This window comes from Pleurodeles waltl, chromosome 1_2, assembly GCF_031143425.1.
Source record: "Pleurodeles waltl isolate 20211129_DDA chromosome 1_2, aPleWal1.hap1.20221129, whole genome shotgun sequence".
In the NCBI taxonomy this organism is placed as follows: domain Eukaryota; kingdom Metazoa; phylum Chordata; class Amphibia; order Caudata; family Salamandridae; genus Pleurodeles; species Pleurodeles waltl.
This window is the reverse complement of record NC_090437.1, coordinates 29,915,905-29,987,993: the sequence shown is the minus strand read 5'-3', so window position 1 is coordinate 29,987,993 and position 72,089 is coordinate 29,915,905.

Below are 72,089 nucleotides of genomic sequence, written 5' to 3'. Positions count from 1 at the left end.
CACTTTCAAGAGACATATAGGGTGGTGAATAGCAATATACTGGTGTTTCTTATTAACCCAAATAAATGCCACAGAAAATATTTTTATGAAAAGTAAGTTCTTTCTGGATTACTCCAAGAATGTCTGAAACTCCCTTTTACTTTCAAACGGTGTCATGATTGATTAACAACACCCTTATAGGGTTGAAAATGTAAATACTGTTGTGTACCCACTACCTTTTGTGAGGGAGATACGTACTTTGTCAAGGATTGGCTACTGCTGCTGGAACCTACAGTCACAGCTCAGACTGCCACCAAACAACTCATGTTTATGGTAGATGGTTTAATAGGAGAGTGGTGGCTGCTGAGTGCACGCCCATGCGATGATGCAGCTAACTCGATGACCACCAGGCTTCTGGGAAATGAAGTCCAGTGGTTGAAGTACATCGGTATTGTATTTGCTGACTCTACAGAGACTGGCTGGTTCTGAGGAAACAGTTTTTGTTAGCCTAAAATAAAAATCAGCGCATAAATGGCCAAAAAGGTTCAAAATATGTGCTTTATTATGGCAATGCTATATTTCTAGGAATGCAAGAATTTCAAAGCACGTAGTGGACTGTCTGATGATATATTAAGTGATAAGTGTGTGTCAAACAGTAAGGACAGAAAGACTGATGCTAATCAGGGTTAAGTATCACTATGAATACTATGGCTAATTACAGGGGATAGTTGGTGGTTGCAAAGCTACAAATTTGTTTATATGTTGAACAAAAGATGTGTCAGACACAGCCAATGGTGTAAGGGGGGAGGATGTCCTGATGCCAACATTTGTGAAATGTCTTGTTTTTTTTTAGTTCAAATTCATAATAGTTCTAGACCACTTGACGTGTTTCTGACCCTCTTTTGACTGTCAGTTCGGTCCAAGGAATTTCATCGTTGAAACCTTGAGCTGTACTGGAAATCCAATAGATCCATTGTAGCTCATACCTGAATAGTTGGTTTGCTGACGTGGATGAGGGCAATTTTTCAATGAGAAAACCAGGTAAAATCATTTTCAGAGTGAGCAGTAGACACAAAGTGGCACATCAATTTGGTAGGTTTCCACTTAAAGGGGCTTCTGCATTCATTGTTGTGAAGTCTGGCTTTGATTGTGGTCATGCCCACCTATTTCACCCTGCATGCACAGATCAAGATATACACAAAGTTAATGGAGCATGGCCTAGCAAGATAGCCACCCAGACATGCCCCAGAACCACTTCTGCTGCAAAGTTAATAATCCTGCCTAATCCTATACTACCTGTTTGCACCGACTCCCCAATACGAATGTGATGATTGCTGCCACTGAAAGACGATGCCTGGACATCGCAGAGACCCGTTTCTGGGGGCTGATGAACTGAGAATTACCTGACAGAGGTGAAGCCTGTGGCCCACGCGAATGCAGTTGCTGCGACGGATGAACCTGTTGAATCCTGTACTGGCCTTGCTGCAGAGGGGTGACATTCTCCCTTGAAAGCCTCCCGTGCCTGGAAGCGCTTGCATCGGCTTCTTCCTCCGTTGCTGAGGACAGCAGGAAGAGGCATTTACATAATGAACTATGTGCAGGGCAGAGACGTGTATAAAATGGCTGCGTGTGCACTGCTGTGGCCCTGCTGTTGCCAACTGCCACCCCTGACCAAGCGGCAGTCGAAAACCCTCATTGGCCTGCAAAAGTAAGGTTGGTGACTCTCTTTTACTGTAGAAGGCCAGTGCTACCTGCATAATACTGAAACAACGAGCCTGCTGGGAAATACGGATGACAGGGCCTTGCTGTATGCCTAGATGACCACAGAGACTGGGTTTGCTCTTAGACCTGCATGCAGAGGTTGGATGTGCATGCATACTGACGTTGGCTGGATGCACCCCACCTTGCTCCTCCTGTGCCATGTCACTGAACTGTTGCTGGACACACAATTCGTAGTGAGGAGACTATGATCACCATATACAAACCCCTCCCCCACCTACGATATTAACGCACACCTCAACAACTTGTTAAACTGGTTCTTACTCCTGTGTGGGATGCACTGGATGATAATATTCTCAGCAGCCCCTACACCGACCTACCCGGCCCCTAACTCTTCTGGAACCACAGCGGAGGAGGCATTGCAGACCACCCCATTGCTACTGGAACCACCTCACCTCCACAGACATCATGGTGAAAAATGAGGTGCTGAAATGGGGTCAAGCAAATAGAATTGTGCAGTATATTGGCCCTGGTCAGGCCCCTAAAGAGATCGGACAAGGGACACAGATGGAGGGAGATTTAGGAGACACCCACCAAGGCATAGCTGAATACTTGGCTGTTTTACAGAGTCTGCACATAGCACTTGAGGCTAAAATGGATTCGATGGCCATGGACATTAACCACCTGAATTGGATATGTGCAAGGTGACTGAGAGGGTCACATCGACGGAGGGGGACGTCACCCTATGACATAACAACATCAAAGAGCTGCATGTCACAGTCGAGGAACTGAAATCCAGTGCAACACAGATGGACTGTCGGCTCGAAGATGCTAAAGAGCATTCACAATTAAATAATCTACCATTCCTTGGATTCCCGGAGAGGGAGGGAGGCCGCTCTGAGGACCGCTTCCTGGAAAATTGGATCACTACAGTGTTCAAAACTCTACTTTTGAAATTCATCTCTATTGAGCGGACCCACAGGGCACCAGGTGGACCGTATCCTGGTCTGTCCAAAAGGCAAACTACAGACTGCAACAGAACCTCTGGCCACTCAGAATTCCTTTCCACCCTTATGTATGATGCAGGAGACCCAGAACAGGGGACCAGAGGTAGACTGAATGGACCTCTCCTGGTAGCTAGGGTGTGTTTTGTCTTTCCAGTGACACATGTACGATAGTAGGCTACTGAGACAATTCTGTGGTAGTATCATCAATACCTCCATCCTTTTTAATAGATGGAGATTACAAGATACTTTCATTATACTTGCATCTTTGCATTCGGCATGACTAGTACTCTAAGGGAGTGATGGTCTAGGCGCTAGTATGGTGCTGGATACTGAGCCCTCCTTTGGTAGGAGCTTGGGCCCCACTCTGGGCCTAAGTGCTCTGGACTGAAATTACACTGACGACAGTGTTTGTTACTGTTACAGTTGTTTCTTGAGGGTTTGGGTGGGAGGCAAGGGTGGGTTTTGCTTCCTCTTGATTTGTGGCAATCTCGGGAGGGAACAGCAGGAAGTACCCACGGGAGGGAATGAGGATTGGAGATATTTGAGTTTCTTTGCTCAATGTTTGTCTTTATAGTTAATATTCATTTATTCTTATGGGTAAAACAAGCTTCCAGGCGTAATGGCTCCCATAGGCCAATGCATATGCTATGCATATACTATGATGGGCACGGGCTTCCACCAATCGCTATGTAACTGATAGATTACAAACCTCTTAGGTACCCCATATAAAACTACTGACCTGGAATGTTTGAGTTTAAATAACCCAGTTAAATGGAATAGAGTGTATGCTTATGTGACGAGGACAGCAGTATTAATGGAGCTATACCCTGTCCTTTCCCTTCTCTTTCAATACCCTGAGATGCACCTGTGTTTTTCTTGCAGACTAGCAGGGACGCCTGCCCATTTAAAGCCTCTATAGGGAAACGGTAGGTGGAGGGGCTTGGTATCATGTGTGATGCTGATTATCACCCAGATGAATGGTGGACTTGAACAGGAGGCGGGACTAACTCTGAAGTGAGGCATACAGACGAGCGCGGAAGAGAGAAGCACCAGAAGAAGACGCTGGGGGAAATAGACCCAGAACAACGCCAACCGGGGCAGGACGACTACAGGTGCCACACCATTCTGTCTGAGGTCTCCAGGGAGCTGGGCAAGAGTCGAAGGAGTAAGCTGGGAGTCCACTGTTCCCTCATATCGCCCCACCACGCTACCAGAGGAATGTGGCTAGTCCAGGTATGTGGGCCTTTACTGAGACTAACTGGTGGGTGGGAAACAGGCAGCTGCGGGGATGGGAACATTTCGATCAGAGAGGGGTCACCCGTCTAAGCAGTGAATTTCCCTTTTTTTTTTTTAGGTGATGGGAATGAGAGTTGCATTCCCCACTGATGACCAATAGAAAGAAAAGAAAGCAATGCAAGACCACACTCAGACAGAATAAGGCAAGGCGTGATTATATCCATCACACCCACCCCCATACTTTAGCTAATAGTAAGGAACATCCACTTACCTGTGGTTCTTTCCTCTCAATCCTAGAGGGGAGAGAAAAATGAATATGATTGTGATGAAAGAAAACACAAAGGAGAAGACGTATAGAGAATAATATAGAGATTAATCAGCAAATAACTGAGGCGTGCAATACATTCTTTATCAGTCTGCTGAGCTCTTTGCCAGACCATGTGTCAACTTATCTGTGTTACTGTTATTTGGGTAGTTGCCCACTCTGGTTGTGGTGACCTGAATCAGTTGGCTCTGCTATCCATCAGTATATCTTCTCTTTTCTCCAGTCCTGAAGATGGCCCCTAAATAGACCAGGGTTGAAACGTCGAGTACTACGACAGCTAATTGAGGCTATTATTGGCAATCCATTACAAGTTTTTCACATGTATTTAAATTGTTCTTTACGATGGTAGCCCATCAGCTGTTTTGTACATATATTTTCAGTGTGCCATTCACAAGCACTTTATTCACCTACACATTGTGTTCACCTGCACCATCTTCACTTTGAGAAATGTGGTTGCTGTTGCCTAATTTGAAATATTAATAGATAAATATGGGTATTCCCTTTTGATTATTAGACCTTTTGTGTTTCTTCAAATATGTTGATGAATTATCCCTGTCGGCACATTGTTGCAGATACATATCTGCGTCGCTACAGCATTGCGGTGGCCTTCCTACAGGATATAAATATCTGGGTAGACTACATCAACCGGAGGGGCTCCATTTATGCTACATAATATTCTGCTTATGCTTGCACTGTGCTCACCGGGGAGGCCCCGGGATCCCATTTAAACAAACCCACACCATTGTGGATGGAGAAGGGAGATATGTGCTACTTGAGGGCACACTAGACACACATGAGCTCTACTAAGCCGCCTAGATTATTTTTTTCTACACACAAATGCAACCTTCAGGGTGAAGGAGGTACCATATTTAGGCCCTGATTTATACTTTTTTTGCACAGCATTACTGTCATTTTTTGATGCAAAAGCGTCACAAACTTATAAAATACAATTGCATTTTGTAAGTTTGCACCGCTTTTAGATCAATAAATGATGGTAATGCCTTGCAAAAAAAGTATAAATCAGAGCCTTAGATTGCTATATATATATCAGACCACTCGCCAATTTTACTCACCTATTCCTTGGAGCATCAGCCACCCAAAATAATGTTATGGTGCCTTAATATTGAATCCCTAACTGACCAGGTATTTAGACATACGCTCACAGAGGCCCCATCTCAAAATTTTGATCATAATTGAAACAGTACACACAACAGAGCAACAGAGAGGGATGCCACGAAAGTGGTGGTCCGTGGGGTGTGCATGACCATGCCGGTCGGCATATGCCGAACACTGGAGGAAGACCTAACCTGTAAGGGAGACAAAGCTGCTAGCACTGGAAAAGGCTTTATTGGCTAACCCAGATAAGCTGGGTGCATGGAATAGACAACATAAAATAACTGAGTTATGGGACCAGCTTGAGAAACGCATGAGACAGGTAGGCCGAGGATGCTGGTAGATAGAGGACAACGACACAAGGTGACTGCTGGCCAGCTTGATCATCTCCAAAACTTCACCATAACCAGAACCAACAGGGAAAAGTAGAGTACACATACCAGGCAATTAACAGTGCTTTTGCATCACATCTGCAATGTGTCTACACTGAGGCCCCAACTGAAATAACAGACACCCCCTATCCATTTATTTGTTGAACCTGCCACTACAGCACCTATCCGCACTCCCCTGGCTAAACAAGAACTCCTCAATGTGTTAACTTCCCTGAAAACTGCCTAAGCACCAGGCAATGAAGTGCTTTCTGCTGAGTCAACTTTTTTCAGACAGCTTGGTTTACAAACTTCTACCGGTCTGTGATGAGGCCCTGTAGAATGGCTACCTCCCTGATTCTTTGAGGGAGGCCTTCACTTTTATGATTCCTAAGCTAGGCAGAGACCCCGTAGAAATGTCCTCATACAGACCACTTTCCATGTTGAATGAATACCAGAAGATCCTAAGCTATGTCTTGGTGTTAGACTTGGCATCATTGCCATGGTCTCCTCTAACTTTTTGCCTTTACTTCCCAGGTTGTTTCTGTGTGCTGGACTCAGTTGTTGCAGTTTTGTTTGCTCTGGACACTTTACCACTGCTGACCAGTGCTAAAGTGTAGGTGTTCCCTATATAAATTGTATGTGTACATTGGCTAAACGTGATTGGCATGTTTGATTTCCCAGTAAGTCCCTAGTAAAGTGCACTAGAGGGGCCCAGGGCTTGTAAATCAAATGCTACTAGTGGACCTGCAGCACTGATTGTGTCACCCACACTAGTAGCCTTGTAAGCATGACTCAGACCTGCCACTGCAGTGTCTGTGAGTGCATTTTTAAGCTGCCAATTTGACAAGTGTACTCACTTGCCAGGCCTAAACCTTCCCTTTATATACACGTAAGGCACCCCTAACATAGGCCCTAGGTAGCCCAATGGACAGGGTGCAGTGTATGTTAAAGGTGGGACATGTACTTATGTGTTCTGCATGTGCTGACAGTGAAATACTGCCAAATTTGTTTTTCATTGTTGCAAGGCCTATCTCTCTCATAGGTTAACATGGGGGTTGCCTTTAAATATTAAACTCAGATTCCCTTTGGGAGCAGATAGACATGTGGAGTTTGGGGTCTCTAAACTCACAATTTTAAAATACATCTTTAAGTGAAGTTGGTTTTTAGATTGTGTGTTTGAAAATGGCACTTTTAGAAAGTAGGCATTTTCTTGCTTAAACCATTCTGTCACACTGCTTGTTTGTGGATTCCCTCTCTGGGTCAGTTTGACAGTTGGGGTGTTTGCACCTCTCCTCTAGACAGTGACACAAAGGGAGCTGGGGTGTAGCCTCCATATCCTGATGGGCCATCTAGGCTGAGGGGAGGGGAGGAGTGGTCTCTTACACTTGAAAGCGCTGTGCCTGCCCTCACACAATGCGGTCTCCAACACCCTGGTATGTGTCTGGGGCCTGGCCTGGGCAAGGTAGGATCTTGAAAACAACAGAGACTTTCCTTTGAAATAGGCCGACTTCAATGACAGAAAGGGGTATAAGAGAAGCATCCCAACCCCATGAAAATAGGATTACTTCTGAAACCAGGAGGAACCTCTACTAAGGAGAAGAGCTGGAGAAGCTGGAGGAAGAGTACTGCCCCTTTGCCTGTGACTGTGCTTTGCTAAGGTTGGCCTGCAGTAGCTGCTTCTACCTGGGAGAGGACAAAGACTGACTTTTGTGTGACTTCCCACTGGTGAAGAATCTCCATGGGCTTGAAACTGAGCTTGCCTCCTGTTGTTGAAGTCTCAAGGACAGCAAAGACTTCTCTCTGCCAGCACTTGGACTTTCTGCTGAGAGTCCTACTGACCAAGTGGTGCCCTAAGCTGTCCCGGGCCCCTGGAAGGTGCAGCTGGTGGAAAAGGACAGAAATCCAGGCAAAGACCGCCGTTCAGGGAAACATTTGACGCACCACCCGGTTCGTGGCTGAAAAACGACACACCAGCCTCGTGGCTAAAATCGACTCTCCACCTGCATCGCAGCTGGGAGATTGACGCAACGTGGCTGGAGAAACGATGTGCAACAACTGCAGCTGCTGCTGATAACAATGCAAGCCCCCACGCAGCACGGTTTCTTGACACCTTGCGGCCGGATTTCTACACAACATAGCTGGACACGGAAAATCAACGCAAAGCCTGCCCGGACCCAAGGATTGATGCATCGCTGTCTTGCTGGAGAAAACAAAAGACACACGCCGACCGGAGGAGGAACGATGCATGCTCTCTCTTGTGAGTGAGAAATCAACACATTGCTGGCCTTTTTTGACGCACGCTCGCCTGTGCGGCTTTATTTTGATGCTACCCTGGTACTTTTGTACACTAACAATGTTCTCACTGTTTTTTAAAGGATTTAAGACTCTTTTGCTTTTTAACTTCATAACTTGACTTGTGTATGTTGGATTTTTGTCATTTGGTCTTGTTTTGTTTAGATAAATAGTACCTATTTTTCTAAACCTGTGTTGTGTCATTTTGTAGTGTTTTCACTGGGTTACTGTGTGTGTTGGTACAAATACTTTACATCTTGCTTCTGAAGTTAAGTCTGCCTGCTCGTGCCAAGCTACCAAGGGGGTGAGCGGGGGTTAACTGAGGGTGATTCTCCTTTACCCTGACTAGAGTGAGGGTCCTTGCTTGGACAGAGGGTATTCTGACTGCCAACCAAAGACCCCATTTCTAGCACTTGGCAAAAAGATTGCTCCCACATCTTCCACATCTCATACATACTGATCAATCAGGAATTGCCCCCAAAAAGAAATATCCTGAGAAACATGCACCAACTCCCCCATGTTTAGTTGAGTTTAGTTTAAAGGATGTATAAAGCGCATGGCTACTCGAAGGCCTCCCACTGCTAGAGAGCATATAGAGCAGACTGCAAGGATAGGCTTATACTGTAAACAATAGAGTCTTCTAATTCCTATGAAAAGAGAGTTCTTGGCTATCTTGACAGAACTCCAAGGGAAGAGAGTTCCAGAGAATTACAGCTTTATATGCCAGGGATCTGCCCCCCCCCCCCAACTTGCTTTCTTGATCAGAGGGACCTTGATCAGGGATGCCGTTGAGGATCTGAGAGACCTGTGAGGGATGTAAGGCGTTGCAATCTGCCTAAGAAAGGCCAGGTCCCTATTGTGAAGGGCCCTACGCAGAGTACAAAGGGCTTTGAAATTAACCTGTTGTTCCACAAGGAGCTAGTGGAGGGCGACTAGAGCTGATTTCGTGGACAGGTGTCTAGGAAGATTCATGAGTAAGCACAAAGCAGCATTCTGCACCACCTGAAGTCTCTTTAATACGTATTGAGGTGAGCTCAGATAGAGGACATTTCCATTATTCTAGTGTAAAATTATAAGAGCCTGGGTTATGAGTCTTTTGGCCAAAAATGGAAGTACCCTAAAAACCTTCCTCAGCAGTCTCAATAGACTGAAACAGGTGGCTGTCAACTTTTTAGATTAGTAGTCCATGGTAAGATGTGAGTCCAGCCAAAACCCTTGGCTCTTTATATCTTCTTTTGGTGGAGGCAGATCTTCCACTCCTTCAGGGACTGGGGATGGGGATCTATGGAGGGCATAGTTCCCCACTAGCATTACTTCAGTTTTGTCTTCATTTAATTTGAGTTTCACAGTTGACCATCCATCTGGCTACTGCTTGGAGGCAAGGTGTTAGACTGGGTTGATCAGAGTTAGTATTAGTGGAGAATGAAAAAAAACTGAGTGTCATCATCATAAGACACCAGTGACAAACCATAAAGTTCTACAATCTCAGCTAATGGAGACATATAGATATTGAACAGGGTGGGGCTCAGGGAGGAGCCCTGGGGAACCCCATAGCTGAGAGAGAAACTATTAGTGAAGAAGGAATAATCAAGTAATTGAAAAGTCCTATCCCCCAGAAAGGAGGAGATCCATTTCAAGGCGAGCCTCTTGATGCCTGCACAAAAAAATCTTTGAAGCAGGGTGGGGTGGTCTGACGTTGTCTGACGGTGTCAAATGCCATGCTTAAATCCAATAAAATGATAGCCGCAGAGCCCCCTGAATCAACCCATCTTTGTATGTCTTCCTCAACAGCCAGAAGGGCTGTCTCAGTGCCGTGTTGGGGTCTAAAGACCATTTGAGTATGATGAAGGATCTTATGGTTCTCAAGAAAACCTGACAGATGTCTATTGACATTTTTCTCAATCAGTTTGGACGCTATTGGAAGAAGGGAGATCGGCCTGTAGTTGTTCAATAGGGCTACATCAAGGTGAGGCTTTTTGAGCAAAGGCTTGACAATTGCATGTTTCCAGTGTGACGGAATCTGACCTGTTGTTAGAGACTCATTAAGAAAATTGGTCATAACAGGGGCAATGGTATCTGAACCCAGAGTCAAAATGTAGGGAGTGGCAGGGTCCAACGGAGATCCAGATTTTATGGTGTGTAAAAGACTGATTACTGAGTCCTCAATGAGGGGAGGGCAGTCTGATAGCAAAGCTATGGAGTTTTGGGCCTTGACTTGACTGACAAGGTCGCCTTTCTGAGCAGCCTTGTCCGGAAAGGGTCATTAAATATCTAGAATCTTCTTTCGAAAAAAGCAGGCCAGGTTATTACTATGTTCCTTAATGACGTCCATAAGATCAATATGATAAGGCACCTGGGTAATCTTTCTAAATATTGAAAACATTTCTTTGGGAGAGTTGGACGACTCTCCTATTTTGGAAGCATAATATGATGCCTGTGTGGTTTTTATTTCCGCAGAAAAATTCTGATCGGTTTCCTATATTTGAGTTTTGAGGAGTAGTCATAGGTTTTCCTCCAGCTTCTTTCGAGAAGTTTACACTTCTCTGAGGAGTGAACCATAGGGATTTCTTCTGATGTGCGCCTCTAGTGATGGATTTTATCTGTAAAACGATGTCTAGAGAAGTGCAAATCCACTCATTGAATTTATCTGCTAAGCATATGGTGTGATTAAAGTGATTAGTGCTAGTGTTTTCGAGGGTGGAGGTCCATTCACTGAGATTCAGCTTCTGCCAGTGATGACCGGTTTGCTTATTCGTCTGCAGGCGTATGGAAACTGAGGAAATAGGAAGCGTAAGCATAATTAAAAAGTGATGGGACCATAACTGAGGAAGGGATGTCTGAGCTGATATATCTGAAATGTTGCTAAACACAAGATCAATGGTATGACCCTTAGTATGCGTAGGTCTATAAGCGGTGTTTTGGTCCTACATGCACCAGAACTACAAGAAGAAATGTTATGCACTGGTGTTTTTGTATATAGAACAGGCATGAGATTTGGTGCAGCGGAAATATTTATGATAAGTGCTTGCCAGGTTGGGACTGGGACACAAATATATTGGATGGGTTCAATTACTCTGCAAGTCCTCAAGGGCTAGAGTACAGCTAAGTGTGAGATATAATTGAGCTGCAGCAGGATGCCCCGTCTCAGTTGATTTTTGCTGTCATGATAGAACCACTTGCCTGTAGACTGTGACAGATCCTACATGGATGGGTGTACAGATATGAAACTCTGAATATATAGGCTCTCATTATAACCCTGGCAGGCAGTGATAAAGCTACAGTAATATCGCCAACAGGCCGGCGGGGAAAAAAAAGGAATTAAGACTACGGTGGAAACCACCCAGACAGACAGCCACTTCAACACACCCACCCCCACGGCGGTAGCAACAAGCATCACAGTGGCAACTGCCAACAGCCAGGTGGAAGACAGTGTTCGGCCCACTGTATTAAGACAGGCCTATCTGCCACCTTTTCTGGGGCGGTACCAATGACAATAAAAGCATGATGGAAACAGAACACAGAAGGCAAAGGACTCACCTCTGGAGACTCAGGGAACAACCACGTCGCCATGGAGCCCGAGTTGCACATCTTCCCCATGCCACTATACCTCTTCCTGCATTACAAACATCACCACCGACGAAGACGACCGCGGTGAGTACTGCCGCATAGCACACAGGGGAGGGGGGAGGAAAAAGAGAGCGACACGCAACACCCCCAACCCTAACACCATACACACAACCACATGCAACAACATTACATATCCACCCCATACCCCTCAGGAAGAAAGCAAGGACAAAAGGAATTGATTAAAGTGAGCGTAATAAGATAAAATAGTATAAATACATGCTTCAAAATCAAAAAGTATATAAATATTTACAAATGGAGGGACACTGCCCAGTCCTCAATGTCTGTGGGCCACAGGTCCACTACACATAGGCATAGGACAAGGCCCCACCTCACTCCTGCAACAACACGGAGGGAACACTGCATGGGCATCAGGTCAAAAATACACTGGCACCTCAGGGGGATGGGGAATGGGGGGCCACCTCAGCCGGAAGATGGTACAACGCCATTGATCTTGGAGGGGGCTACATGCCCACTGCTTAGTCCCGGGGAGTGCAAGGCCACAGTCTCTCTAGTCAGTGGGAGTGCAAGGCCACAGTCTCTCTAGTGGGTGGTTTGCCCACTGCTTGGTCCTGGGGAGTGCAAGGCCACAGTCTCTCAAGTGGGTGGTTTGCCCACTGCTTGGTCCTGGGGAGTGCAAGGCCACAGTCTCTCTAGTGGGTGGTTTTCCCACTGCTTGGGAGTGCAAGGCCACAGTCTCCTTAGTTGATGGCTTATTCCAGTGGTTCTGGAGGGGGCCTTGTGCTCAGTGTGCTTCATCCTGGCAAGGATGGGGTGAGTGGATGGCTTCTTCCACTGGTTCTGGAGGGTGCCTTGTGCCCAGTGTGCTTCATCCTGGCAAGGATGGGGTGAGTGGATGGCTTCTTCCACTGGTTCTGGAGGTGGCCTTGTGCCCATTGTGCTTCATCCTGGAAAGGATGTGGTGAGTGGATGGCTTCTTCCACTGGTTCTGGAGGGGGCCTTGTACCCAGTGTGCTTCATCCTGGCAAGGATGGGGTGAGTGAATGACTTCTTCCACTGGTTCTGGAGGGGGTCTTGTGCCCATTGTGCTTCATCCTGGCAAGGATGGGGTGATTAGATGGCTTCTTCCACTGGTTCTGGAGATGGCCTTGTGCTCTGTGATGCAGATCTTGAGGAGTGCAAAGTCACAGTCTCTCACCTGGGTGTCACACCTACAGGATTTGCAGGGGCCAGGACGTACTGCAGCCCATGGAGGCAGGACTACACACTACCTGCAGGCGGTGACAGCTGCTCAGTGGTGGCAGAGCTGGTTTCGGGGTTGGCAGTGGTGAGGGGAGGCTCGAGCCCTTCTCCTGCAGCCTTGGACGGCTGCCCACTGGGGTTGCTGCTGCTGGCGGTGCTGGTGGCGGTGCAGGCAGTGGTGGGGGTAGGCTCCAGTCCTTCCCCTGCAGCCTTGGACAGCTGCCCACTCGGGCTGCTGCTCCTGGCAGTGGTGCTGGTGGAGGTGCAGGCGGTGGTGGGGGGAGGCTCCAGCCCTTCCCCTGCAGCCTCGGATGGCTGTCCACTGTGGCTGCTGCTGCTGGTAGTGGTGCTGCAGGCGGTGCTAGTGGCGGTGCAGGCAGTGGTGGGGGGAGGATCCAGCCCTTCCCCTGCAGCCTCGGACGGCTGAACCACTATGGTTGGTGGTGGGGACTTGGAATCAGTCCTAGCACCACGCCTCCTGTCCTTCCTGCCTGCTGGTGCAAGCCCCTTGCCCTTCCCTTTGGCAGCTGGTGGTGCCTCCTTGCCCTTCCCTTTGGCAGCTGGTGGTGCCTCCTTGCCATTCCCTTTGGCAGCTGGTGGTGGTGTCTCCTTGCCCTTCGCTTTGCCAGCTGGTGGTGCCTCCTTGCCCTTCGCTTTGCCAGCTGGTGGTGCCTCCTTGCCCTTCGCTTTGCCAGCTGGTGGTGCCTACTTGCCCTTACCTTTGGCAGGTGGTGCAGGCACACTTTCAGTGCTGATGCCTGGTTCCCGGGAGCCTCTCCCACCTGTAGTAGCTGTCAACACTACTGTGGCTGTGGACTGGGTGGCTGAGGTGCTCGTCTGGGTTCTGACCACCCTGGCCCGACGTGAAGGACGGGGGAGCGGTAGGAAGAGGGCAACGGTGGAGAGGAAAAGCTTCATAGGGACATTGGGGCAGGAAGAGGATGAAGGTTTGGGAGTGGAGGAAGAGGAAGTGGGTGTAGGAGGTGTTTGTCTGCTTATTGTGGGTGCAGGTGCATGGGCTGGATGCTGTTGTGAGGTGGATGGCTGTTGGGTGTCTGAGTGCTTGCATTTGTGTACTTTGGGATGAGGAGGCACAGACACAGTAGGAGTGGACATAGGGGACGTGTGCATGGATGTGTGGGTGGTGACTGCCAGTGATGGGTGTGTACTGATAGGTGTGCTGGTGATGGTGAAAATGGATGAGGATGTAGTGCATGCAGGTGTGAGTGGAGACGCTACTGGCAGGGAGGCGGAGAATGAGGAGGAGGGGGACACAGTGTAGGCAGTGGATGTTGGTATGTCTTTATATGGTTGGTGTATGTGTGAGTGCCTGTGGGATGATGTGTGCTGCTTGTGTTTGCCTGAGCCACTCCTGTGTGTTGTCTTGTGTGCATTCTGGTCTTCCTGTGTGCTTGGGATAGGTTGGGGTTGAGGGGAATGGGGCTGGGTAGAGGAAGTTAGAGGGGAGAGGCTAGAAACAGGGACAATCGCTGCCAGCAGGGAGGAGGCAGGTGCCTGGATTGATCTCTGTTGGGCCGCCATGCCAGAGGGAATGCCCTCCAGGAATGCATTTGTTTGTTGCAAATGGGCTGCCAGCCCCTGGATGGCATTCACAATGGTTGACTGCACAACAGAGATGGATCTCAGGAGGTCAATAGCCTCCTCATTCAGGGCAGCAGGACTAACTGGGGCAGGGCCTGAGGTGCCTGGGGCGAAGGAGATGCCCACCCTCCTGGGTGAGCGGGGATGGGAAACACGCTGAGGGGCTGCTGGGAGGGCGGTGCTGGTACCGGGGGTGGTGGCTGTACCTGTAGTTCGGGTGGGCACAGAGGTGTCCATCACCACCAGGGAGCTTCCATCTGAGGAGGTATCACTGTCAGAACTGACCCTCCTGTCTCCGCCCTGGTGCTCCCCTCACCCTCCGTCCCACTGGTGCCCTCACTGTCGGTGGATTCAGCCTCCTGGGCAGTGTGGGATGCACCTCCCTCCATCGCTGGTGCCTCTGATCCTCCACCAGATGATGCTAATGCACATAAGGACAGGGTGACAAAACAAACAGGGGGACAGACAAAGGATACACTTGGTCAATGGCACCAGCAACATCACTGTTGGTGTACACAACACATACACACACAGGGAACAGCCCTACGCACTAGGTAATACACAACCAGTAGCAATGCAAATCAGCAGGCCATGGACAGGAATACCTAATGCCAATAGAAGCATACCTGACACCCACAGACCCCTGCCCAGTAGTGGATGCCTACTAGCTTGGTAGGAGGTGGTGCTCATCAGCTCCTGCCCAACATGGGACCTACCCTGCAATGTCCGGCCTCATCTATGGGCACCCACAGGCCCACATCACCCACCCGGAGCCCACCCTCCACGGGCAAGTAGTATATTGGGAAGCTGTACTCACCCCCTTGTGGCTGCTGTGATGCCCTCAAGTGCCCATCCAGCTCTGAATAGGCCACCACCAGTATGCGGGCCATCAGGGGGCTCATGGTTCGATCGGCACCCCTTCCTCGTTGGGAGGCCATTCCCAGCTGGACCTCCACCGTCTTCTGTGCCCAGCGTCTCAGGTCCTCCCACCATTTCAGACAGTGGGTGCTCTGTCTGCCGTAGACACCCAGGGTCCGCACGTCCTTGGCGATGGCATGCCATATACCCTTTTTTCTGATGGGTGCTGACCTGCAGAAACATACACATAGAAAAATGTATCAGTTATACTGTCCGGCCTGTTACACTCATGGCCCACCATAGCCCTCCCATCCCCTTACGCACAGACATTGCCCACTATACATGCATCATGCTGCCCAGAACCCTTCCACCAACCCCCTCACACGAGGCCCTCACACACAGCACTCCATGCATTCATGCCCCATGCCTCGTGCTCACAGTGTATTCACCTGTTGGTCTGGACGCTCATGCAGCATTCGGTACTGGGATAAGACCCCATCCACCAGTCTCTCCAACTCTGCAGTGGTGAAGGCAGGGGACCTTTCCCCAGTGACACGAGCCATGGTAGGTTCCACACATAGGTCACAGCAACACTTGCAGTGTAGGTCCTCTCCTGTTGAAAGTCAGGTAGCAAGTGAGTGAGCAGATAGAAAATGGCGGTCACTTCAGCGGCAGTGCGTACCGTCACCGCCGGCGTACATCACCGTTGGCCACTGTAACCCATAGGGCCCAAAAACAACCAATGTGGAGCTGCACCGCAGAACTCGCCCGCCTCCCGCAACGGCGCACAACGTCAACAGCATTACCTCATTTCCACATGTCCATCCACACAGGACGGTGGGGGTGCCATTTTAGGGGGGCAGGGCATGGCACCTAACTGTGTCACAATACACATAGGCACCATTTGGGCCTATCCAACATTATACTGTTACAGTCACAACATACAATGCAGTGTAGTGTTTGGAAATGTGGAATACTGACCATCTGCTCACCGTTTTCCCCCTAGATTACAACCGCTACGGATGAATAGGAGATGGAGACATCCCCGTGTACAGACCCCTGGTGGACTTGGCAACAATGGAGGACAGGCACATTATCCTCACGTATAGACTGGACAGGGCCACAGTCACAGAGCTGTGTGCCCAATTGGAGCCTGACCTGATATCTGCTATCCGTCACCCCACTGGGATCCCCCCTCTTGTTCAAGTCCTACCTGTGCTCCCTTTCTTGGCAACTGCCTCCTTCCAAGTGACAGTGGGCTTGGCAGCAGGAATGTCACAGCCAATGTTCTCAATAGTGCTGATCAGAGTGTTGTCTGCCGTGATTAAACACATGCACAGCTATGTCATTTTCCCCCAGGTGGAGGATTTGGCCACAGTGAAAGCTGACTTCTATGCAATGGGACATAGCCCCAACCTAATTGGGGCAATCGATGGAACACATATTGCATTTGTCCCCCCCCCGAGACATGAACAGGTGTACAGAAATCAAAAGAGCTTTCACTCGATGAATGTGCAGATGGTGTGCCTGGCGGACCTGTACATCTCCCACTTCAATGCAAAGTATCCTGGGCCTGTGCATGATGCCTTTATCCTGAGGAATAGCATCATCCCATATGTGATGGCCCAACTCCAGAGGCACCGGGTGTGGCTAAGAGGTGAGCCCTGGTTCCCTCCCAGTGGATGTTGGTGTATGAATATGGTGTTGGCCCTAAGGGTTAGTCTAACAGTTGTCCCTCAATATTTGCAGGTGACTCTGCGTACCCCAACCTCTCATGGCTACTGACCCCTGTGAGGAATCCCAGGACAAGGGCAGAAGAACGTTGCAATGAGGCACATTGGCGAACAAGAAGAATAATAGAAAGGACATTCGGCCTCCTGAAGGCCAGGTTTCGTTGCCTCCATCTAACTGGTTGATACCTGTACTACTCACCCAAGAAGGTTTGCCAGATAATCGTGGCCTGCTGCATGTTGCATAACCTTGCCTTGAGACGCCAGGTGCCTTTTCTGCAGAAGGATGAGGCTGGAGATACGCATATGGCAGCAGTGGACCCTGTGGACAGTGAAGATGAGGAGGATGAGGACAACAGAACATCAATAATACGACAGTACTTCCAGTGACATACAGATAAGACACTGTAACTTCACTTTACATTGACAGTTTTGTGTTTGACATTGTACATGGCAGGCAGATTCTCCCAATTCTATGGCCACTTACTGTACCCTTTGACATCTCTATTTTCAGATGTCTGTGCCCCACTCTGGCACCTAATGTGTTGACTGCAGCCTACTACAGGTCATTCCTATGTATTTATTCCTGTATAGTTGTATTGCAGTGTTTCAAGCTTGTTAAACAAACTCATAGTTCAATCATTTGACGAACTCCATACTTGTATTTTTTTCACTGGTGTTTATTTAAGTGCTAAGAAGTAGAGGAGGTAGTGGAATGGGCTTGGTTGATGGTGGAGGAAAGTCCAGGAAAGAGCCCATTCCATTTGTATCACAGGTGCATTGTCCAAGGGGGCATAGGAAGGGGAGCAAAGGCAGTTCAATGTGGACAGGGTGACAGAGTGGGACACAAGGGTGACAATTAGGAGAGTCATATTTCTTGGCGGTGGTCTTGGCAATGTTCTCTGGCTTCTGCCTGGATCACAGGGACTGTTTGGGTGGCGGTTCTCCTTCTGCAGGGCAAGGGGTGCTGGTGGCCTGTTGATCCTGTGGCGGGGCCTCCTGTCCACTAGCGGCAGCGGAGGTGGAGGGCTGTTCAATAGTGGTGCTAGTGTCAGGGGCCCCATGGTGTGCCACTGCCTCCCTCATGGTGTTGGCCATGTCTGCCAGCACCCCTCCAATGGTGACCAGGGTGGTGTGGATGTCCTTCAGGCCCTCCCTCATCCCCAGGTACTGTCCCTCCTGCAGCCGCTGGGTCACCTGCAACTTGTCCAGTATCTGGCCCATCGTCTCCTGGAAATGGTGGTATGCTCCCAGGATGTTGATGAGTGCCTCCTGGAGAGTCGGCTCCCTGGGCCTGTCCTCCCTCTGTCGCACAGCAGTCCTGACAGCTTCCCTGTCGTCCTGTGCCTCTGTCCCCTGAACCGTGTGCCTACTGCCACTAACCACAGGTCCCTGATCGTCCTGTATTTGTGGGGTGGCCTGGGGTCCCTGTAGTGGTGGACACACTGCTGATTGATGTGTCCTGGGGAATGAGGTATGGGCCCGCTGGGTGGGTATTGTGGTGGTGTTTCCTGAGGGGGAAGGCTCTGTGGTAGTATTGGACTGTGCCTGAGTAACCGACTGTCCGGAGATCCCTGATGGGCCAGGTTGGTCTTCCAGATCCAGGTGTCCAGAGTTGCTGTCATCACTGTGGGCCTCTTCTGTAGGGGGACTGAATGTTGCTGCCACCTCCTCTCTGGTGATGTTGTGTGGGGGACCTGTGGGGATGTAAATGCAGTGTTATTGTTTCTGCGTGTGACATCTTGTGCATGGGTGTGTTGCCCTCTATGGTTGTGATTGCCCTGTCAGCTTTGCCTTCTGTGAGTAATGATTTTGTGGGCTAGGTGATTTTCTCTAATATGCATGCTTCATTGATGTGTGTCCATGCAGGTCTGTGATGGGGTTCCGTGCATTGGTGTTATGTGCAGGGCTTGGTATTAGGATGGGTGAGTTGTGATGGTGGGGTGTATGTAAGGTGGTGGAGTGATGGGGGTGAGGGTAGGGGTGGGGGTATGTGATGGCATGCAGGTGTGGGGGTGAAAGTAGTAGTCCAGTCCTCCTCCTACTCCTGCCAGGTCCCTAGGCCCTTAGGATGCATGATTGCCAAGACTTGCTCCTCCCATGTTGTTAGTTCTGGGGGAGGAAGTGGGAGTCCACCACCAATCCTCTGTACTACTATCTGGTGTCTTGCTGCTGTGGAACGCACCTTCCCCCGTAGGTCGTCCCACCTCTTCCTGATGTCATCCCTTGTTCTGGGGAGCTGTCCCACAGCGTTGACCCTGTCCACGATTCTCTGTCATAGCTCCATCTTTCTAACAATGGATGTCTGCTGCACCTGTGATCCGAATGGCTGTGGCTTTACCCGGATGATATCCTCCACCATGGCCCTTAGCTCCTCCTCTGAGAACCTGGGGTGTCTTTGTGGTGCCATGGGTGTAGTGTGTGTGGTGTGTTTGAGGGTGTGTGGGGTGATGTGTTGGGGTGTGTGCTGTAAGTTCCGCAGATGGTGTATGGGTGGTGGTGCTCTGTGGCTCTGGTTCTGTGGGTGCTCTTGGTGTCTCTCTCTCTCTGTTGTCAATTTTTTTTGGTCGTAAAGGGTTGTAGGTAGTGTGTGTGTGTTTTATATTGGTGTGGGTGTGGTATGTGTATGTGTGTCAGGTGTGTGTAGTTTGAATTGTCCAATGTGGCGTTGTTTTGTATGTGTGTTTGTATTTTAAGCGTGGCGGTATGTACCACCAATGGTTTACCACTGATGAATGTCCGCCATGGTGATTTGTGGGTCATAATGTTGTGGGCGTAGTTCTGTTGGTGTAACAGTCTGGGTTTTTCTACTGCCAGTTTATCACTGACCTTTGGGCTGGCGGACTTGTGTGTGTGGCGGTATAGTGACGGATTGCTATGTGTGTTATAATATGGGAAGCGGTAAACCGCCGCGCTGGCGGTATGTTGGCGGTAGTCAGCATTGCGGTAATCTGGACTTACCGCCAATGTCATAATGAGGGCCCTAGTGTCACTAAATGCCGATGATGGGATGATCTATCTTTGCCAATCTACACTCCAACATTACTTAATGCCATGCAAGAATTCTGGGAATACTCAGGACTGTGCCTCCGTGGCACAAAATCTATGTTGTTTCCACTGGGCTGTTTGCAGGATGTACCAAAAATCTTCCTATGCTGGACCTGCCCTCTGGTAACAGACGTGGTAAAATACATAGGAATACATGTTGCACACACGAAACAACTGACATTTGACCTGAATTTGGGCAAAGTAATAAATAACTTACCCCCCTCGATCTGATGCCTTTACGCCCTACAAGGAGCGATATACAAAATATTCCAAAAGGTTTCCAGGACATAGCCTCACTCTTAGTGGAATTCCTCTGGGCTGGCAGCAGTTGCAAAATAGACCTTAAGAGGGAATGGGGCAAAGGGGGTATGGAGGTCCCCATTCTAGAACTGTACTATCTTGTGACTCAGTTACAGCATGCAATTCTCAGACGCGATGGTGAACCTAACTCGGAAAGATCCTTGATGGATACCAATTGGGCAGATTGCTGACGTGGGGTCACAATATCTCTGATACCTTACCACTCTTGATCTGACTGATGGGCAAAATATGAGCCATAACAGACCAAACAGTGATTGGCGGAACTCCTTATTCCCCACACTTTGATGTCTGGATCTTACATCCATTTCCCCAAATAACAAAATATATGGATATTGATAGATGGCAAGAGGGAGGGTGCCTAATGCTGTCTGATCTCTACCCTGGGGGCCGCTTCATAAATATACAAGAGGCAATGGACACTTTTGGATTGGGGAGCGGACAGTTCCTCCAATATACAAAAATTGCGGCCACTGCCAAGAAACTGTGTCCATTGTTCCCATGCAAACTTGAACCCTCACACACAATTATGACAATACTAGGTATGACGGGTGTTTGTCGACTCATAACACAGCTATGTTGGGCTCTTTGAGCTGATAAAGGAAGCTGCTGCTGCTCCTGGAAAAGATGTGGCAATGTCTCTGCGACAAACCTATCACTTCAAAGAATAGGTGCAAAGTACATGCTGGGATCCTTAGGGTATATACTTGTGCACAATTTAAACCGTGTTCTTGCTGTGCTATTACTGAAGCGGATTATATACACTTTATATGGCAATGCACATTGGTGGTCCCGTTTTGGGAATCAGTACTCTCGCACATACAGGGCACCACAGGATGGGTAGTACCCAGACACATCGCTTAATGTCTGCTGGGTTTGATTACTGAAAACCCCAAGAAAACCCTGAGAAGGTAGTATACCATACTGGGACTTGCAGTGACAAAGAGGCGCATTGCAATACACTGGTTAAGCCACCACCCTCCTTAGATTACAGACTGGAGGAAGGACTTATTTGAATGAGCAGGAGGAGAGGAGGCCCATAAGAGACGCACATGCAAGGACAAAAAAGCGACAGGTGCCCTGCTGGCATCGCATATGATCACGCAGGCCCTGTCCGAATCACAGGGGAGGGTTCTTCAGATGGAATAATGGCGATGGTGCCGACCTTGGCCCTTAAGGAGCCAGATTATTAACAATGCCCCATGACTGACGCACACTGTACATAAGCAGATTACAGGAGTTTGTGATTCTGCCTACTTAATTGCTACCAAGAAATCATGTAAGGAATGGCATTTAGTTTATTAGTTTATATGTCAGAACCACAGGTGCCTAAACCACCTGTGGCTCAACAACAAGGTCGGAACAACGACCTTGTTCTAAACACTAATGCCTTTTCCCACAAAGGCGTTTACAACGATTTTACTGTTGTAAACGCATTCCTGGTAAAGGCATTACCAATCAGCATGCACGACCCAGCATGTTTCCACCTCAGCCCCCCACCCCACCCCTTAAACCTAAACCCTGACCCCCCCCTAAACTCTAATCACCCCAGCTCCCCCACCCCACCCCAAAAACAAAAAATACCCAGAGTCCCCACCCCTGCCCCTAAAACCTAAACCCTGCCCCCTAAAACCTAATAACCCCCAGCTCCCCCACCCCCCAAAACAATCCCAGTCCCAGCCCAACTTACCTCCTCTTTCACCGCGTCCACTCCAACTCCCTTCTGTACCTTACCCATGCATGTACGTTGTTCAGACATGCGTGGTTAAGGTACCGAAACCAGGGAGTCGTGGAAAACGAAAGTGTTGTTTCGCTTTCGTTTTTCACAGCCTTGTGGTTCAGGACTCGTTCTTCCGGGTGTTTCCCAGTTTATTAATGTGAGCTGAGAAACTTGATAGCTAATGGGGAAGGAAGGGAAGTTTAGGGGAGAACACTATCCTGTTTGACCTGATAAGGTTTTCTTTTTCTTGTATTCTCTCTGTATACTAACTCATCAAGTTAAAGTGGTGCTGCACTGCAATTACGAAAGATGTATATGCTGCTATTCCTACAATATAAGTGACCTGTCATAATTTCTCAATTGCGTGATATAGAAATATTTGGGAAATGTCCTGCTTCGGGCCTCTGATGGTTAAAGGACTGACATTATGACAACTATATGGCAAATATGCAGAGATTAAAATGTATACAGCTGCTGTAAGTTAATATGTTGCACCATGCAAATGCGCATAAAAACTGTTTTAAAAAGAGGATATATGCACAAAAAAAACATGGTATCCGAAAAGCAAGGTCCAGTTCTTTGGTTGGTTTTGTGAGAGGGCAAATGTCACAATGTCTGTATGGACAGTGGCCGACTACTGGAGGAAGTTTCCAAATGGTATGGATGGAAAGGTTTGTGGTGTTCTGCCGTTTTGGTCTGGTGTGAACCAGGAGGTCTTTCAATGATTCGCCCTTCTTAAAGGGAAACATAGGTTTCCTGAAATCTTAAGGGCCCAATGTCAGAAATCTCCAATGTGTAAAGATCAACTTTTTCACTTGATTAGAGTGTATGCCAAATGTGGTGACACAGATCAAATGATCATTCTTTGGTCTCTTGGTCTTCAATAATAGTTCTCCAGGATTATTAGGATTATCGTATGCTCTCTTCTTGTTTTTTTGATAAAATAATGAGGATAGAGCTTGGCCTCAAGTTATCTAGATAACAATTCAGCATGCTTCTCATAAACATTCTTGTCTGTACAATTTCTTCGTAGTCTGAGAAACTGGCCTACCATAAACATTATTGTCTGTACAATTTCTCCGTAGTCTGAGAAACTGGCCTACCCGTATATTGTCCTTCAGGGATTTGGGATGGAAATTGTCATACAATAACACATTGTTATCGTCTGTTGGTTTATAATAAACCTCGGTTTTGAAATAGTTGTCTTGTGACTAGATTCTTAGATCCAAAAACGTGATGGAATTCTTGTTGGTTGTGATTGTGAACCTCAACAATTGTCTCTGGAGTTGAGCCATGCAGCAAATTAGAGGGCCTCCATTTAATTGCCTCATCAGATGATAAACACATCACTGATCAACTGTTTCTTTATTATGATGTTGGTACTAAAGGATTGGTGTTTTTGTAGATGTGTTTCTGTTCAAAATCATGAACACAACGGTAGGCTACACTTGGGGCAAATGTACTGCCCATCAAGGTTCTGTGTGTCTGCAGGTAGTAGTTATTCTCATATTGGAAATAGTTTCTGGTAAGTGCCATAAGTGCAGAGTCTATGACAAAGTTTATAGGCATGATAGAATCTGAAGGTGTCTTGTTTTTTAACAAGTATTCCAGGAAATTGAGTGAGGCTTCCTGAGGGGTGCTTATACATAAAGTCTTACTGTCCAAGGTGACAAATAAATCTTTGGGTGAAACATGATGTCCTGTATTATGGTGAGGATGTATTTTATGTCTTTCTCATATGAGGGCATTTGAGTCACCAATGGTCTTAAGAAATGATCAGTGAATTTTGACAGAGGTTTGACATGGGACCCTAAGCCTGAGACTATTGGCCTACTTTGAGGGGGAAACACACCCTTATGAATTTTCATTAATATATAGAAGCATGGTATTGTAGGATTTGCATTTTAGTTAGTCATCCATCTGTTTTCTTTTTCCTGATGGACCATGAATTGTATGGTCTCCAAGATTTCCTTGGTGATGTCCCTCTAAAGTCTTTCATAGTTTCTTGGGTCATGTAAAAGTGTTAAGCACTCAGCTCAGTACATCTCTTTTGGGAGTATCACTGTGGCTCCTCCCTTGTCAGCTGGTTTTATGATGACGGACTCTATGTTGTCAATATCCTCCACTGCCTGTTCTTTAAATTTACTGAGCTTGTTAAATGTGTGTATGTTGCAGTATGGTAAGATGTGTGAATGTTGGAAGTGTGAATCACGAGACATTGTGCATGTGAACACACGTGTGGCAGCTTTATAGCTGATTTGCTGTGTTGCACTTAATGGCATGTAAGCATACCTTATAGTGTATTTTACCTACTACAGTTGGAGTCACTTTTCACTTTCATTTTAACTTTCACTACCTGTGCAATAATTGCTTGTGCTACTAGGGATAAGGGGGGCTCTGATGGGCACAGTATGTCTTTTTAGCTAATACTTGATCACCTGTGGTAATCAATTAGGTACCAAGAGTCCTCCCATTAAAAAACACTTTGATTAATGTTCTATAGTTTTAGGTTTCTGTAGGTACTTTTAAATAAGAAGTCTCATTTTCAGGTGAGAGCCTTGGGCCTCATACATGTGCAATGAATAGGTGGGCATTGATAAACGTCCAGCCCTGACAGTGCTTAATATGTAAATAGAAATGTGCCAGTGTCCAAAGCCCTCCTCTTAAACATGTGGCTCCTGCAATTAAGTGTGTGAACACGGAATACTGAGACAGCATAAACCTGAAGCCATCTTGTGTCTCTTTAATCCATTTACAGCCACTCCCTGCCCCTTCAGCTCACTGTTGCAGCTTTCTGCTTTCTCCCTTTGTGGCACCTTTTCATTTTTCACTCTCTCGGTCTTTCCTATATGTGTCTTCTGCTCACAGTAAATCCTTGAGGCAGAAAAATAAGTGCTGTATCTCAAAAATAATTGCTGGTGCCCAGCATCGGAATCAACAAGCACAAATTAAGCACTGAGCCCTGACGAAGGCTCCAGACCTGGATGGGCTGTTTGCGAGTCCTGAAACATGTTGGCTAAAATCAGGGGCAATTGAGACTGCAATGCTGAAATAAGCCCTGTGCTAGTTTTTATTTATGTCCATGGTGCCCTACTAATAAAAGGAATTCCTGTTGGGTACACCATAAAGCAATGTTAGCACATTTTTTACCTTCCTGGATCCCTGCTTTATCCAGACTAATACTTTATATAAGATCTCCCACGTATGGTTGAGTGCACCCTGGTGGTACCATCTTACCAGGGTGTTGATTGGTGCAAATGATGAAGCATGCCACTATTTAGTGGATGAAGCGTCTATGCTAAAATCTTTGGATATCTTAGTGGGACTTTAAAGTATTTTTTCCCCTTGTTTTTTCTTTCCCTAGTTGCACTGTTGTGTGTGGAGTAATAGCTTAATAGCACCCTCATAGCAGCATGGGAGACCTGTAAAAGACATTTGTAGACAGATGATGTCTGCAGCCCTTCAATCCTAATTCCGTCCAAAAATGTACATTGGCCCTGATTCCGAGTTTGTCAGAATGAAGGTGCTATTTGTTGCACTAGATAAATAATTATCCCTCGGGATCTTTATCAGGGCAATACATAACACCTAAAACTAGTTTCAGGAAGTAACAAGTGGGTTTGAGTGCTTACGGCCCCAAAATCCTCATTGTCCCGTAAATACCATATACTTTTCCCCTGTTAAATTCCATTAGGTGTGACCTGCTGAAATTGAATTAAGGTTGAGATCTTTAAGGTATCCAGTAATTACTGGGTGCATTAAATTACACTAAACTCATAATACCGACCCCTGTGTAAACATAGGCCATAGCTTTGCGTAGATATTGAAGTTTGTTATGTGCTGAATGGATATCACCTCCACACTATTCCACTGCTACCCCACTTCACTCCTGTACCTCATGCTTGACACAACTTTAAGAAACAGAGTTAAGGTCACAGCGCATTGTAGGGAATGGTCACGAATAAGAGACAAAGCATTGAGAGGGTCAAGATGCCACTTCCCTCCCTCATAATGTGTAAAAAAAACATATTACTCTTGGTGGATCTGCAGATATGTCTTATGGCATACCTTATTCTGTAAAAAGGCCTTGCGAATATGAGGCGACACATCAGTCATGTTCTGTTATGTTCTGTTATGGTAATATTGAAGTTTAACTTTGCACTCTAGTAATTAATGAGTGGTGCATGTTTATTATTCACTTATTCTGTATAACGTTTGCTTGTGCCACAGCATCTTCACTGGTATGGCATAGGCAGAAAGGTGCATACATGAATTCATGTATTTCAAAGTCAAGCATGGCCAACACAAGAAGTATGTTTTCTCAATAGTTTATTTATTGGTTATTTACAGACACAAAGTAGACGGAGGCATGTTAAACACTTTGACACATGTATACAAAGCCTTTGCATTGTCTGTGCATCATGCTAGACGATACGAGGGTAACGTCAAGGCTCCAATAATATTTACAAAGCCATGCAAGGCCTAATTTGCATGGCTTTATAAAAAAAATGTAACACAATGCATCTGCTTTGATTGTGTTATGTTAAATTTCAACTTGGGAGGAGACCCATGCATGGAGCATGGGTGTTCCCATTCATCCGCGTACGGATTTTGGCGCAATCCCAGATTTACAAAGACTTGTAAACCTGAGAATGCGACAAAATGACACACCTTCCCAGGTGAGGCTTAATAAGGCTAAATATCTACATTTCTCCTTTGTTATTTCCTCTTTTCATGTGCACACATACAAATAAGAAAATGTCTTTAAGGATTATTTTTAAACAATCCTGCCTATAACAAGCACCTTTGCACTACAGTGCAAAGGTGCCTGCTATGTTGCACAGTGTGCCAGTATAAGGATAGAGCAGAAATTCACCATATCTTTGTAAACATGGAGGATTTTCACTCTCTCCCTTTCAAGCAACGCAGCACAGCAACTTTGCTTGATGTTCTGTGTTGCATGGTAGTTAAGTAAAAGTGCACCCCCATCTTTAATATCGCATTATGGGGCTCATTTACAAGCCTTGTGGCACATCCTGCACCACCGGGAAAGGGCAGAATTGTGCCGTATCTACAAGATACTCTCCCTCTGCGCTGGCACACAAATGGCTGCCTAGCACCAATACAGGCACCCTTGTCTGTGTTATGGGGATGATTGTTTTTGTTCAGGAAGGGACACTAGAATGCAACACACACATAGAAAGAGGAAAAATGGGAGGAAATAAAGATATTTCTCCTGTACCGTAATTTCTAAGGCACCTCTGAGGCATCAGATTCCTTAGTGTCCCATGGATGTTGCTGTGGATGTTGATTGGGAACACCCAAAGCAACACCCATGGAATGCCTCTTTTACTCAGTTTTATGCGTGAAAGGGGCCCATATGTACAAGGCAATGAAAAGCCAAGCAAGGTGGCTTTGCGTGGCGTTCTAAATATGGGTGCCATAAACAAAATGACGCTGCGGTTGCGCACTGTGCCCCTAGGGCCTCGTTAATGAGGCCCTTTATTTGCTACTGTAAAAGTAGTGCACATCATAAATAAAATGGAAACCCGGTGTTAGAAAAAAAATGCTTCCTCTTTTTAGTAGCACAGTGAGGCATCTGGAGTTGCTCGCAGCAGACATCTTATTTTAGACTTTATGTTATTGCTAAATATTTGATGACTCAGAGCCTCAATTAGAGTAAGGCGGCAACAAGACTTCTGCCCAAAAAAGGTGTAGTCCAGTCTGCCTTCCAATCGTTCAACCGTCCACATAAAGGAAAGCCAAAATATCTAATCCTGACACTGTTACCACCTCCATAGTTCGGAAGGATATGCATCGATGCGGGCATACCCTGAAACAGTATCTGCCTGGCTGCTCATTTTATGAAAAAGGGTACATCCTATGTTTGGCAGTCTCTTGAATCGTCTGGAAGTGTCCTGGAAATTGAAATCTAATAGCTGGGAATGCACATTACTTCGGGATGCATTTACAGTACCCTAAATTGTTGATGGCAGTTTCCTCATGCGAGAAGAACATGGTGAAATTCCAATCACTAGGGTGTCAATTATGAGTTTGCTTTAATTGCATTGTTTTGTATTACATCTATTAACTCACCATACTGTTGCGTTAACCATGGGTTTATTAAATTATAGTAACATGAGTTGCTTTTCCTAAAAATGGCATCGGATAAAGAGTTTGGTACAAAAACACCAAATACTATTTAGCAGTGTTTACTCGGCCTTTTTACCTGCTAAATGTAATCTTCCAAAGTTTATCGGTGGAAAAATATGACTGTCGGAAAAATTCAACATACTCACAATTCCGACACCCATGAAAGAGTGGTTTGCAAGAAAGTTAGGAGACACTGGTAATAGAGGTGCAAGTATTTTTCTCAAAGTGGCACCTGTCCTGCAATTTAAAAACCTGGTTAAAAAAAAATCCTAAAACACAATTTACAAATTTTTAGCGCAGTGCCGACCGATCTCTACTAAAATAGCTAATGCTCTTTAAGGCTGACCAGCGCCATAGCGCAAAGGTGTGCAGGATGGCTAGCATAGGTTTTGCACTGGAAAAATATCCTTCCATTACAAAAATACAATTCCTCTACAACTTGTTTACACATTGGCCATGTGCTATATAGTGCTGCACACATGCATTCTTTGAAAAGTTAGAAGAAATTAAAATAATTCCCCAACTTAACACCCACTTTTAGAAGCCATATATTTAACGCAAAGTCATCTCTACCATTGCTAGTAGATAGTGCTTTGGATCAAAACCAATGGGAGGTAGCACGGAAAAACCTATGCACCACGCATAGGATCTCACTTAATTGCAATGTAGAGCAAAGCTCTATTTCTATTACTTTACAGGCCAGTTTCCAGATTTGTGCTGGAAAGTATGGCGTTTATCTGTGCTTTGCACCAATTTGTGTCACGTTTGGTGAATTTGTGCTGCCACAAAGTGGTGATATATCTGCACCCTGTGTTCATGGTGTTAGCGCATCGGACCTTAATAAGTAAACTTACAAGGGGACGCAAATAGGTCGATGAACCTTTGACTCACAATTAAGATGTTCCCACCATAACTCCAGTACATGCAGATCAATAATCAGTAATTAATTAATATCATCAACGATCAATGCTAATCAATAGCATTAATAACCAATTGGAGTCATTAATTATCACACACCATGACCTTTCAGTCATGAATAACCACACCTTTTAGTAAAAGTTAGAATATGTATTTCCTTATATTAACAATGCTAAGATCACGTAAATTAATCTCAAAATCAAATGATACACATACAGAAACAACACTGGCTGTCCAAAGCGACGGAAGAAACACAATCTAATCAAAGCTTGAACTATTACACATTCTAAGGTTGCAGTGCAAATTAATAATGAGAATAATTGCACAAACGATATCACATACATTCAGATTCAGCAAAGAAAATACATCAAAGTTATTCCCTATGGCAAATTCTCATTAGTAAGATCGGCAAGACAGTCTTCGTCAGCAGGACATCAGTTCGGTCAGCAAGTCATCAGTATTTAGCATCAAAGGTCAGAAAAAGCAAAGTCTTTAAGCAATAAAGTTAAGTATGTCCCTCATCAAGATGCACGAGAAAGTAATGACCTTTCGGCCAGCAAGAAAATAGGCAATGGGCTGTCTTCCCTCGGTGCAGTCCTGTTAAGTTAAATTCCCTAAATTGATGTCCCAAGTCCCTTTTGGTCAAGGGATAGCATGATCCCACTTTGTCCAATAAAACAAAAATTTCAGATCTATAAATTCTACCACTACTCCGTTCACATATCGCTGATTGGCTTCTCTTGAAATGTCCTCATCAACCGGCTCGTCAGGTAACAATATTGTTGCAGCTTATACTCCAGTCACTGTCTCCATTGTTCTCCTCCTGAGAAGGTCAGTCTTACACATATTACACTCATAATGTTATATTTCTACACAAATCCATTACTCATAGTACAAGAACACTCATTGATATTTTTACTAAAACACCTGCGCTAGCAATGGCAACCCACCCAAAAGAAAGCAAACCTTCATCTACTAATGAGATGGAGTTGTTACCTTCTCCACTTTGGTAGATGAACATTCACTGTAAGAAACGTAACTCCTATGTAGTAACTCATTGTTAAGTAATGATATGTACATGCTCCATTGTCAGCCTCAACTGTCTGTCAACTGGATGCAAAGTGGATTTACTATCTGACAGAAATCAAGGCAGTCTGTAGCTAACATCTCTCTGTGCACAAAATCCTACTAGCTGCACAATTGTGAAATGCAATTGACGTATAGATTATTCCTTAGAAATGCCATACCCTACAGTGCCCAATGTCAGTCCAGGAGGACCTGAACCATGCCAGCCATGCCAGATTTTCAGGATCTTCACAAAACATAATTTAGCAACAATGGGTAATATTTGCAAGCCCCATAGCACCACCGGAGTGTCACTTTTTGTGATACTCCGGTGGGGCTATGCATTACGCATATTTACAAGGTGGCGCGAAGCCACTTTTTGCGGCTTAACACAGCCTTGAAAATAAGCCCCCATATGTAATTTTTTGCTACAGAGGGGCATGTAATGGGTATTGCTGTGGGCGTTCCACCGAAGAATCTGTAAATCTGTGGCAGCACCAAAATCTAAGGCGTTAGCATAGCGCAGCAAGGAGAAATGCTTTCTTTTCTATTTGTTTTTGCTCTTTCGATGTGTGCTGCATTTTTCAGCACACATAGGAAGAGCAAAACTGCCATGAATAATTCTTTATGTGCAGAGAGGTGTCCCTTCCTGCAACAATCATGAAATAATGACGATTTGGTACTTTTCTGGGTACTGCATTCTGCAGTACACATAGAAGTGCCAGATCGCTATTATAGGTTGCAGCGCGGGGTCTGCACACAGTGCCTATGGCCAGCCAATAGAGGACAAGAGGTCACTTAGTGCTGGAGGGCAATCAATGTCCTGTCTGTCACTTCAAACCATGCAGAGCCAATGTCCTTGCTCACCCTATTAATCCTGCACTCTGAATTCAAAGTTCGGCTCTGCCTGCGTCCGTCATTCATTTTGAACACATCATAACAACACTGTCTGACAGGTACATTTTACCTCGTCATGCAAAGTCACCCACAGACCATTTTTATTTCCAAGGGTACACAAAATCGTGTTTGCACACAAGGTTTTATGTGTTAAAAGAAGACATTTTGTCTAGCTGGTCCTAATTGTGATTGCAATGCATCTGCTTAAAGCGTTTGTGTTCTGTTTATTTTCAGTTTTCACCCTCATGCTTTCTAATGAGAAGGTGATTGAACAACACGCTTCAACCTTCACAGGAAAGTGTTCTCACCCCACATAAACATCAGAAAACTGTAAACACGTTCAGGTTCTAAAGTGCACAGCGTAAGATTCATCGCAAGAAGTGAAACCTGCTAATAGAGGTAAAACATTGCAGATGATAATTAGAAAAATGGTAATGGTTGGCAATTAAAACCAGAAAAAATTAAACATGATCATGAATAGAAAATGTTGTTCTCAAAGTACAGAGGGTGAAAGCACAAAGCTACAGTGCAGGAGGCAGTGTGGATGGACACTTGAGTGAAGAAGTGAATACATGAATGAATGATTCGATGTGCTAAAGCGCAGAAGGGTCAAGGGGCTTTAATTTATGACAGACCCTTGACCTGATTTTGTATATTCTAACTTTTTGAAATTTTGTGGGTGTCACTTCATTTTAGTAGCTGATGTCCACAGAATACGACTGATCCTTGAATCTAGCACTAGGTTGTAAGCATGTGTATGTGGAGAGTAACAAAAGTATCAGCATTGGGGAGTTGTATGTAAAAATTACATTTTGACGTACCAGTGGTAGGCAAATTCTGTTATCTCAGTTCTGTGAAAGACTGGTGGTGCAAATGTTTGAAAACTCTTGTCAGGCTGGAGTCACTACTATGTACCTAATGAAAGCTGTACAATGAAATGAACATATATTGATACCGTTTCCAGCTACCCAGCTAATTACAAGCTTGTTTTATTTATGGAAATTGCTGCCACAGAGTGCTCAATAGGTTTCTGATTTCCATACAGGAGACTGTGACCCAAAGTCCAGCAGACAGCTACGGATGCAGTACAATGCACTAAAATTAACTAGCTTGCTTTTGTGTAATCATTTATATTACATGAAAATATGGGTGTTAAAAATGGCCCTTTCTGTGCCTCCGCCTGTCTCTGATTGCACGTCTGTGGTAGGTGGCAGGTGGCCTATGTGCATTTCCACTAGACAGTCACATACAAGGGGGACTTGAGTATGGCATTTGCATGCTGATGGCCAATGACCAGGCTGATGGGTCTTCCTGGGCTAGATGGGTGGAAGGAGATGGCACTTACTCCTGAATAGGGCTGTGCTTATCCTCATAAAAAGGGCTACATAACCCCCTTTAGAGTGCTTGGAGCCAGGGAGGACAAGACAGGGACCTTGTGGTCTTCAAAGGAAGGCCTGGAAATTTCTCCCACTTTACTCTGCCAGTAAGAAGGATTTCTGTGCTGCCATGAGGGACGACCACTTTTCTACTTACTCTGCTGTGCTGGCCTGCTACGTCTGTCCTGCAGTGAGAAGGATGGGACCTGTTCTCTAGATCCTTGCACTCAAGGGTCTCTAAGGGCTTTCTGGCTTGCCTTGGTTCTTTTAAGAGGTGTCTGGGACATCAAAGACCTTATGGGACAGCTGGTCCCACTATGTATGCTCCTAGCTACCACAGCATGTCTGTTTCAGCCCTAAAGTATTTAATGATGTGCCTCCCCTTTGCCTCTGTGCATAGAGACGTTTTTATGGTGATTACAGGCTCAATCGCTCCTGTTTTGTGAGATCAGGGAAACCACCTTCGTTGAAGGCTGAGCACTGTTCTGCAATCCCCGATGAGAGTTCCGTGCGGTGTGAGGACCACACCCGATAGGCTGGCAACCTCAACACACACTCAATGGACTTTCCCTGAGGCCATAGGACCTGCTGACCAATGCTGCGCCCCAGCTCTGACCTACACGTGTGAAATGGGCCCCTAGAGTGAGGCCTGCCAACATCAGGAATGGCTGCTCTTCAACCAGGTACTGTGCCTGCAAGGTCTGGGATATTCACTCTCATCCCCCCATGACACAGAGGGCAATTGGGAGCAACTTACTTGCCTTTCCGGTTCCTGTGAGGCCAGTTCAAAGTCTACCCACTGACTGAGGCAGAGACAGTTGTGGTGAGGAATGGGAGACACTATCATAACTCCCTTAAAGGAAGCACCCTCAATTTGCTTTTTGAACTAAACAAATTGGGATTTTGCTTGCCTGTTACCCAAAGACTGTAGTGTAGCCATTTTTAATGTAGCTTTTGCGTGTTTGCTTAAAGCATTAGGCCTCTGTGCACTTTGTTCTAGATGCATTTTATTTAGCCTTGCACTGTTATTTTTCAATAACCAGTTTCACGGTCTTGTTTTATTTTCTTCTATCACACTGTTTAGCTTACTCCAGCACCGGAGTTCTCAAACAATACATTCTTGCTCGCTCTGTGCTTCAGTCAAGGATACAGTCTGGTACATTGGCGATAGACGTGGTAGAAGTTTAGTCTTTAGGGTTCGTATAAAGTACACATTCTTACGTAGGGACGTTTCTTAGAACACCGGCGTGTTAGTTATAAAAACACTGTAGTCCTGGTACACGTAAGAGGGAGATTCCGACCAGGAACCCACGACGAGACGCTGACTGCCTTGTTGCAGATACTGATCCCGATCACAGGCCTTTGCTCAGGTATGAGGGTTGATGTCCTCCCTGGGGAACCTGAAAGGCAGGCTTAGAGCTTAACATGCTGTGCTCAAAATAGAACTTAGAAGAGGGAACGTAATATAGTTGCACTATGATAGCGTCATTCTTATGTTTCACTCTCCTCCTTACTATTTCAATCTTACTGTGTTGTATGGTTCTGGTTATTGCGGCTCACGCCTTGTTATCTAAAATGCAGTTGTTTTATTAAACCAATCTTTAAAACTCAAACTGCCTTTGTCATTTATATATGAGACCACACTGTGTATGAGAAAACTGGTTGGAATCTGAGTGACCACGACTTCCCTGGGAAGCACTAAGATGTCATGCGCTTGGCTGCCCAATTGTCTCTCCCTGTTGGGAGAGATGAGGCACTGCTAGTTAGCCGGAGCTCAACCCGGATTTGGGGTGACAAGAGTCCTTTGCCGTGGGTCAGACTTAGTCCCCCACACTGTGAACGATTTTGCCACCCAAAAATCCAGTAGTCTCATTAGGACAATGAGAGCCTACGCGACAAGACCCTTCTCTGTGCACTAGCGCTGCTAGCTTGGATTACCTGACCAATTTAGGACAGACTTTTGTTCCTTTAGTTCGGACTCAAGCGGTTCCAACATTCTACACTGCGCTTCTCACAATAATATCCAATAATCCCATAATTACCTCAGCAGAAGAGCACCGGTTTATAGAGTCTTCATATTCTGATAGATTATGTATCATAAAGTGCTCTTCTTCTAATAAGTGAACAACTCATGTTATATGAATGTAATTTGTGCCATTTTGGTCTTGTTTTATTCAAATAAAGATTCACTATTTTTCTGAATTGCTGTGGAGTCTTGTGTGGTGCTTTTCACTGCTTTACTGTAATAAGTGTTGCAACAAATTGCCTCTAAAGTTAAGCCTGACTGCTCTTTGCCAAGCCACCAGATGGTGAACGCAGATTAATTTATGGTGTGCACCTGAGTTGCCCTGACTAGAACTGTGTTCTCTAGTTGGACAGGTTGCATACCTCAGCCAACTAGAGACCCAATTTCTAACAATGGGAAATACAAACCTGGCTTTTAGGGATATACTTTACTATGTAATAATTTCTTGTGCCCAAAATAGATACCAGAACACATTTCACACAAAAAAAAGCAAAAAATACATTTAAAGTAAAAAAAAAACCACTCACATTCTGGTCATTTCAATTCTTTCCCTGCTCCTGTGCTAACATTTGACGTGAAATTATGCCATGTGGCGTAACACAGAATATCTACAATAGGGCTATGCTTCTGAGCAAATGCACTAACTCGTACTTTTACCAGCTTACTGTAGGCACCTGTAGACAATCCTATTTCATTAAGTAGTGGGCCTGCTCCCATTATGTTCCTGTGTAGACTCTTAGTAACACAGTTTATGGTCTGTTTTCACCTGCACTGGTTTGACATCATAGTTGGACATGACAGGTTCGATATATGGTCTGTCGCAGGAGTCTTTAGGTACAGGAAGCGTTAAAGAGACTGCATCCTCCTCAAGGTCACTACTTTCAGAACATTGGCAAAATGTTACTTAGCGAGGTAGTTATGATCCCTTCACTCAGTGATATTTTAGTCAGCTGTGACATTTAGTCTTGGGAACCATTCCATAGACACTCCTCCACTTGCATCTCCTCAATATAGTTCACAGCAGTTTGATGTCTCTGACCTACTTGTTGATGCAGACATCTCATGAACTGAGAGTTACGTTTTTGTAACAGACTGCTTTCAAAGAAATAAGAAACCTTGTACATTTTCAATTAGAGCTGATAATGCATCCAAACCTTGTTACTTCTACTTACAAGGGGACTCGTTTTAGGCCAATGAAATTTTTGACCGCGTTTGGGGACTTCCCAGAATGAGATATCTGTTTTTCATTTCAATCAATAGATCAATAACCTAATCAATATTCACAATAACTAATTAATCAAACTAATCAATAACATATAATAAGAATCAAACACACCATGACCTTTCAGCCATGAACAACCACACAAATCTAGTAAGAGTTAGGGTATTTATTCCCTATTAGTTACACTCTGATATCATATTTACTAGTCGCAACATCAATCAGCACATCTATACTACTATAATTTGGCAACTCGAATAAGACTTTATCAAAGCATAGGTCATGAACATTAGAACAAAGCACGACTTTAACATGAATCTACTTTAGCAGAGTATCATTAGTACATTATTCAACAAAGAAAAGATTCAGTCATTTGTCTATTTGCATCCGATATTAGTGAACTCCTTAACTAACCTCTAATTAGCATCAGCATGTTGGGCTTTATGCAAAACAATTTAGCAACATGAATTTGGAATACATCTAACTATGGCCTCTATCAAAAGAGCAGTTGGTACCTAGAAAGAAAAGGCAAACAGACAATTTCAATTTATCATCAGATAGTTACCCATCCAAATAGGGCAGCGTACAGTGTCAGTCTTTGTCCTCAGGACGTCAGTCGATTCGCCATCAGCCAGGATAAGCAGGTAAGACTCAGCAAGGCGTAGCAAGACAAACTCTTCCCTCATAAGGAGGAGAAGTGCACATCAGGCAGGGGGTAACGTGAGGATGGTTAGAGTATCAGCCAGCTAAAGACAAAGGGGGTGATTCCAACTTTGGCTGGCAGCGGGCGCCGCCAGCCAAACGGGAACCGCCAGAATACCGCTGCGCGGTCAAAAGACCGCCGCGGGTATTCTGAGTTTCCCGCTGGGCGGGCGGGCGACCGCCAGAAGGCCGCCCGCCCGCCCAGCGGGAAACCCCTTCCCACGAGGATGCCGGCTCCGAATGGAGCCGGCGGAGTGGGAAGGGTGCGACGGGTGCAGTTGCACCCGTCGCGATTTTCAGTGTCTGCTATGCAGACACTGAAAATCTTAGTGGGGCCCTGTTAGGGGGCCCCTGCAGTGCCCATGCCATTGGCATGGGCACTGCAGGGGCCCCCAGGGGCCCCACGACACCCGTTACCGCCAGCCAGGTTCTGGCGGGCAAAACCGCCAAAACCAGGCTGGCGGTAAGGGAGTCGGAATCCCCATGGCGGCGCTGCCTGCAGCACCGCCATGGAGGATTCCCCAGGGCAGCGGGAAACCGGCGGGACACCGCCGGTTTCATGCCCATGGATGCACCGCCAGCCTGTTGCCGGTGCATCCGCGGTCCCCGGCCCTGGCGGTCCATGACCGCCAGGGTTGGAATGACCGCCAAAGTCTCTCAGAATGGCCAATGGTACGGCAAGTAATGCAAAGTATAGCTCGAGAAGGGCAGGGTAAAAAATGGCAGGGTAATGGCTTCAGGAAGAATGGCTAAGAATCGCTGATTACTCCTTGTGTCACGCCGTTATATTGAAGTTGTCGAACAAGTCTCTAATTTCCCATTGGGCAATATTTGGCGCATCGTTATCTGTGTCCAATAATCCGTCACACACCTTACTAGAATTTTCACTGAAGACAGTTCTCAGGCAGTTTATTGGCTCCTGTGATTGACGTCTACAACTTGTAGAATGTCAGGTAAGAAAAGTTACACTTGTCGCTCCATTCAGTAGTTCCATTGTCTTCTCCTAGTTTAGGCAACCTTGCACCTGTTGCGAATTACACTGTTGCATTCGGCAAGAATGTCTCCTTGAGCAAGTCGGGTCTCATGAGAAAGAATTTACTACGGTTACACACATATCTCTAGCTTCTGGAAAAGTACAGCGTTGTGTTCTTCAGGAAAGCAGCACATTGCACGTTAGAAAACACCGTTAATATGAGACCAGGCAGCTAGGCCCAGACCCTTGCTAACTAAGGCCTAGTGAGTAATTTAGCAAACCCTTAAAACATGCCTCTTAATGCTAATACAAAATCATACATGAGTACATCATTAATTCATTATTAGTCAGTTTCATTAGTCTTCGTATACATTGGTGGCCACTCCTCGTGGGCACATTTCAAACGCGTGCATTAGTATTACACGTATGCGGTTTCATTAGACATTACATTGCAAGCCTTTCATGTTAACACTGATTATAAAAGTCACACTCCAACAGAGCAACACAACAAAAGATATGTTGGTGAAATGATGCAAAAAATATAGTTCTCTACTGTCCTTCAAGGTTTGTCTGATAGCATTAGCTGTCTGTACACTCATGCAAAGAATAACAAAGACATAAGAAGGACATTGGGTCAAACCCATTCAGCCATCCTTGGTGAAAGTGTTTTTCACTTTTTGGATCATCCCACAGGACAACTTCCACAGAGTGGGGTAAAGGGTCAGCCCACCTCAGACATTACTTTTTTGGATATGTCACCCCATTTCAGATCAGTCCACGTGACAGACATTCAATGGCTTTCCTCTTTATATGTGAGTCCTCATCTAGAAGACTGAACATTGAGAGGCAAAAAAGGTGTCTCCTTCTGCTGCTGATCTGATAACCCCCTTGCAGGGAGTTGTTGTTTGCAGTTCATATGACAAGGTTGGAGACGTAGCAAGGCCCTGCATAGGAGTGATTGGAGCATTATTTATGGTGCTCAATGCTGTACTCCATCTGTGGTGTTGTCCAGTGGCAAGCTCTACACAATCTGTTCTTATGTCACTGCCTGGCTCCCAAGAACTCAGCAAAGAAATCCGTCTCATACCACTTTTTTCTGTGTGCCCCAGAAGTGGGACAGACATTAGGGCTTCTCAGCTACCCTATCCGGGCATTGCTAGAATCTTTACCTGGTCCTTAAGAGCTCAACAACGAAATCTGAGAAATCAATCTCCAGCTATTTTACTTTAATAATTAAAAGTTCTCATCAGAAGGGAAAACATGAGGCTTCACCATTTAAGAGCTTGAGCGAGCCTTAAATATCCGACAGGGAGCAGAGGGAGGGTTGGGACCCAGACAGAATATAAGTGTGGGCACCAAAATAAAAATGGCCCTCATTACGGATTTTGAAAGCTAAGAAAGTGGCCCATGTTTGTAATTTGGGACAATTTTGAACCTGTTAAGATAAGTGTTTTGCAAAGTATATAAGACTGCATGGATTTGAGCTTGCTGCAAGCAGAATTACGGAAATCAACACTAAAGACCAGCCCAGCAGACCCTAAAACAGTCCCACAAACAGCCCAAAAAACAGCCAACACACGGGCCCATGAGACCAGGCCATACGACACTGCCTGATTGCCCTGTAGGCTAGTATGACGCTGAACAGAGGTAAGAACCTCTCACATACACTTAAGCTGTAAAACTGAGAAGCATAGCTCATCCAAGGGACCAGAGATGAACGAGCTAACATGCTATGTATTGAACCTGCTTGAGTAACATCTCTCCAATGTTGGAAATAATTCTTTCGGTGATGCATTCAGCCCTGGGAACAAAATAGAGAAGCGTGTCATGAAATGAAACTGAACTTGTTGTCATTGTGCATCTGAGTAGGCAGTATTTGGGTTAACATAAGCCACTTTGACAGATACATTGTGAATAATAACGTATGTTAAAAAATGGAGGTTTCAAGGAAATTTAAGACAGGGGATCCCTAGTAAAATCTGAAAGTATTGAATGTGGACATCACAACAGCAAGATCGATCTTTTATAGATATGAGCTGTACAGAAAACAGTAAATGTGATTTTACTGTAGGACAAATTAGGAAAATGGTTGTATGTGGATCGGATATGATGCAAAGAAAGAGCAAGGGACTATCTGTGCCCCTATGAAAGAGATAAATTCTTCCATACCCATTTGCCCAATAGCTTTAGTCTGGTAAGGTGAGAGAAATGTATACAGAACTGAAAGCAGCATAAAGGTGTAGAAGAATTAGAGATGCTAGTATAATTCAACGTGCCATTGTCCTGAGATCATATCAAACGGAAATCAGGAATGGCTCAGTATTATGCACTGGGGAGACACCAAATTACTATTCTGATAGTGGGTCGTTTTGTTGAATGAATTGGGATAGTTATAGAGAAGCCAACCAGTTGTGCCAGGACCTGTATCTCACCTCATGCCTGACCTGTAGTCTCCTTGAATATGGAAACGTAGTCCTTGTATATATAGAATGTGTTTTATGCAGAAGGTCTTATTATTCTCTGGAAAAGTAGAATTTTTTTTTAAGTGATCCATTGGGTTCATTCTTGGAGACATGGTCAATGTGTATGATATCTGTAAAAGTCATTCAATGCATAAAGGCCAAGAGGTGATTGTGTGTTGCTTCAGAAGTTTAAATTCCATGAATTTGGTATCTAAGACGGAAGTGAAGGAAGCAATAACAGAACTACGGACAATGGTAACCTCCTTAGTTTCCTCACAGTTGCTCCCACCTTTGTGTCACCTAAGAGTCCCCAGTAGCCACATTTACTGCCTCCTAGTGCTACCACTTGCCATCGCAGAGGTTCCTGATGTCACTAGCCATGTGCCATTAGATTGCTGTAATTTTGCAAGCGATTGAACCTACCTGTGTACCCTCAAATGCCCTCTGTTTGCACCTCAAGAGCATCCATAGCAAGGAAACCTATGCCTTTGGGCTCATTTTTAAGATGTCATGTCCTGTCCTCTCTTGGTAATTATACATCATGGGCACAGGCTGTCACGGTTTCGGGCGGGTCTGATCAGGACTTTGGTTGGGACACCCCTTGAGGTCACCGAATATCCTACAGAGGTAGTACACTGGGGCAGAGGAGCAGCTAAAGGCATACACGGAATGGACAGCTACGGATAGGCACAGGAAACAGGAAAGTAAAAGCAGAGCAACCCTTGTGTGAACAAACAGGAAACGGATTACCAGTGGACAAACACGCTGGGGTTGTACACAGAGTAAGGCGCAGAACCTCCCACAGTGACAGGGAATCTCTATGCCTCTGTGCAGTTTGCTCTTACAGATAGTCACCCTGCCAGCCCCATAGAAAGGAGGCAGCAGAAGTGATTCTGTCTCTGGACCCTAGAGCACAAACAAGGATAGTACTTACATACACAGGACACGCTCTTGTGGGTCCAGCTGGAAACACAGTGGCGATTCCTGAGAATACAGCAATAGCACACTGTCACTGTTAGGCACGAAATACAACGTATAACACTGGACAAGGATGGGGGCTGGAATTGCCTTCTGGAAACCAGGAGCCAACCCCAGTACACAGGAGAACACGTATACACTGGTGAAGACTGATAGAACACTTACCAGACACAAAGAACCAAGAAGAAACAGAAACAGAAGGGAACAAATTAAGAGGCAGAGGCAAGAACTAGGAACAGGCTCAGGCTGAAGCAAAGGCGGGTCTAGGACTTGAAAACAGGGCGCAAACTTCTGTCTGGGACAGACAGAGACTGGACTGGGAAACTGAGAACAGGCTCTGGCTGGAACAGGCAAGGACAGGACTGGAATACAGGGAGTAGGAAATGAGCAGTAAACAGGACTGGGAAACAGAGAGAAGGTTCAGGCTGAAACAAGGCAGGAGCAGGGCAGAGAAACAGGGAGCAGGCTTTGGAAGAAACAAACAGATACAAGGCTAAGAGATAGGGAGCAGACTCTGGCTGGAACAATCAGGAGCAGGGCAGAGAAACAGGAAACAGGATCAGGCTGGAACAGAACAGGAACAAAACTGGAACACCATCCGACAAGGGGTCTGTAACACAAAGGAATTGAAGTCCAGTGCACGACGGGGAGCGTGAGGAAATGGCTGCTTATAAGCAGTTCCAAACTGGGCTGCACAGGAGAGGTTTCAGGTGTGTGTGGTTTCGGACACTTTCAAGTCCTGGAGGAGAGGATCCAGTGAAAAGGAGCAACTGGACTTCTCCCATTGAAAACAATGGGAAACAGAATCCGGGTTTTCCTGACTACCAAGCTGTGCATTATGGGATTTGCAATCCCAAGAAGCAAATGTAGTCCTACACAAGTGTACCATGGAGAAAAGGGAAACAAACAGGAGTCAGCAAGGGACTCTAGATAGGTGTTCAAGGTGATTCCCAGGCTTCTGACAGTCCCCTTACAGCGCCCCCTGGAAATGGGACGACCGAGTCGTAACACAGGCTTATTTATCTGTACCCTTAGAGGGTGAAATGACTTGTAGCTTCGTCCTGGAAAATTTCTATGGACCCACATTTCTGGAACCTTGCTGTTTTAATGTGCATGTTGTATATCGTATGCTTGCAAGACAATGTGAGGATGAAAGGTGTCATAGAGAACACAATGAATGTAGTACAAAATGGCGAGCCCTCATCGGATTGACACTGTCCTTCCAAATGAATGTGAAGCCAAGTATGCTCTTGTTCCTGAAGTGTAGTTTTGGAGACCCTATTAAACGTCTTGGTGACCTGAAAGAATATGCATTCAGTTCTTACTAGGGCTACATCATCCCAGTAATACTAATTTAGCTCCCACCCTCGTGAGTGTAGGCCAAGAGAGTATGGCTTCTTCCAGTCCAATCGACATTCCTGACCATCTTATAGCAGATAGTCTCCCCAGTTCTGCTAAACCAGTGGAGTATTAACAAAGCCTTGAAATGAGTAACGCAGCAAGAGCAAAGTTGGCCCTAATGCAAGCTAGAAACACGTTCCCCATTCTCTGTGATATTAAAGATAAAAATACCTGTAAATAACTGCAGTGGGTACCTGAGTCCACTAGACTATGTTGCCACTGCACCTGCCCCACTGTTGATAGCTACGCCCCTGCTAAGGAGTATTAACATTTTAAAGTACCTTTTGGATGACTTCGCCCCCACCAGTGCCTCATTAGGGTAACTCTTATTTGTGCCCGAATCAGGATGACAACCCCGATTGTAATGGGGGCTTCAGAATTGCACCGGCCCTGCCTTCCTCAAAGGATCTTTTGAATCCTTTTTTGCAATTTTGCCGCACAGTATTTAGTTTAAATTGATGCTTCGTATATTTATTACGGATCCTGAGATGTATTATTAGTTTATGGTCGCAGTAAATAAAGCCGAGCAAGAAAAACTGTTATAAAAATTAACATGAAGTGTAAAATATGAGAACTCCTACCACACACAGACCATACTGCAACCATGCGAGTGATATTACACCTCAAGGTGCTGTTTTCGTCTTATCAATCAGGCACATTCAAAATGCAATGAATTATGCAAAATGCTAATGGCCAAGTTTAATTTTCTAATCATCTCAGGGAGTTATTTTTAGCAACAACCTATTCTCGGAAGTGTCTCATCTCATTGTCAATTGTTATTTGAGGTGTGTTTTTCTTCCATGTGAGCAATCAGTTTTCATTTTTTTCCAGGCAAGAAAGTCAGAGGTATGTGTGCAATAAACTCCACTCCGTTTTGCTGTGAATAACTGATATATTTTTGGATCATCTGAATGTATGTTTGGTTTTACATTTTATAAAGATCTTTTAGGATTAAGTAATTAATTGTGTATAATTAATCACAATGAAATTAAAGATATGATTATGCTTCTGGCGGGGAAGAATATGGTCGCTAGAATGATATGAACAAAATATAATAAATTAGGTAGAAACCTAATAAAAACAATACCAAATGAATTCCACAGTAGTTAATGCATAAAACAAGGCAGTATCTTTTGATTTCGCAGGACAATTGTTGAGCACAATTCAAATCACACAATTTTTTGCATTCTAGAACATTATATTTGACCTACACCTAAATGACGCTGCTTGGATCAGTGTTTAGATCAAAATGTAGTGAGTATATGAAAGGCAGATGCCAAAAGATTCAGGAGTTCTGGAGGTTTTGATGAAGGCTGACATGACTACTCGAACAGTGCCTTAACATTATTGGAGATCAACAAGGCTTTTGAATTCCCAAGAAGATATGTGGCTTCTAGTTCACATGGCTTTCCAGCTCATGATCAATCAATCAATCAATCATCATTTGTAGAGCGCAACTACTTACCAGTAAGGGTATCAGGGAGTTGAGGGGGTCAGTCCTCTGTGCTTCAGTGGAAGATCCAGGTCTTAACGTCTTTCCTGAATTGAGGTAACAATGGTGACTGCCTGAGGTGAAGAGGCAAGGTGTTCCAACTCTTTGCTCTAATGTAGGCGAAGGATCTTTGTTAGACCTGGCATCCTTGGTGTGGTCTCCCCTAACTTTTTGCCTTTGCTTCCCAGGTTGTTGATGTGTGTTGGACTCTGCTTTTGCTATTTTTGTTACTCTCGCACTTTATCACTGCTGACCAGTGCTAAAGTGCAAGTGCTCTCTGTGTGAAATTGTATTTGTAATTGGCTTTGTGGGTGCAGTTTCTAAACTGCCAATTCGACTTGGCAAGTGTACCCACTTGCCAGGCCCAAACCTTCCCTTTTTATACATGTAAGGCCCCCCTAAGGTAGGCCCTAGGTAGCCAATGGGCAGAGTGCAGTGCATGTTAAAGGTGGGACATGTACTGAAGTGTTTTACATGTCCTAACAGTGACATACTGCCAAATTCGGTTTTCAATGTTACAAGGCCTATCTCTCTCATAGGTTGACATGGTGGCTGCCTTTAAATATTCCTAAAGTGCAGTTTCCCTTTGAGAGCAGAAAGAGGTATGGAGTTTGGGGTCTCTGAACCCACAATTTAAAAGTACATCTTTTTGTGAAGTTGGTTTTTAGATTTTTATATTGCAAATGCCCCTTTTAGGAAGTAGCCATTTTCTTGCTTAAACCATTCTGTGACTGCCTGTTTGTGGATTCCCTGTCTGTGTCAGACTGATAGTTAGGCTGTTTGTGAATCTCCTCTAGAAAGTGACACAAAGGGAGCTGGGGTATAGCCTGCATATTCTGATGCGCCATCTGGGCTAGAGTGGAGGGACGAGAGGTCACTTACACCTGAAAGGGCTGTGTCGCCCACACACAATGCAGTCTCCGACCACTGGGTGTGTGTCTGTGCCTCGCCTGGGCAAGGCAGGATCCTGTAAACAACAGAAACTTTTCTTTGAAGTTGGGCAACTTCAAAGGCAGAAAGGGCTATAAGCAGATGACCCAAAACCCCAGACTATAGATGTTTTCTAGATTTGCTACTGGAACCAAGAGGAACCGCTGCCAAGGAGAAGAGCAGAATAGCTGAGGAGAAGTGCTGCCCCTGACTGTGACTGTGCTTTGTTGAGCTATCCTGCAGTTGCTGCTTCTGCCTGTGAAAGGGGACAAAGACTGGACCTTTGTGGTATATTCCTGCTTGAGAAGAATCTCCAGGGGCTTGGACTGAGCTTGTCCCCTGTTCTGAATTCTCAGGGCCATCAAAGACTTCCTCTGCCAGCACCTGGACTCTTTGCTGAGACTCCTGCCCTGCCAAGCGGTGCCTAATCCAGTCCATGGGCCCTTGAGAGGAGAAGCTGGTGGAAAAACCAAGAAAAAGCATGAAAACCGACTTTGGAGGACTCGGGACCGATGCAGCTGCTGAATCCCTTGACAGCACCTGCAACTGAAGCCATTGTCCTCGCTGGAGTGCAACAACCCCGAAGGCCCGATGCCGCTGCAGCCTTGCTGAAGTCCACGACTCCTTGGAAATCGCTGCACCATGTCGTGACCGCTGGACATCGCTTTGCACCAACGCCGCCTCACCTCCACCGCTCCATAACAAGGACCCAACGCCTCTTCGTGACGCCTCTGCTCCTTCGCTCCGCAGCACCGGAACTGACGTTGCCTCGGATCCGGAGATGCCACAATCCCTGACTCCGTTCACCGACTTGTTTCCTCCTTGTTCAGAAGGTACTGTACCTGGGGGTCTGTGTGACTATGTGACCGGTGCCATTAGCATCGGATTGCTGGGAATGACTCAGTCACAACACCGTGATATCACCTAATTGAAGCATTTGTGTTTCTAAGTGCTATTTTTGTGTTTAATCTTTAGAAATTCATGTCGACTTGGGTATGTTGGATTTTTGTCATTTTGGTCTTGTTTTGTTTAGATACATATTGGCTATTTTTCTAAACCTGTGTGGTGTCCATTTTGTAGTGCTTCACTGTATTACTATGTGTGTTGGTACAGTTTACACATTATTTCTGGTTTAAGCCTTTCTGCTCATGCCAAGCTACCAAGGGGGTGAGCGAGGGTTAACCATATGTGTTTCTCCTTTGCCCTGACTAGAGTGAGGGTCCTTGCTTGGACAGGGAGGAACATGACTGCCAACCAAAACCACATTTCAAACAATCTTCCTCTGGCCGAGGTCTTCCGTATGTAGGTTACGGTGGCTAGTGCCTGTTGAGTGGAGCGGAGTAGAAGGTGGTGCAGTGGTTGAGGTAGGTGGGTTCTAGGTCATAGAGAGCTTTGTATGCGTGGACAAGGAGTTTGAAGTTGATCCTTTTCTTTACGGGAAGCCATCAGAGAGCTCTTAAGTGTATTGTGAAGTGTTTGTGGTGGGGTATATCCAGGATGAGTTTGGCAGAGTTGTTTTGGATGTACTGTAGGTTCTTCGAGGTTCTTCTGGGTGGTGCCGGCATAGAGGGCATTGCCATAGTCACGACCCAGGGCGCGGGTTACGGTTTTGCAGCAGTCATTTGGGATCCATTTGAATATTTTCTGGAGAAGTTGGAGTGTGTGAAAACAGGAGGATGAGACCAAGTTGACTTGGTGGTCATGGTGAGTGATGAATCCAGGATGAAGCTGAGGTTGCGTGCGTGGTTTGTTGGGGTAGGGGGTGCCAAGGGTAGCAGGCCACCAAGAGTCATCCCAGGGTGATGTGGAGGGTGCCAGGAAAAGGATCTCAGTCTTGTCAGAGTTGAGCTTGAGGCAGCTCTCCTTCATCCAGGCAGCGATGGCTTCCATCCCATTGTAGAAATTCTTCTTGCCAGTTGTGGGTTTTTCGGTCAGTGAGATGATCAGCTGGGTGTCATCTGCATAGGAGAGTATGTTCAGTCCGTGCTTCCTGACGATGAATGTGAGTGGCCTATGTAAATGTTGAAGAGTGTAGGGCTCAGGGAGGAGCTCTGGGGAACTCCACAGCTGATCTCCTTATGTTCTGACAAGTAAGGCGGGAGTGTGACTCTCTGTGTTCTGCAAGTCAGGAAAGAGTGTATCCATAGTAGGGCCTTTCAGCGGATGCCAACTGCATGGAGTCTGGAGCATGAGATGTAATGCAAGACTGTGTCAAAGGTAGCCAATAGGTCCAGTAGGATGAGGGCTGCTGTTTGGCTGCAGTTGAGGGGTGAGCGGATGTCATCTGTAGCAGTGAGGAGGCCAGTCTCTGTGTTGTGATTGCTCCTGAAACATGATTGGCAGATGTCCAGGATGTTGTTGTACTCGATGTGTTTGTGGAGATGTGCGTTGATGGCCTTTTCTATGACTTTGGCTGGGAAAGGCAGCAGAGAGATGGGGTGGTAGTTCTTGAGATCCAGTGGGTCAACCCTGGGTTTCTTCAGGAGCGGGCAATCTCGGCATGCTTCCAGTCCTCAGAGAAGGTAGCCGTTTCCATGGAACAGTTGAGAGTGTGGAGGAGTTCAGGTGCAATGGAGGTGTTGGCTTTGTTGAAAATTTGGTGAGGACAGGGGTCAGTAGGGGCTCCAGAGTGTATGCCGCTCATGATGGATCGGGTCTCATACGTGGTGGTGGTGGTCCAGCAGTGCAGTATCTGTGAAGGTTTGGAGGGTCTGAGCTGGAGGGTTGTTTGTGGGCTCAGAGAGTCTTGGGGTCCAAAGCAATGGTAGATGTCTTTGATTTTGGGGTGAATTAAGGTAGTCAGTCTGTCGCAGAGGTCCTGAGATGGAGGAATGTTTGCTACTTCCAATTGGAGTTTGGCAAACTTCTTAGCCACGGCGAAGACATCTTCAGTGTTCTGCGTGGTGGCACTGATACGGTACTGCAGGGTGGCTTTCCTGGTGGATCGGATGATGTGGTGGTGGGATTTAAGGGTAGATTTGAAGGCTACAAGGTCTGTGGGGGACTTGCTGTTTCTCTATCTTTTTTCTAGCCATGTGCAGGTGTGCCTGGAGTCCTGTAGTGCAGGGGAGAACCAGCTGTCCTTCTTGAGGTTGGGTTTTGCTGAGGTCTTTTGGAGTGGTGTTAGAGTGTTGGCGCATTTGGGATCGATTGGTGGAAGTTCCATGCTGAAATGGTTGCATCTGTGGTGAGGGGAGTAAGTGATTTGCTGAGGGTATTAATGAGCTGTTCCTTGGTGATCTAGTTCCATTTTCTGTGTGGGGAGCAGAGTGTGTGGAGGTGGACAGTCAGTGTTCAGATGGAAAAACGTTTGAGGTGCTGGTCGATCAAGTGTACTGTGGAGGTATTGTCAACTGTAATGTTGTTGTTGGCAGAAATGATGGGGTTGAGAGTGTGTCCAATGATGTATGTTGGCAAGGTGACCAGTTGCTTGAGGCCTATTGTGGTGAGGTTCTCGAGCAGGGACGTGGTGGTGATGTCATTGCAGTTGTCGATTGTAGTTGAGGTCGCCGATGAGAAAGTAGTTCATGGAGATGAGTGCGTAGGGAGATTTGATGTCCACGATGGAGTCACTGAAAGCTGGGTGGAGCCAGGTGGCCTGTAGATGAGGGTGCCGAGGAAGGTGGACTTAGGGGTGACATGGATCTGCAAATGGAGGTGCTCCATGACGGGGAATGTTCTTTCGCTTTGATTGTCAGATGGAGGGTGGATTTGTGTACTATGGCCAGGCCACCCGTGGTCGAGAGGGCTGGTCATTGCGGACCAGTTTGTAGTCACTGGGGATGGCGATGGCTATGTCCAGAGCTGACGCTGAGTTTGTCCACGTTTCAGTGAGAATAGGCGATGTCCGGGCAGGTGGAGTCTAGCAGGTCGCAGAGATCGACAGCGTGTTTGTGGCGGAAGTGTATGTTGAGGAGATTGAGTTGAGGGGCTCCGGGTGGGTGTTCAATGGCCCAATGGCAGGACTGTCTGGCATTTGGTGTAGGGTGATGGTGCGGTGGCAGTAGAAGCACGAGAATGGTCTTTGGGTGTCTCTGGTTGATGCACGATGGCAGGTGGTGGAGCATCCTGTGTTCAATGCGTGGAAGTTCTCTGCGTTGCAGTGATGGATGGTCAGAGGACCAGAGCTGGTGGCACTGGGCGCTGTCCATGTGTGGATAGGTGCCGAAGGGCTTGACTTCGGCATACCTTTGGCATGCCATTGGTGTGGCCACACAGCACCTGCCATTAAGAAGGGGAGGGAGGAGGAGGGTCTGGTCAGATGGGAGGCAGGAGTGCGGCAAAGCGCTTCACGGAGAGGGGGGCGGGGCTGCAGGGGCAGAAGCGGCAGTGAACAGAGCAAGGAAAGAGGGAAAGGCGCTAAGAAAAGAGTAGAAAAGGCGCTACAAAAAAAGAGGAAAAAATGAGAAAAAGCAAACTAAAAAAGAAAAAGAGACAGGAAAAATAAAGATGAGAAAGCAAAGACACACACAGACAGATGGCCAGTAGGCAACATTGGGTTGAGGCACGGGCGGGTAAAGTAGGGCCTCAAACTGAGAATCAGGTAGGCTCTCAGTTCTCTCGCAGCAGAAGCAGCAGCAACAGGTGGAGCTGTGCAGAGGCAAGTGAGCAGGCGCTGACCAAGAGGTCAGCATATTGATTTGTGTTAGGCTCTTAATGACTCACCTTAACTGGAAGCGCTTGTCTGATTGGTCAACAAACCTTCCTTCATGCACAAAGCTGTTGACTGTAACAAATCTGGGATGAATCTGTTGAATAAAACATTGTATTACCCATTGTTAAGTATGATTTTAAGATAAGGGAAGTCACTGGCCACAAGAATTCAGATTTGGCCTCAAAGCACCAATACATATTTGGGTGACAAGGTACTCTACATAAACAACCTTCATGTGCAGTTTAATTTAAGGAGTGAGGTGAGAGCCCTCTGGGGATCCCTTAGGCTTTGACAGTGTCTCCTCCTTGCAGCGCTGGGAAGGGTTGCCCTATCAAAAAAGGCAGTTCTTCCTGGTTTGCTTTATCACTTTAAGAGTTTTCCGGAGATATCAAAGGTATCCATCTTTCAGTGATGGGACACAGTTTTTTCTATTCTGCTGTGGGATCCAGTAAGATGCAAGCTACTCCTTAAGAACTGAAGTTGCCAACAAAGAGAAGTGGCCTGGATTCTGATTTGTACTCATTGGCTATAGAGTTACAGTAGGTAGACAAGTGGCTCTTTGAGAAGACATACTAAGGAAACCAGTGAAAACTGTCCCCTGCAGCTACAACTGAAGCTGTTTAAGGGTGAGGACTTTGTTGCTTCTCTGCCTTGGCCGATGTTGCTGTAAGGTGAGGTGAGGTTAGCATTAGCTAAGACTTGTTCTTCGTCACTGTATTCATCAGAAGCCCCTTTGTGGGAACTAACACTTCACACAAGGGTAGCAAATGTGAGTAGCAGTCCTGTTAAGTGAGCAGCATATGTTCATGTATGGGTGATGTCTATGAGAAAGGTGACATGTTGGACTCTGAAAGGTGGGACTCACTGGACTCTTCAAAACTGTGGGATCACTTTCGCCTCGAGCTAATAAAACACTAAAATGTTTGATCCCTTTATATTTCCCATTGAGTACGTGTAAAGTTCTGTTATGTTCCAGCTTACTTTGTAAATGTTTACTTGTGGGGATCCAGGTGAGCTGCTGTATAAAGTATCATGCTGCTGAGCAGGCAGATGTGCCCCCTCATAACTGCTGGAGTAGATATTTTAGGAACTCGACACGTAGAGTGGTGAGGTGAAGGTGATGAAGATTCAGTTTGAAATTGAATGATTTATAGTTTGGTTGAAGTCCTGATGATGTCTCTGCTCAAGAGTCAACACTAATTACAATTATCACAATACTATTTGTACCTGTTTATTGCTATTTTTGAACAAATAAAATAATTGTAAAAATAGTTGCATTCATAGGGCTTATATATGCCATTGATTATTCACCCCTTAGGTTGGGCACTACATTGTTTATTTGCTATGTCTAAAATAAGGTAAGTTGCATGGTAAGCTTACTTAAAATAATAATTAAATTTGTGGTACAGTCAACTATTTTGTGAGAATACTTACTACATAGCCAACTTCTAGGCACTTTAATTTGTTTTTAAAGGAGTCAAATTCTGACACGGGACAGCTATTAAGTTTGCGGGAGGGCTTTACTAGGGCAAATAACTCTACTCATACTCAAAGCTGATGGTGGGAGACTTGAAAAGGGAGACAGTAATGGCATTGTTTGTTTAGGGAATGGGAATGTGGGTGAGGCAGTCAGCCGCCTGCCATGACTCTGCATGTGAGAATTGGCTGTCATGTCCAAGAAGTGGGGTATGCTCTACTGTGTTTTTCTATGACCTGAAAAATACCAGGTGGGTTTGTGGGATCTAGGTTAAAATATTGTGGCCACAGACACTTACCCCAATTGATTGCTACTTTTATCTCAAGTGTTTACATTTTCAGTGAATTTCTGTACATCACTGGTTTGTCTGTAGACTGAGGGTCACCCAAAGCACACAAGTGTTTGCTGAGCCTTACTGTTCAAAGTACTACAGCAAAGTTCACATCCACCAAAGCAACATTTCTATGGGTGTTTGGGATGTGCCCTACATATCAGGATAAACACTGACTAAATAAAGGGGCCCGGTTAGATATGCAAATTAATCTTGTGTCATTCCAGAAAAATGATTCTGGCCCTTCTGGATCCACAATGGGCATCAATGGTGTAGGGTTTCAATGTGGAGAACATTTATCATTATTTGTGATCAAGTGCCAGCTTATGTCTGGAACTATGAAGCTTAAAAATTAGCCAAAATAATCTACGTATTGATGCATGTGAAGATGACAGGTGTGCAATTGTTGCTTGAGAAGAACAGAGCCACAAGATAGTGCCTGGTTACTGTATAGCTGAGTCTTTGAAATAGTATAGCATCACTAAAAGAAGAAATCTGGTTAGTTCTCTGAACATGTGTCTGCAATGCATTGTAGAGATTCTATTCCTATGCCATGCTTCATATCCAACAGCCGCATTTAGGGGCATATTCAAGAAAAGTCGCGCTGCACTGCGTACAGCACCATTTTTCTTGCACCCTTTACTGTCCCCCTACCGCCACCATGTGTGCACTGTATTTCAAATATGGTGCACCATGGCGCAGGGTAGGGGTCAATAGCATCAGTTTTCATTACGCTATTGATGTACTCTGCAGGAGTAGTGCCAAAATATTGGCACTACTCCTGCAGAGTACATTGTGTCCCATTATAAATAATGGAAGCTCCCTTTTAATGCCTGCTCTGAGCAGGCATTAAAAGTGCCGTAAAAAATGATGCAAGGAAATCTGTTAGATTTCCTTGCACCATTTTTTCGCCCCCCCCTCATGGGGGAACGCCCCCTTTGCATACATTATGCCTGGCGCAGGCATAATGTAGCACAAAGGGTTACAAAGTGGCGTAATGCATGCATTGCACCTGTTAGAAATGGGGTCATTGATTGGCAGTCAGGTTACCCCCTGTCCAAGCAAGGACCCTCACTCAAGTCAGGGTAAAAGAGAATCACCCTCAGCTAACCCTTGCTTACCCCTTGGTAGCTTGGCAGGAGCAGTAGGCCTAACTTCAGAGTGCGAGATGTAAAGTATGTGTATCAACACACACAGTAACTTAATGAAAACATACAAAATGACACAACACAGGTTTAGTAAAATAGAGAATATCTATTTAAACAAAACAGGACCAAAATGACAAAAATCCACAATACACAAGTCAAGTTATCAATTAAAAAGCAAAAACAGTCTTCATGTAGTTTTAAACACACACTAACACTGTTTGCGTGAAAATGTACCTTGGGTGCATCACAAATAACCCCGCACAGGCGAGTGTGCATCAAAAAGGGCTTGTGATGTGTCGATTTCACTCACGTGCGAGACCTTGTGGCGTTTCTCCTTTCGTCAGGTCAGTGCACGTCATTTGTTCTCTCCGCAAGAGAGCGATGCGTCGATCCGGTCAGCACTCTCAGGTCCGGGCAGGCCTTGCGTTGTTTTTACATGCCCAGCAGTGTTTGCGTCGGCAGACACTGAAAATCTTGGTGGGGCCCTGTTAGGGGGCCCCTGCAGTGCCCATGCCAGTGGGCCCCGCGACACCTGTTACCGCCAGCCAGGTTCTGGCGGTCGAAACCGCCAGAGCCAGGCTGGCGGTAAGGGGGTCGGAATCCCCATGGCGGCGCTGCTTGCAGCGCCGTCATGGAGGATTCCCTTGGGAAGCGGGAAACCGGCGGGACACCGCCGGTTTCCCGTATCTGACCGCGGCTGTACCGCCGTGGTCAGAATGCCCATGGGAGCACCGCCAGCCTGTTGGCGGTGTTCCCGCGGTCGTTGGCCCTGGCGGTCATGGAATGACCCCCTTAGTCTTTTTTTCGAAGATTTTCTTCAGCGGGACGAACCTGCCAGTCCAATCCGACCTCCTGGAGCCCTTCTCCAGATACGCGATGCTGGAATCCTCGGTGGAGATTTTTACCGTCGGACTTAGTCGTTTTTTCGAGGTGAAAATCCTTTGACCGGGGTAAACTTGGATCTTGATCCGACGTCCATGGAGCCCTCCTCGGATACGCTGGCTGGGAGTGCCCGCCGCCCGCCGGGGTCGGAATGACCCCCTTAGTCTCTTTTTCAGAGATTTTTCTTTACTGGGACGAACCAGCAAATCAGGCCGGGTTGCGGTTGAGGCAAGCCGGCTAGAGTTGCCGCGGCGGGTCGGTCCCTCTATGGAGCTTTTTTTCAAAAGTTGTCCAAACTTCTCCAAACTTCTGGGGCTTCTCCCAGATGTCCTTTTAAGGTTCTTTTGAGGTCCACAGCTCACCTCAAGGGTCCAGAAGTTCTGAGATGGTCCTTGGGGGGTGCGGATTACAACTCCCAGAATGCACCTGGCGCAAACTCGTTTTTGGCCACTGGACAGTGGTCAGCTGGTCGCTTTCTTCAGGAGTTGGTGCAGGGGACTCTGGTTAGAAATTTTTCACCTGTAGCAAACAGGGAGTCCCTCCTTGAACCAGTTGAAGCCAGGCAAAGTCCTTCTTGTGGTGAAGCCCAAGTGTGCAGCTGGTGCAGTCCTTCTGAGTGCAGGTTCCAGGTGCAGGCCAGGGGTCCAGCAGGGCAGTCCTTCTTCTTCTGTTGTTCTTCCTTGTTGGATGTGGTAGGGAACTGAGGTGTGGGTGCAGGTCTGCCAGTTTTATCTTTGCTCCTGGGTGAAAAGCAGGGGGGTCCTGGTTCTCCAATCAGGTGCAGGGTCCTTCCCCCTGTGACGACTACTTCCTGGGAAGTGTAGCAAAAATCAATCCCAGGAGGCAACATTCTCTAAAAATCCATTATGGCTGAATCTGATTTTTGGAGGTTACATCTGGCTGAGCCTACTCACTGGTGTGGCTAAAAATCATAAACACACCCCTCTCCTGCCCTCTCCTAATCTAATCAAGGGGGCACCTAGTTGTCTGGGGTTGCAGGATGTGGGGGTGTTGCTGGTTGCTCCAAATGTCCTTCTCTGCCTTTGAAGACCAGTTTGGCAGCCCTCCCCTTCCTGCCTCACCATCTGCTGAGGGGAGATTCCCTCCCACAGGCACATTCCTTTGTGTGAAGCCAGGCCACTTCACACCTCATCAAGGCAGCTTGACCAAGCTGCTCTGAGGCTGGCCAATCAGAGCACAGCAGCAAAAACAATGCAGGGCTGAAATTGGTAACTTTTCAGGCAAAGTTTAAAACTCTTTACCTGAACAAGTTATATTAAATCCAACAACTGGAAGTGGTGGGATTTATTACAACAATTAATTTGATACCAAACTCTTGGTATGCATCATTTAAGGAGACTTTAAAAATTATAATAAAGTCTCCCCATTCTAGCCTATGAAGGCCATTTACTACAATGAGGGAAAAACGAATTTGACTGTTTTTACCTCACCGGGGCTTATTAAACTATTTTTATAAGGTCCCTTTTTATAGTTACATGGCACCCAGCCCTAGGGGCACATAGGGCACACCTTAGGGGTGACTTATATGTAAAAATAAGGTAGTTTAAGACTTTGGAACTACTTTTAATTCCAAAGTCGAATTTGCATATAACTTTAATTTAAGATCAGCCCGCAAGGCAGGCCTGCCTTAAAATGACACTGGGCACCTCAGCAGTGCACCTATGGGTGCACCACCTATGCTGTGGTCCCTAAACCTACATGCCCTACCATATACTAGGGACTTATAGGTAGGTTAACTTAGCCAATTATAATTAGCCTAATTTGCATATCCATTTTACACAGAGCACAGGCCCTGGGACTGGTTAGCAGTACCCAGGGCACCATCAGAGTCAGGAAAACACCAGCAAAAAGTGGAAAATGGGGGCAAAAAGTTAGGGGGCCTCTGCAATCAGCCCTGTTTTCTCACACAAGCCCCCCCCAGCCCACACGCCCAGGAGACTCAGCCCAACCCTCGGAGAGTCTTCCTGGCTTGTTAGGCGCGGAAGACAGTGAAGAAAACTGGCTGTCCCTTTGCAGGGCCTACTCTGCCTTACATCCTCCTCTCAGGGTCACTCCCTCTGGGTAGGGAACCCACCCCAACAGTGAAAGGACCCATCTCAAACTGAAACTTCCCTCTAGGGGTTTTCCTCCTCTCTCTCTGCCAACTTGGGTAGTGAGGTGCCCACCTCCCCTACTCCTAACTTTGCTAGGGCAACACCTAGCTTACCCAAAGAGGTCACCCAACACTTGAGCAACCCCACCATGACCAACAGGGTCAGGGGGCCTACTTTGCTATTGGCCCTGGGGACTGCCTCCCAGGCCATGTACAGTGCTGCCAGGAAGGCTAGCACCCAGCAGAGGCTACTGACAGCTGTCAGTACCCAGAACCACACCCTAAGCTCTCCACTGACAGGTGGCTGAGCTGCTTTAGGGGCAACTGTGGGGTCCTGGCACCCCTCTTGCTGTCTAGAGTGGGGGGCTACCACCTCCTGTGGCAGACACCCTCCTTCCACTCTCCCTTCTGTCAGTGCAGGGGCAATACCCTGCATCTTGACAGCTGCCTGACTACTCAGGACTTCCTTGGGGTCAGGTGAGGCCTCACCAATGCCAATTCTGGGCTCCCCTCCTACTGGGGCAGAAGGCCTTTGGCTCCCTGGAACTCTCTTTAAGAGTGGCCTACCCTTCCTTTTCTTGGGGACCCCTGTCTCCTAACTGTAGGGCTGACTCCCCAGTACTTTGGGTTGGGGGGCGCCCTGGGCGACCACCCCATCTGGGACCAGACTCACCTCTGGCAGGTCATTGCCCAGGATACAATCTAGGGGGAGGTCAGCACTGACTACCACCCTAAACCAGTCAAGGATACCCTCCCTCTCTAGGGGCACTATGGCTACAGGTTTGGAGGTGACCTCCCCTGTGGCTATCCTGACTTTCCTGGTCTCTCCTGGGACATACATGTCTGGGGTCACTAACCGGTCACTCACCATAGTGTGACTGGTACAGGTGTCTCTCAGGCCAGTGGTAGGGATCCCATTCACCTGAATGGGGTGGAAGTGCCTACTCCCACCCTCCGGGATCACCATCTTACCATCTGGTCCTGTCTCCCAGCTCAATGCTAGGAGGACCTCATCATCTGAGGAGTCCTCCTCCATGGCTACACTGGACAGCCCAGTGCTAAACACCTTCTTTGGACAGGCTGCATCTCCTCTGAAGTGACCTGTCTGCTGACAGTCAAAGCAAGCCTTACTGTCCAAGAGCTTTTTTAACCCTGGGTCTCCCTGTCTCTGCTTGTCAGAGTGGGAGTGGGATTTACTCTCCTCCTTCTTAGGGTTCTGGGGTACAGAGGGAGTCTCTGTGGTGGGCTTACCACCTCCCTTCTTAGGTTTTTGGGGACCTGACCCCCCCTTCTTGGAGTCTCCCCCCGGGACTTGACAACCACCCTGGTTCTCAACCACTCATCAGCTGCCTCCCCTAGCTCTCTAGGGTTCGTCTGCTTAGAGTCCACTAGATGCTGGCGTAACCTTTCTTGGGTACAATTGGTCAAGATATGCTCTCTCATGATAAGATTGTATAACCCCTCATAAGTATTTACTTTGTTACCAATAATCCAGCCCTCTAGTGCCTTAAGTGAGGTGTCTACAAAGTCAACCCAAGACTGGGTACTGACCTTCTGGGTGTCCCTGAACTTCGTTCTATACTGCTCTGGGGTCAGACCAAACTTCTTGGTTAAACACCTGTTCATACTAGGGTACGAATCTGCCTCCTCCCCCCTTAAGGTCAGAAGCCTATCCCTCCCTGAGTTGGGGACCAACTCCCACAAAAGGGAACCCCAGTATTGAGGCCTAACCCTTCTCATTTGGAGTGCCCTCTCAAAGGCCTCCAAACACTTGTCTATATCATCCCCTTCTACATAAGCAGGAACCACCCCCTTGGGTAATCTGGGGCAAACCCCCGCACCCATGGACACCTCAACTTCTCTGTCGCTGCCACCATCTCTTTTCTCTCTCTTTGCCCACTTTTTCTTTTCTAGGGCCAGCTTCTCTGCCTCCAAAGCTATGAATGCTAGCTGGGCCTCTAGCTCTCTTTCTCTGAGGGACAGGTTCTCTCCTCCTGAAGGGACCCCCTTCCCCCAACTAGCTTTGGGTCTGCCCCTAGTGACTGTATGTAATGAGGACAGGTCTTCCTCATCCTCACTTGGGCTCAGATGCCCTCCCTCCTCTGAGTGGTTAGAGCTAGCATCCTCCCCTACTTCTCCCTCCTCTGGAGCTTCCTCTGGGTCTACCTCTTGGGCCTCAGCCCATGCTGTCAGGGATTTGATCAGGACATGCTTCCTGAGGTCAGTGGTTGCAGGCAACCCTCTTTCAGTACACAACCCCCTAAGCTGGACTACTGTCAGTGTGGGTAGGCTAGCCATATCAAGCTCCATGGTTCCCTAGTTTTGTGTCAACAAAAACATTTTGCAAAAATTGGAAACAAGAATTTAGAAAAATTACAAAAATTCAATAATTGAAATTAATCCAAATTAAAAAAATTTAAAAACAATTTTTGCACTAGGACAATTTAAAGGATTTTTAATTTGCTTTACTTAAAACTGTAACGTGATACTGAACACAAGTACAGGATCCCACCACTGCTCACCAAAAATGTTGGAAAATGGGTTATTGGTAAGGGCAGGTAGGTACCTACACTTAGCAATAGGCCACCAACCTCCACTAAGGTCCAGTTAGGTCTCAGTAAATTAACCCCAGCTCAACCCTTGGTAGCTTGGCAACGAGCGTCAAGGCTTAACTTAGGAGACAGAGTGTAAAGCATTCAAATATCACAAAACAGTTATTAAATAAAACACAGGAAACAGTTTAAAAATCCTAAACCAATGTATAAATATAGAATATATTTGTATCTTTAAAATGACACCAAAACGAATAGAATCGGATAAGGGAAACCGGAGATATGAATTTTTAAAGAATTATTATTTTTTAGCGCCTAGAAAAAAAAAGCGCCAATCGGGTCATCTGGTTGCACCTCAACCGGGGCAAAGTCAAAGTTTAAGGCCGACCGCGATGGAGCCCTGCTCGGCTACAGGCTGCGGGAGGCCTCGGTTTAAAGTTTACCTTCACACTTAGTCTTTTTTTCGAAGATTTTCTTCAGCGGTACGAACCTGCCAGTCCAATCCGACCTCCTGGAGCCCTTCTCCGGATACGCGATGCTGGAATCCTCGGTGGAGATTTTTACCTTCGGACTTAGTCGTTTTTTCGAGGTGAAAATCCTTTGACCGGGGTAAACCTGGATCTTGATCCGACGTCCATGGAGCCCTCCTCGGATACGCTGGCTGGGAGGTCCCGGTCAACTTTTTACCTTCGGACTTAGTCTCTTTTTCTGAGATTTTTCTTTACTGGGACGAACCAGCAAATCAGGCTGGGTCGCGGTTGAGGCAAGCCGGCTAGAGTTGCCGTGGCGGGTCGGTCCATCTATGGAGCTTTTTTTCAAAAGTTGTCCAAACTTCTCCAAACTTCTGGGGCTTCTCCCAGATGTCCTTTTAAGGTTCTTTTGAGGTCCACAGCTCACCCCAAGGGTCCAGAAGTTCTGAGATGGTCCTTGGGGGTGCGGACTACAACTCCCAGAATGCACCTGGCGCAAACTCGTTTTTGGCCACTGGACAGTGGTCAGCTGGTCGCTTTCTTCAGGAGTTGGTGCAGGGGACTCTGGTTAGCAATTTTTCACCTGTAGCAAACAGGGAGTCCCTCCTTGAACCAGTTGAAGCCAGGCAAAGTCCTTCTTGTGGTGAAGCCCAAGTGTGCAGCTGGTGCAGTCCTTCTGAGTGCAGGTTCCAGGTGCAGGCCAGGGGTCCAGCAGGGCAGTCCTTCTTCTTCTGTTGTTCTTCCTTGTTGGATGTGGTAGGGAACTGAGGTGTGGGTGCAGGTCTACCAGTTTTATCCTTGCTCCTGGGTGAAAAGCAGGGGGGTCCTGGTTCTCCAATCAGGTGCAGGGTCCTTCCCCCTGTGACGACCACTTCCTGGGAAGTGTGGCAAAAATCAATCCCAGGAGGCAACATTCTCTAAAAATCCATCATGGCTGAATCTGATTTTTGGAGGTTACATCTGGCTGAGCCTATCCACTGGTGTGGCTAAAAATCATAAACACACCCCTCTCCTAATCTAATCAAGGGGGCACCTAGTTGTCTGGGGTTGCAGGATGTGGGGGTGTTGCTGGTTGCTCCAAATGTCCTTCTCTGCCTTTGAAGACCAGTTTGGCAGCCCTCCCCTTCCTGCCTCACCATCTGCTGAGGGAAGATTCCCTCCCACAGGCACATTCCTTTGTGTGAAGCCAGGCCACTTCACACCTCATCAAGGCAGCTTGGCCAAGCTGCTCTGAGGCTGGCCAATCAGAGCACAGCAGCAAAAACAATGCAGGGCTGAAATTGGTAACTTTTCAGGTAAAGTTTAAAACTCTTTACCTGAACAAGTTATATTAAATCCAACAACTGGAAGTGGTGGGATTTATTACAACAATTAATTTGATACCAAACTCTTGGTATGCATCATTTAAGGAGACTTTAAAAATTAAAATAAAGTCTCCCCATTCTAGCCTATGAAGGCCATTTACTACAATGAGGGAAAAACGAATTTGGCTGTTTTTACCTCACCAGGGCTTATTAAACTATTTTTATAAGGTCCCTGTTTATAGTTACATGGCACCCAGCCCTAGGGGCACATAGGGCACACCTTAGGGGCGACTTATATGTAAAAATAAGGTAGTTTAAGACTTTGGAACTACTTTTAATTCCAAAGTCGAATTTGCATATAACTTTAATTTAAAAGCAGCCCGCAAGGCAGGCCTGCCTTAAAATGACACTGGGCACCTCAGCAGTGCACCTATGGGTGCACCACCTATGCTGTGGTCCCTAAACCTACATGCCCTACCATATACTAGGGACTTATAGGTAGGTTAATTTAGCCAATTATAATTAGCCTAATTTGCATATCCATTTTACACAGAGCACAGGCCCTGGGACTGGTTAGCAGTACCCAGGGCACCATCAGAGTCAGGAAAACACCAGCAAAAAGTGGAAAATGGGGGCAAAATGTTAGGGGGCCTCTGCAATCAGCCCTGTTTTCTCACACTCACAAAAAATTTGAAATGTGAAGTTGATCCTATGCTCATTTAGGAGCATATTTATCAATGTTTTGCATCACTCTAGCACCATGAAAGAGGGTACAAGGGCAACACAAAACCTAAGTGATATTTATCAAGCCATGCAAAGTCACATTAAGTGGCCCTGCATGGCTTGAAATAACAGGAGTAATGCAAGGCATCTCAAATTTTTTACTTGTGTTACTCTGCAACAGAGTGGCAATCCATGTGTGGCTCATGGGTGGAGCACATGTGTCCCACACATCCACTCATGGATTTTGGGGCATTCCCAGATTTATCATTTGTGATAGACCTGGGAATGAGTCAAAATGCTATGCCTCTCTAGGTGAGGTGTAACAAGGAGAAATAAAGACACATATAGAAAGAGGAAAATGCCTCTCAGGATTGTTTTTGTGCAGGAACCTGTTCCTTCCTACAAAAACAAATCCTGCCTACTATGCAATCACCCTTTCAGCATGAAGCATGGGTGCGTGCATTAGTGCTAGGGAGCCAAAAGTGTGCCAGGACTAGGAAAGGACAGCTATGCAGTATATAATGTTAAATACTGCACATTCCTGCCATTCTCCATTCATGCTGCGCAATGCAGCAAGTTGGCTGGCTGCACTGCGCTGTGTGAAAGAGTGATAAGTATGCCCCTTAGGCTCTTATGTGCAGGCAACCATTTTTGTTGCATCTTTTTTATCTTCATTGGTGGCCTGTTGCTAAAGCACGTTTGGTTTAAATTCTATGCATTTGCCACAAAGCAGTTCATCACTCGGGTCCCATTTTCTTACAATCTAAACTGACCAGATGTTCTACATCTAGATCTGTTAGCTGGTCCAATGCCTATGCACTGGAAGTACCAGGAGTCATTAGACCAAGATCTGGAGGAAAAACGTTCTCAGAATGTACAGTTAAGATTTCAAATGTCCTTCTCTCTTCCTTCAGATCAGCTACCTCCCCATTTAAAATTTAGCAAACATTTGAAAACGTTGGTATTCTTTAATCAGATATCTATGTAGCTCCTTCACTGATTTTCTTCTCTTTTTTTCTTCTCCCTCTAGTGCCTGCATGTGTCTTGTGTCACTACACGCTTTATAAACTATAAATAATAATTGATCAAGCATGATTACATTTGATTTACACTCTTGGTTCTTCAGATCTGTTCATTACAGAAAAATGCATTTCACGGAGTGTCTCTGTTTGTAACAGAGGAAATTATTTAAAGGGATTTATGGTCCAATAAGTGCTACTTTTTTTACATGCCGCGAAATGTCATTGCAAATAAAGCAACACTGCACATCTTCCATTTTCAACTTCCTCTTGAGTGAGCCTATTTTGTATTACAAATGAGCCCAAGAAATAGTGTCACAGAACCTTTTCATGAAAGAATCCGTATGATCAAAGCCTACTTCATTTGAAGCTTCAGAAATCATTTATTTCGTTATATCAGCATAGAAGCATTTCCCATGGCAGACTTTTTAGATTTTGATTAGACCGCCATAGCAAATAACTTAAGACTGTATTGGCATGACGTATTATTCTGAAAAAAGCATGACCTTAGCATTGTTAATATGGGGAAATAAATAGTCTAACTTTTACTAAAGGTATGATTATTCATGACTGAAATGTCTTGGTGTGTGATAATTACTGACTCCAAATGATTATTAATGCTATTGAGTATCATTGATCATTGATGATATTGATTAATTATTGATTATTGATCTGCATGTACTGGAGTTATGGTGGGAACATCTGAATTGCGGGACGCATATAGGGTGATGAACCCTTTGACTCGCAATTAAGATGTTCCCACGTGCAGATCAATAATCAATAATTAATCAATATCATGGAGCCCCATTGGAAAGTTATTTCCTCATGTGTTTCCAGACCACAACCCAGTCACTGGTTCTCAGGTTGTGCCCTGGGTCATGGATCGGTGGCAGTGTGGTGACTTCCACCTGCTGAGAGAAAGAGCAAACCACATCAGCCAGACCCTTGCAGTAGTCCAACACCATATCATCTGAGATGTTTGCCAAGTGCATTTACAGACACAGCTGGCAACCTCATGGCTCGGCCCATAAGGATCTCATGCGGTGACAATCCTGTCTTCCTGTCGGGTGTGTTTCTCATTGTCATCAGAACTAAAGGCAATGCGTCAGACCATTTCAAATTTGTGGTTGCGCACATCTTTGCATCTCTTGACTTCAAAGTACCATTCATCTGTTCCACTAGCCCTGATACTTCAGGGCGGTAACTACAATGTAACAATGAGAAATATTCAATGCTGTACACAATAATTGAATTACTTTATTGTTGAAGTGACTTCCCCTATCTGATTCTAAAGAGATTGGAAACCCAAAATGGGGTATCAGTTCCCTAAGCAGTAGTTTTGCTACTGTGAGACTGTCAATACTTCATGTAGGGAATGCTTCAATCCAGTGACTAAAGATGCAAACAATCACCAACACATATCTCAAACCTCCACACACAGGCATCTCAATAAAATTGATCTACATTCTGCTAAATTGACCTCCGGCTCTTCCAATGTGGCTCAAATTAACCTCTGTCCCTTTTCCCGCATTCATTTGCTGGCAAATGACACAACAATGGCAAACTGCTTCAGCAACCTGTCTAAACTTTGGGTTGAACCAATCATGTTTAAACAACCGAATTATGGCATCCCTCCCAGCATGTGCTTGACCATGATAATACCTAGCCATTTGAGACAACAGACTATTAGGCAAAACCAATTGGCCCTCTTCTGAAAGCCACAATTAATCTTGTCTTTGGACACATTTCATTTTACTCCATGAATGTTTTTCCTCCCTGTCAGCATTATTCTGCAACATTTTCCTCCAAGGTGTCAATTACTTTCAATGCAAAACTTGGACATGTTTCTTCTTCTTCAGGTAACAGCTCCCACTTATCTTCGAATGATATACAGTTCAAAGCGCAAAACCTTGCGACTTGATTCGCATATCCATTTCCCAATGACACAAAGTCCTGTGACTTTAGATGTGCACTGCATTTCACCACAACAATCTTTTGAGATATTTGGATAGCATGTAACAGCTCTTTAGTTCTCTCACCATTTCTCACTGGTGAACAAGAAGAGGTCATGAAACCACTCTATGACCACAACTGGCCAAAATCATGGACTATTCCAAATCCATACTGGCTATCCATATAGATAGTAACTTTTAGCTAAGCAAAAACATGGCACTCTCTAGTAAGGACTACCATTTCCGCTACTTGGGCAGAATACACTCTTTGAAGCCAAGAAGCTTCCAGGATACCAGTAATTGTGCACATGGCATATCCTGCTCTCAGTGTCCCTGTATTGTATCTTAGACAAGAACCATCAACAAAGATAATTTGGTAATTCTCTTCCAATCGAGTATCTCTAATGTCAGGTCTTGGTTTTGTGCACAAGCCAATTACTTCAAGACAATCATGCTCAATGTTTTCCATCTTCTCGATTTCAACATTTTCATTTGGAAGTAAGTTTGCCGGGTTCAGCACTGTACATCCTTTTAATGACACGATTGGTGACCCTAGAATACTCATTTCATATCTGGTCAACCTTGCACCAGTCAAATTTTGGGTTTTCGTCTTTGTAAGTAAAATTTCAATAGAGTGAGAGACCATTATAGTCAAAGGATATCCCATCACAATGCCCTCACACTGTATAAGGCTCTGTCCAACTGATGCAAATGCACGGCAACAACCTAGTAACGCTGCTGCAACTGGGTCCAAAGTAGCTGAAAAATATGCTACTGGGTGGTTTACAACTCCATGGTCTTGTGTCAAGATAGACAAAGAACAAGCATCACGCTCATGACAAAACAATGTGAAAGGTTTTGTGTAGTCAGACATATCCAAAGCCGAAACCTTGCACAGACTCTCTCTCAAGTCAGTAAATGTTTTCATTCCAGTCTGGTCTAACACTATGGGATCAGTGACTTCCTTATGAGTCAGTTTCTGCAATGGTCTTGAAATGACTGAAAAATGAGGAATCCCGTGGCGACTGTAGCCTACCATCCCTAAAAACATCTGACATCTCTCTGTGTGATCGGGGGATTTATCTGCAATATGGTCATAACCCTTTCTCTGGATACCTTTCTCTATCCGTTCTCAGTCTGGTGACCCAAGTATTCCACTTCTGTTTGACAGTATTGCAATTTAAGAGGGGACACTTTATGACCATTTTTCCCTAAACAGTTCAGGAAGGCAATCGTGTCATACTTGCACTCGTCCCTTGTTTTGGACGCAATCAGCAAATCATCAATGTACTGTACCAAGGTCGATTGGAAAGGTAATTCCAAAGATTCCAAATTATTTTTCAAAAGCTGATTGAATATGGACGGTGACTCTGAAAACACCTGTGGAATTCTGCACCAACAATAAACTTGGTCTAAAAATTTTAAACAAAAGAGAAATTGGATGTCCTAATGAAGAGGCATGGAAAAGAAAGCTTGTGACAAATCAATGACAGTGAACCACTCAGCATCACATGGAATCTGAAACATTATCACAGCTGGATTTGGCACCACCAGACAACATTTGACCACAATCTCATTTATTTTTCTCAAATGTTCGAAAATTCGAACTTTCCCACAGGGCTTTTGCAAACCCATTATAGGTGAGTTACATGAATACTTCCTTCAAGACCCTTTGTTTCACAAAGTCTGCAGTTATTGGGGCGACCTTCATATGAACATCTTCTGGCATGTGGTACTGTAGAATTTGAGGAAAAACTGCATTCGGCTTTACAGTACCTTTAACTGGCTCAACTCCCTTTATCAGACCTATCTCTTTTCCTGTCAGATCCCACACCTTCTCCTTAACAGTTCCCTGCAAATCAGGATGAAGCTCCTTCACTGTGAACGTTGGGAAAAATTCAATCAGAGGAATTTCCAAATTTGTAGTCTCACACTCCATCTCTGGGGTTTGATCATCTTCATCATCACTATTCGTCTGAATCTCAATTCCATCATTTGAACAAGTAATAGAACATTTTGTTTTACACAACAAGTCTCTTTCCAGTAGGGATACTGGACTTGAATCACAGACTACAAATTTAAGCAATCGCTCAAAGTTAGCAATTTTAACCTGAACTGGGTCTGTAATTGGGTTGGTCAAGTACTGATTCGCTACCCCCACAATCTGAACTGTTTTATCTGAAAAGAGGAAAGTTTGGAAATTCTGCACTTCTCACTGTAGAGAGTATAGCTCCTGTGTCAACCAAGAATGAAGCTCTGTGACCCATGACCTTTCCCTTCACATAGGGACCGCTCTGATCTACTTCTAAGGAGTTTGCAAGCACACCTGACTTCTCATCTGAACTTTCGCTCACCCATTCATCGTTTATTCCACTCTCACTGCGTAACGGAAATTGTCGTACTGTGTTATTACTTTTGTTAAGCTTCGAACCTATGACCTGTTGAGAAAGCATCACTTACTTCTGTTCCATTGGGGCTTGAGGTATTTGAATTTTCTGTCTAGGTACCATGGGAACCTGCTGCTGCATTGGCTGCAACTGTGTCATTTGTACACGTAGCCTTTGTACCTGCTGCATTGGTTGGAAACTCTGCACTTGATTCACATTATTCTGAAAATGTGGGTTAGGACCTCTCATTCTCAGTCTTCTCATGTTCTGGAACAAATTGATGTCGTTACTTTGCTGGATGACATCTTCCTGCACCATCATCAGACACTCCCGTTTCCAATGTCCAATGGTTCCGCAACCGTGACAAGGCAATAATTTCTTCATTCCCTGCACATCATTCTGAACCAATACAGTACCTAAATCTGGACCTCGATTTACATTACCTCCGTGGCCTCTACTTCTCATCTGGGGCTGAAACATCATGTTTCCCTGCTGCTGCTTTGATAGCTGTTGTGGAAAATTCCCTTGCATGCCTGCCTAAGCAGCTTTAATCTGCATTACCATCGCCTTTTCCTTCAGCTTTCTCTGCTTCAACTCAATTTCATCACTCCAGTACTTTGCATACTGCAACACCTCATCAATCGTCTTTGCTTGCCAGCAAATCAAATGACTCTTAATCATTTGGCTAATTTCAGGTCTCAATCCTTCCACAAATCTGAACACAAAATGAATCATGTCCTCCGCCTCAATTGTCTCTGTACCACTGTAATGCTTGAATGGCTGTAACAATTTCTCATAATATGCATGTATTGACTCCTTTGCTTCCTGAGCTGTCCTGTCAATTCTCTGCCAATCAATATTCTCGGACAAAATTCTCGTTTTCAAAACTTGAATCACCTTATAGTAATATTTTTATACTTTGGGAGATGGTGCACCTGCATTTTTATCTCTCGCTGGTTCGCTTGTTGGCCAATCTACACTCCTCTTGCATTCTGTCCACAGATCAGCTGGGACTACTATCTGTAACAAGGTGTTCAAGTCCTCCCACAGGCACTTTGCAAGTTTCACACATCTGTTTGTCTGCTGGTACCACTCTACTGGCTTTTGTCTCAACTTTGGATAATCATTTGTAAATTAATATAATGTCACTTCTGCTCCAAGGGACATGAATAAAATTCCCTCCTGAAATCTCTATCATTGGCAAAACTTTCACTGGATCTTGGTTCTCCTGCACATTTGCAGTCTGCTCCACAGAATCCCTTTTCCTTTTGTCTCTTTTGTTTACATATCTGCCGTCCCACTTTTCTAATGCTACCCAGGTCTGGGCACTTTGAAGCAATTCCCTAAGGTGTGCCTTTATTCTGGAAGATCTCATGTGTTCAATATCTTTAGTCTCGAAATCTAATCTGTAACTCCTTTTCAAATGCTTCCTTTTCTCTATCTCTTTGCTGTAATTCTCTGCCAGGTATGCTAGCTTCTGATAAAGATTGCTCCCCTCCCTTGTGATCTTCGGGAACAAATATCTCAACTCTGCTTCTTTGTAGGATTCCAATCTGTTCACACCCATTGTTCCGTCAATGAGCTCACCTGCTTCCATGCTTAGCCTTGCATAATTCATACACTTCTCTCCCTTAGGACCACTATGCGGGGTATTCTGCTTGTCTAACCATTCAGTCAATTGCTGAGCTGTCAACCCTTGCAATGAGATGTTACTGGCTTGGACCGGTGGAACCAGCTGTGCAACTGCATTCGGGGTCTGCAGTGTCAACAATTTCAAACTCTGGCTAATGTTTGACCCTACCATAGTATCTGGAAGTACTCCGAATGGACTGAGGTCTAACAGTGAACTTGATCCGTCAAAAGTCTGTCCCACAGGAGAAATTACTCTAGTATTTTCATTATGTCCTCCCCCCATTTCATTCTGTGTCATGACACCCTGTTCAAATACACTTGGGCCCATATTTATACTTTTTTGGCACTGCATTTGCGTCGCTTTTTGACGCAAAAATGGCGCAAACTCACAAAATACAATTGTATTTTGTGAGTTAGCACCATTTTTTGCATCAAAAAGCGGCGCAAATGCGGCGCTAAAAAGGTAGAAATATGGGCCTAGGTTTCATTTGTGCAAATGGGGGTACAGCTGGACCAACAGTAATAGGTAAAGAGATAGCATCTGGGGTTGGTCTGGTACTTAAGTTCTGTGGGAGAGTAACTCCCATGTTCTGATTCATCACCGGAGTGAATCTCAGCATAACCCGTGCCTGCAGTTGGGGCAGTAAAAGTGGAGTTGGTTCTGTCTGAACCAACTTCGATCTCAGGAAGACATGTTCCGTAGGCACCATCAAGTTCAAAGTCGTTTCTATAATGGACACATCAGGGTAAATTCTCTGAAGCTGTGGCAGTTGCACCTGATTTTGTACTACAGGAATAGTAGGCGCATTATGACTACCCTGCATCGTATTCGGTGACTGGCTGGTATTAACCTGCATCGGACTCGCTATACCATTAACCTGTGTTGGAGCTGTAGGCTCAGCACTGGTGCTCGGATCACTCTCATGTGCTGCATATTGTGGTAGGCAATTTCTCAATAACTGTAAAATTAACTCATCATCATCTGATGCTTTCTCCACTGTTGAAAACTTTCTAGCCTCCCTACTTTCAGACGGGCCTCTGTTAGTCTTTCAAATAGCTTTCCTTCCGTACTTTTCATTGTCCTGCATAATTGCTGGAAACAACTTCATTCCGTGCAAAGTCTCCATCCTCCAAACTCTCTGAGCACTATCCCACCTAGCCTCTGTTAAAGTATTTTCTGCCTTTCTCATTCTCCTCTCGAATTTCTGTTGCTGTTGCGGTCTGGCTACTAGCTCCCAAATCCCTAACACCTCGAACTGTGCTGGTCTCGGTAAGGGCTTCGATTCATATAGGGCCATCCTTAAATGCTCTAAAACCCTTAAATTGAACTTTCCATTTGTAAGAAATGCTAAGTTCCCTTCTTTTTCTGTCACTTTGCACCATTGCTTTAGCCAGAGACATGGCGCAACACCCTTCTCTTCCATTTCAATGTAAGCTGATGTACCTTCTGGCGGTGTAGCCTTGCCTATCCCTGTTGTAATGTACGTATAACCCCTTAAAGCACTCTTTAAAGCTTTGAAAAGTGCCATCTTTTCGACCTTTTTGTTATTTAAAATCAAATCAGGAAGTGACTTTTAATCCCTGAATTCTCTTCACCCACGTTCTCAACTAATTGCCTCTCATTAACAGCTGCCAATCTGTGTGCGACCCTTCTCACTAACCGACCCATCCCATCGCAGTTCCAATGATGTCACATTCACAAGTACTGCAGCTGAACAAAGTCTTGCGGCTTGTCCTCCCAAACTTTGATTCACACAAAGCTATTGCAAAGATTGCAAGCACTAAACCCAAAATCAAAAAACAAATCCGCTTGTTTACTACAGGAAAGGTAACACAATCACTTCAGAAACTATACAGATTTTTCACTGACGGCTCTCGCTCAGCTACTCCTTCTTTCTCAGTTTCCCAGATTCGCAAGCAAAATTCGACCCGCAAATTTTACTCTCAACTGGTCAGTGGGTCTGTCCTGGTGTACAGAGGACTCTCCAGATCTCAGTAAAAAATTATTTCACTCACTTTGACTCACACTCTGACTTGTCAACCACGCCCGATTGACCTACTAAACCAGACAAATTACAACATAAAACCAAGTGTCTCATACACTTTTCAAAATACTATGGAGTCTTAGACCACGCAGGGTCCGTACATCAACAACCACGTGGACAATTTTTTAGCACAAAACGCCACACATGTGAGGTTCGACGACGTCCCTACTCTCACACTGCGGGGAACTCACACTCCTCCTACATCCTTTTTTGGACTATGCAAACTTCCTAAACCCTCACAAACATCACAATTCACTTGCGATTTGCATAAGCTGTGCAAGAGCAAAACCCTACTGCATTCACACTATCACTACAACACCGAGAACATCCTCAAACAACCATTGGCAAGATCCGAGATTCTGGGAAAGTCATTTCTGGACTTAGAGGAACAGTTTCTCTCCAATTAGCATCACTGAAATATGTAATCCAAATCTCAGTAGTAATGAACTCTCAAAGGACCAAATCATCAAGCTACTACCGTCTACGTTGATCTTTATGTCTTCCTGCTACTGGCTCTGGGACCATCAATCCTACTACCATCTCTGTTAATACCTGGCATTCTATCCCAGACGTCTATGATGGGCTCTTAAGGAGACAAACCATTAGTTGCTGCTATAATCTCTGTTAGTACCTGTTACTCTGTACCAAAAGTCTATGATGGGCTCTTGAGGAGAAAAAACCATCCATCTCTGCTACCATATCTGCGCGTCTGACCTTCATAAGTAAACTTACAGGGAGACGCGAATAGGTCAATGAACCCTTTAACTCGCAATTAAGATGTTCCCACCATAACTCCAGTACAAGCAGATCAATAATGAATAATTAATCAATATCATCAATGATTATCAATAGCATTAATAATCAATTGGAGTCAGTAATTATCACACACCATGAGCTTACAGCCATGAATAAACACGCCTTTAGTAAAATAATACTTATTTCCCTATATTAACAATGCTAAGGTCACGTAAGCTATTCTCAAAATCAAATGGTACACATACAGAAACAAAACTGGCTGTCCAAATCTGTGAAAGAAACGTAATCTAATCAAAGCTTAAACTATTACACACTCTAAGGTTACAGTGCAAATCAATAACAAGAACAATTGCGCAAACAATATCACATACATTTAGATTCAGCAAAGAAAAGCATCAAACGTTATTCCCTTTTGCAGTCTTCCATTACTGAGAATCCTTAACTAGCACCAGATTAGCATCAGCATGTTGGGCTTCATGCAAAACAATTTAGCAAACACATATTTAGAAAACATTTAACTAGGGCTCTCATCAAAACAGTGCAGTGCCTAGAAAGAAAAAGCAAACATACATTGTAAGTCACATTTAGAATTAATATACCTCTCCTCAATTTGGATCGGCAAGTTAAGATAGTCTTAGTCAGCAGGACATCAGTTCAGTCAGCAAGGCATCAGGATTCAGCATCAAAGTTCAGAAAACGCAAAGTCTTTAAGCATTAAAGTTAAGCATGTCTCTTGTCAAGACGCATAAGAAAGTAACAACCTTTCGGCCAGCAAGAAGTTGAGCAAATGTCTCTCTTCCCTTGGTGCAGTCTGGCTAAGTTAGAGTTCCTAAAACTCCTTTCCAAGTCCCTATTGGTCAAGCGGTCGCATGTTCACACTTTGTCCAGTAAAACTAAAACTTCAAATCTATGAATTCTACCACTACTCCGTTCACATGTCGCTGATTGGCTTCTCTTGTAATATCCTCATCATCCGGCTCATCAGGTAACAAGATTGTTGCAGCTTATACTCCAGTCAGTGTCTCCATTGTTCTCCTGAGAAAGTCAGTCTTACACATATTACACTCATAATGTTACATTTAGAAAGAACAACATCTTCTAGCAATTGGTTCACGTGAGAAAGGCTTTTAGCTATGAGCACATTTAGACAGTACAGTGGAAAATCACAGTTTATTCTCTCTGAACAACCATTTTATTAAACGTTAAGAAATACAGCTTGACATGAGGCCGTGCAACTAGACCAAGACCTCCGCTAAGGTTGGCCTACAGTTAATAAACCTAATACATAATGCATAACTCTTAATATGACATATTACTACATTAATCTAACATATACACAACATTTCATATTAATTAACCATTAGTAAGTACACTTCGTGAACATTGGCGGCCACTCATCGTAATCACATATTCAAATGAGTGTATTATTTTTCTACGTTATTACATTTTCTACACAAATCCATTTCTCATGATAATTGAATACTCATTAATATTTTTACTCAAACCACTGTGCTAACACTGCACAATGCAGCTAGATGGCTTGCTGTACGTCGCTGTGTGAAAGAGTGATAAGTACGCCCCTTAGGCTCTTATGCACAGACAACCATTTTTGTTGTACCTTTTTAATCTTCATTGGTGGCATGTTGCTAAAGCACGTTTGGTTTAAATTCTATGCATTTGCCACAAAACAGTTCATCAGTCGGGTCCCATTTTCTTACAATCTAAATTGACCAGATGTTCTACATCTAGATCTGTTAGCTGGTCCAATGCCTATGCACTGTAAGTACCAAGGGGCATATTTATACTCTGTTTGCGCCGGATTTACGTGTTTTTTTTTTACGCAAATCCGACGCAAAGCTAACTCCATATTTAAACTTTGGCGTTAGACCCGTCTAGCGCCAAAGATC